Below are 72,089 nucleotides of genomic sequence, written 5' to 3' on the forward strand. Positions count from 1 at the left end.
GGTGCAAAAAGAACTTACACAGAGTCCATCCATTCAAGGACTCCTGGTCTGATGAAAGAAACGCACCTATAAGTATGTCAGTGCATTACAGTGTCATGTTTTATAGGAGAAACCATGAGTGACCAAAGAGCAGTATGGTTGGGAGGACCAAATGCTATCAGAAAGGCTTTATAAAGGAGGGAATATCTGATGTATTTCTTTGTTGGGGCAGGAGACGGTATAGGTGCTTCTCAGAGAAGAGAAGAAAGGAAGAAATGGGCATTCTAGACAGATAACAGATGATGATATCTCTTATTGGGACAGCCAGAGAGCTCAGAACATGGGAAGAAGGGTCAGGGGAGAGGTGTCTGGAAGGAAAGCTTCAGGTAGAGGCACCGAGTGCTGTTTCTGAGCTGAGAATTCACAACCCATTAAGCCAGCCACGGAAGAGCTTTCATCATGGGACTGAGACAGGCTGGGACCTGGGACCCTTTGCTGCAGTGCTGCAGTGTTTGCATCTGGACAAACCTCTCCTCAAGCAACAAAATACAAAGAAATTACATGGGATTAAAAATAATTGTGTGCATGTGCAGTTGGGGCAAATTCTGGACAAAAAGTTACAAAAAGACTAAAAAACCCAACTGCCACTTCTGAAGAGCCGGGAGCAAAAACCTGGTGTCGGCAGAAAAAAGCAGGGTACTGCGCAAGTCCCCCTGCACTCCACACCACAAAGGGGTGGGCGAACCATCTCAGCCACCTCTCTGGCCGACCCCTAGACACACCCCTACCCTCACTCCATATAAGGAACCCACCTAGGGGAGTGAGCAAGGGAACCTGTTACTTGTTCTCGCTCCCTCCTGTGGCCACTGGGACCCCAATAAAGCCTTGCCTGAATTTCTTCTCTGGCCTCTAGTCAATTTCTATTGACTAGTTAGAGAATTTCTATTCTCTAGTCAATTCTATTCAATTTCTATTGCCGGATACTATCTCCCACCATCCAGGCTAAAAGTGATCTCCCTTTAGTTTTAATTCCTAAGTCACTAAATATGGCTTGTTGGAGGGATTTGAAGTCAGTTAGACCAGAATTTAAATTCCAGTTCTCCACTTTGTGACCATGGAAATGTTTCTTTATTTCTCTGAAGCACAGTTTTCTTATTTATCAAAATGAAATAATAATGCACTTATATTCCAGAATAATCATAGAAATAATAAGATTATGTTTACACATTTCTCAGGGTGATTTCTTGCATACAATAAATGCTCATTAAATTTCAGTTTCTAACTTCACCCTCTTCTACCCTTGTACTCATGCTTAGCAATGAATCATTAAGTTGGTTAGCATTTTATTGTTACTTTGAATATGTTATTTGTTCATTGTTTATTGTTCCTTTTTTAATTAAAAATAAACTTCTGTTTTATTTGGGACAGCAAACCTAAAGCCATTGCAAGTGATAAATCAATGCAAAAGTAAATGGAGAAAAACTTAACTATAGACACACATTCCTCTCTCCTAATGAAGTAATCCATGGTAACAAGTGAGAATGATGATTCCCAACTTTCTCCAAGAATGTAAAAATAAAGTTACACATGTTTGGGATATCTGTTCTTGTGCTTGTTTCAACTTTAGAGCTTGCTTTACTCAATTTTATGGACATTCCTATAGAACAATATGTATCAATCTAGATGTACTTTTTAATAATTTCCAAATTTTACTGTATGTATATACTAAAGTTCAGTTAATCCTTATGCCTTTGATAAACATTTTCTTCCTTAATTTTTGACACTTTTAATTGCCTAAAGAAGAGCCAGTTCCCACCTTCTTCATTGATAACAGCATCCTATTCCTTCCCCCAATCTTCAAAGGATGAGTTATGATTGGTCTACTGAGTATTTACTTTCCTTTCCAGATGAAAACACCATAGTTAAGAAAAAGTTTTGGCCCTATCCCTTCCTTATTACTTAGGACTCCATTAATTGTGACTTGTGATCATGATGAAATGATCAACAAAATCCCAGCAGTGATTTTGAGACATCAGTGAGCTACTAAATCAACCATGAGACCACCAAACTTTAAATTTCTTGTTACTTAAACAATAAACGTCCTCAGGCTGTAAAATTTGTTAACTTCGCATTCCATTAATTGCAAATAAAAGCCTTCAAATAGATACAAATATACTGGGAAGTTATGAGTGTTAATATTTTAATTGCTCAATTGAGTGAAAATCTGAAAATGAAAATCTGGTGATCACTGTCTTTTTCATTTCTAAGTTATCAGTTGACCCTTTATCAGTCAATGGAGCCCAGTTTTTTGGGTAACATATTACTCCATATGGTGGAGCTGTAATTCATAGATTTGCACTATCATACAATCTGTTTTTAGAGCTAAACAGACTTTAAGCCTCAAAATAAACTTGAAAATTGACACATCATCCATGCTTGATGAAGTGGTTTGGGACATTTGTTAGTATGTTAAATTATCACTTAAAAATATTAGCTCATTATGCCTTAAGACATATTTTAATTGGTTCTCCTTTGCTTTTCACTAACCAGGTTTGAGGTCCATCCTTACTTTTAAATCAAATATTAACTTTAATCATCCTTAGTTAGTACTTATTATGGTCAGGATGCTATGTTATATGCTAGCGATACAGACAAGTATAAGAAACAATCCTTTCTTTAATTCAATACTTTATTCAACAAATATTCCTTGAGCATCTTCTTATGACAAGCTTTGTGCCAGATGCTTGGATAACATGTTGAGTTAGAAGTCAGGGAGTCTATAGAGATTACAGCAAAGGGGACTATTCCTGATAGCTTGGTGGGAATTTGTGGAGGAAGTTCAATAAATGAGGATGCATTTTAGGCAAGAAAAATTGTATCAGCAAAGCCAAAGAACTGGGAATGAGCAGGCCCTGTATTGTAAAATATAAATAGAAGAGTTTGAAAGGTACATGTTAAATTTGGTGAGAACACTTGGGGCAGAAGCTGGAAACCAAACCCTGGTTTCCTTCATCTGATTGTGCCATGCAAGTGATGACTGCAGGAGGAATTGAGGTCTGAAAGGTCTTTCCAGATGGGCCTTGGCTTGGTGGGAAGGCATTCTTAAAAACTAAGAAAGAAATCTCAAAAACATAAATCTATTTCCTCATTATTGATTGTAATTTAAGGCATGTGCAAAGCATCAGCACAGAGTACACAAATAGGAATCAAATGGCCCTCCCTGTTTTTTAGGAGGTGACTGTCTACTGAGGTAACATGGCCCCCGGGTCTGAATAGGACCATAAAGACAAAATTAAAAGAAAGAGCCACAAGTGGAGCAGTCTCTATCATCAGTGTGGTGGTTTCTGGCAGGAGGGGGTGTCACTACAAAGATTTGTAATGAGTTGTTTGTGGATGATATACAGAGAACCTCAGCAAACTACAGGTGGTGGCTTGAATCCAGTCCACTGCCTGTTTTTGTAGGGCCCTGGAGCTAAGAATAGATGTTACATTCTTAAATGATTTAAAAATAGCACGAGAAGAATAAATTTTCACAGTAGAAAAATAATGTGACAGTCAAATTTCAGTATCACTTAGATTTCATTGGGACATACATTTGCTCATTTGTTTATGTTTTATCTGTGGCTGATTTTGCAGTAAAATGGTGGAGTTTAGTAATTGTGACAGGCTGTATGGCCTGTGAAACCAAAAACACTTACCATTGGGCCCTATATAGAAAATATTTACCTATTCCTGATAGAGAATTAATCATCAACTAGCTAGTTCAATCCAGAAGTATCAGGGGTGACTGTGTCCAGATGGAGGTGATGGTGGGGGACTGCTTAGACTCAGTGGGACTGAACATTCCATCTGGTCCCACCTCAAGCTCCTTCTCTTCAGTGCTCTGTGCCTCACTCAGACTAAAGCCCAGGCTACTGTGGTCCTCTGGAACTGACTTTCACTATTCAAAAGCAAAGGTAAATTCTTACCTATCTGTTAAAAGAGAGAGGCGTTAGCAGACGATGTGACCAATAAGGGATTAATTTCCAAAACATACAAATAGCTCATACAGCTCAATATAAAAAGAACAAAACAAAACAAAACAACCTAATCAAAAAACGGGCAGAAGACCTAAATAGACATTTTCCCAAAGAAGACATCCAGATGGCCAGCAGGCTCATGAAAAATGCTCAACATTGTTAATTGTTAGAGAAATGCAAGCCAAAACTACAATGAGGTATCACCTCACATCAGAATGGCCATCATCAAAAAGTCTACAAATAATAAATTTTGGAGAGGATGTGGAGAAAAGGGAAACCCTCCTACTCTGTTGGTGGGAATATAAATAGGTGTAGCCACTATAGAAAACAATATGGAGGTTCCTTAGAAAACTAAGAAGAGAAATACCATATGATCCAGCAATCCCACTCCTGGGCATATATTCAGAGAAAACTCTAATTTGAAAAGGTACATGCACACCTATATTCAAGGCAGCACTATTCACAGTAGCCAAGACATGGAAACAACCTAAATGTCCATTGACAGAAGAATGAATAAAGGAGCTGTGGTATATGTATACAATGGAATATTACTCAGCCATAGAAAAGAATAATATAATGCCATTTGCAGCTCCACGGATGGCCCTAGCTAAGCAAAGTAAGTCAGACAGAGAAACATAAATATAACATGATATCACTTATATGTGTAATATAAAAAAAAGATACAAATGAACTTACAAAACAGATACAGACTCACAGACACAGAAAACAAACTTCTGGTTACCCAAGGGGAAAGCAGGGGAGGGATAAATTTGGAATTTGGGATTAACAGATACGCACTACTCTATATAAAATAGATAAACAAGGACCTACTGCACAGCACAGGGATATAGTCAATATCTTGTAATAACCTATAATGGAAAAGAATATGAATCACTGCTGGACATCTGAAACATCATAAATCAATTATACTTCAATAAAAACATAAAGACTAAAAAAAGAGGGAAGCTTTAGAATCAGTGTATTACAAGTTGAAGGTAAGAGGTGTTTTGCTTTAGGTCTCCCCTGTGTGCACAGTTATTTTGTCCCCAATGTGCTTATATAAGCTGAGTGACAATGGGGACCTGATGGGGATGAATACATAAAATCCCACCATTCTCTTCTAGAAACACATCCAAGCTTCATGTCCTGTTTCTGAACTCAGCTGTTTACCATTCTAAACTCTTTCTTTTCTCTGGATAATTTCTCCTTGAATTCTGACCCTCTTTACAAGTGTTCTACTGTCCTTTACTCCATTTCACTCACATGTCGGGAGCTGTTACTATATACATAGCTTGGGCTGCCTTCCCAGGAGATTACTGAGCCTCAAGTCACTGACCAAGTAAACACAAATATAGGGAAGGTGAGTCTTCAAAATTCATCCCAGATGAAATAGGTAAGTTTGTTTTCCAGATGATGAACATTTAAAAAAAAGTCAAAGACTGCATTTCCTTTAAAAAACAAAACAAAACAAAAAATCATTCTATTCAAAATGGAAGAAAATTAAGTGTGGATTTTATAGGAAAGCACAAAAGAACATGTTTCATGAGCATACATTTCCTCCAATAAGGGTCAAGGTGATCAATGGCCAATCTAGCCCTTTCAGTAGGAGTTTATATTTGCAAAGACACTTGATAATAATAACCCTTTTTTAAAAGACACAGTCCCACTAAGCATATTTTAGTAAAGTACAGGCTGAATTAATATTGCTTGGCACAAATAATAAATTGCACAAATTCCTGACGTTCATGATTCTGATTTTGTATTAAATGTCATCCTGTTAGATGAGGTATGGGTGAATGGTGCAAGATGGTGGATAATGTGGATGGTTGTCCACTAAGAGAGTCTGTTAAGGAACATCTCAACTCTTTTTTTATGATTTATATTATAATTACTTTTTAAAAAATAATTTTATCAAAGTATAGCTGATTTGCAATGTTGTGTTAATTTCTGCTATACAGCAAAGTGATTCAATTATGCATATGTGTGTGTGTATATATATATACATTTTTTTAAAAAATTATTTTCATTACGGTTTATCACAGGATATTAAAAACAGTTCCCTGTGCTATACAGTTGGACCTTGTTGTTTATCCATTCTATATATAATAGCTTGCATCTGCTAACCCCAAACTCCCAATCCATCCCTCCCCCACGCCCTCTCTCCCTTGACAACCACAAGCCTGTTCTCTATGTCTGTGAGTCAGTTTCTGTTTCGTAGATAAGTTTATTTGTGCTATATTTTAGATTCCACATATAAGTGATATCATATGGTATTTGTCTTTCTCTTTCTGACTTACTTCACTTAGTATGATAATCTCTAGGTCCATCCATGTTGCTGCAAATGACATTATTTCATTCTTTTTTATGGCTGAGTACTATTCCATTGTATACATTTACCACACCTTCTTTATCCATTCCTCTGTTGATGGACATTTAGGTTGTTTCCATGTCTTGGCTATTGTGAAGAGTGCTGCTATGAACATGTATCTTTTTGAATTACAGTTTTGCCCAGATATATACCCAGGAGTGGGATTGCTGGATCATATGGCAACTCTAGTTTTAGTTTTTTAAGGAAACTCCATACTGTTCTCCATAGTGCTGCACCAATTTGCATTCCCTCCAAGAGTGTAGGAGGGCTCCTTTTCTCCACACCCTCTCCATCATTTGTTATTTGTAGACTTTTTAATTATGGCCATTCTGACCAGTGTGAGGTGATATCTCATTGTAGTTTTGATTTGCATTTCTCTAATAATTAGCGATGTTGTGGAAATTGCTCTGGAAATTATGTCTTCCCATTGCTTAAAAAGTCCATAACGAAGGCAATTTTAATTTCATCATCCTGCTCATTTGTTCTTATTTAGATTCTATATATTCCAGAATGAGGATTTACTTTCATTCCGCTGTGTCTACTCTCTCTCTCTCGTTACTCACTATTACATTTCAAATCAACGTGAGGCTTTACTATTTGAAACATCGGCCCCCTGAGGACTTATCACTGTGAAGGGAAAATGTTCTTATAGTAGTTGGAACTGCACAAGGCCTTTGCTGCACTGTTAGAACTGAAGGAAAGGGTTTTTTTAAGTATTTGTCCCTTTCAACCAATGTCTTCAGAGTAAGAGAAGAAAGGAAGTGGACACCTGCCTCTCACTCCCCCTGGTGAAGCAAGCTTGTAAAAGATTTGGGATCATTCTAGCAAAATGAGGTTTCTTGGGGACCACAGAGAGGCCACCAACAGTGCCAGTTTCGGGACTTTAATAGACATTGTCTCTTTTCACATTTAATCCACTCAATGAAGAAGGCACTGTTAGCTAGGTTTTGTTTATGTCATGTTCAGAGATCTAGGTGACTTGCCTAGAATCATATAGCTTTTCAAAGTCTGAGGCAAGAGTTTGTCTGATCCCAAAGTCAATTTTTCCCACACAGCCCCTAAGTCTTTCCTGTTATTTGAGCAAAGATGAGTAGTGCATGGTTAGGCCCTCTGTAAAAACTTCACTTTCAGCACTGAGTTTATCCTACACCAAACCCAGAATAGAAGTACTGAAGGTCTGTGGACCCCCACACAGCAAGCCAAGGGCAAGTCACATCAGAGCTGTCCTACATCTTGCTGTCTATAGAGTACACATTTCAGTAGAGCTAAAACTCATCATATCTGATGCACTGCCAATTTACCTACTTCTGAGAACTTTCCAATCTCTGATTTTATTTTAGGTTCACACATATCATTCTGTAGGGATGTGGTAGATGTGATTTTTTTTTTCTATTTTCCTGATGAGGAAACTAAAGGTTGTAAAGTTATTTAGTTTACCCTCTTAAATCTATCCCTCCTCATTATCAAAACCAGACTCCTTCCACCACTCAGGGAAGTTCTCTAAATCACTAAATTGTCAGTGATGGGGATGGCAAATCAGCCAGGAGATGCCAGAGAAATGAGTTTATGGAAAGAAGGGCAGGTCCCACAGTCATCTGTGTCCACTTCAGACCTATAAGTATTCAAGGAGCTTCTGCCATGTTTTGCCCTGTAACAGGTTCTTAAAAGGCAGTGGAGATTAAGACCTGATCTCTGTCCTTCAGGAATATAGAATGAGAAGAATAAAACCACGCTACAGAACTGCTGTGGAATTTGAGTAAGATAATGTATGTTAAATTCATGGGTCAGCCTATGGCTTATTGAACCTAGCAAGCTTTAGGTTCCAGTTCCTCTTGGGAATACATGCTAGGGTATCTTCTCTATCTATGATCTGATAAGTGATTCCTTTTTTTTTTTTAACTCTTCATTGAATTCGTTACAATATTGCTTCTGTTTTATGTTTCGGTTTTTTGGCCACGAGGCATGTGGGATCTTAGCTCCCTGACCAGGGATCAAACCCTCACCCCCTGCATTGGAAGGCGAAGTCTTAACCACTGGACCTCCAGGGAAGTCCCAGGTGACTCCTTTTGAATTCATGATCACTGGTATGATCTTTGATCCTTTGTTTATAAGCTGCCCAGTCACTTGCTCACCAGCCTTTCCTGGAGGATGGAACCTCAGTCCCCAGCTTCTGTTCACAGCTTCCTCCTTAAACTTCAACAGTTCATCTCTATCAAAGTCCCAGCTAGCGATAGCCAGATGGTCAAATTAGGCTTATTAAAGAGGTTTTACTTATAAAGGATCAATTTACAAAGATATAGGAAGAATGTGGATAAACCACACACACACACACACACACACACACAAAGTCAAGTAGCCCAAGGTCAGACACAGCAGAGAGGGAATAATTACTGGGACCTTGAAAGAAAGTTGGGTAGATCAACCTTCCTTTATAGAAACCGTGATGATAGACATGGTCAGTCCAAAACAACCAAAAGAGTTAGAAGTCAGAGGAATAAATTCCTTGATCTCATTTTCCTTCCTTCTCTGATCTCCTACTGGGTTCCTGAAAGTTGAGTCCACAGGAACACCTTGATACCATCTACACAAATCTGCCTTCTTGGTCAGAGAACAAGGAGAGGAAGGATGATCTGGAGGGAAAGGAAATTGGGAGATATCTGGCATCATTCTATTTCCTTTCACACTCGCATCTTGGTTGACCACCTCTCCAGTCACAGATGCAGGGACTTCAGCCTCCCTTTCACTCCTTGAAGATTGATTTTGTTATAAGATTCTGCCCCTTAACTGCACTATTTGTATCTGCTTTTATCCTCAGAAAGACAGCCTGTCTTAAGCCAGTCTTACTCATGCTCTGGACCATTTCAGCCTTCTCCTATAGCCTATAGTCCTAATCCACACACACCCATGTCAGCAAAGATGAAGCCCCTCCCTTTCTGAGAAGCTTACATAATTAAGTCTGCCTTTAATATATGCAAGTTTTCCCTGAGCCTGACTGTTAGATGTTAGCTGAGATAACTATCAGCTTTGTGGATGAATATAAATATAAATCTGATCTCAAATAATTTTTACTCTGAAAGGGGGGATAGTACAGTCATGAGCTGTGTTATTATTAACAATGCCAAAAATAGATGACATTTATCGTTTATTTGGTGCATATGAGATATATTACGTTTAAATTATCTAAACAACAGTGCCATGTAGCTGGGAGTATTCCCATTTTCTAGAAGAGGAAACAGGACCCTGATGAATTTGAGCAATTCACTCAACACTACACCAGTGAATGGCAAAAGTAGAATTTGAATGCCTCACTCTCTGACGCCAATGTTCTTCCCCTGCTACCAGACCATTACAATCCAATTCAGAGTATAATAAAATGGCACAAAAAGGCAAATATGTTTTGTGATAAAGAGTAGAAAATGGCATTGAGTTTCAGAAGTGTTATGAACTGAATGTCTGTGTCCTCTTACTAAATTCATATGTTGAAGCTCTGCTCCGGAATGTGATGGCATTTGGAGATGGGGATTTGGTAGGTAATTAGGGTTGGAGGAGGTTATGAGGGCAGGACCCTGATCTATGGGGAATTATTGACCTTACATGAAGAGACACCAGAGAATTTGCTCTCTCTTTCTCTCTGCCATGTGAGGAGACAGTGAGAAGGCAGCTGTCTACACCCCAGGAAGAGAGCTCTCACCAGAACCTGACCTTGCTGACACTTTGGTCTTAGACTTCCCAGTCTCTAGAACTGTGAAAAGGAAAATTTCTGTTGTGTAATCCACCTTGTCTATGGTATTTTGTTATGGCAGTCAGAGCTAACTGAGACACATTTTGGTACAGAGAAGTGGGGGCACTGCTGCAATAAATACTTTTGCATTTGAATATGTATATTTGTATACTGAATATGTAGAAGCAGCTTTGGAAGTGGTAATGGGTGGATGCTGGAAGAGTTTTGGGGTGCATGCTAGAAACATAGACATTAAGAGTGATGAGGACATGATGGAACAATGTTCTAGTGTTTTTTGGAAGGCAGAACTTGTGAACAATGATATTGGATATTTAGCTGAGGAGATTCCCAAGCAAAGTGTGTTGAAGGAGCAGCTTTGACCCTCCTGATTGCTTATAGCAAAATGCCAAAGGAGAGAGATGAAGAAAAAAAAATGTTAGGCAAAAGAGGAACAGAACTTGAAGATTTGGAAAATTCTCAGCCTATCTGAACAGTAAAAAATAAAAAGTCTTGTTGTGAAAAGAACACTAAATGTGTGCCTAAACAATCATTTGATAAAGAGATTATGAACTGAATTATTCATTTCAACGGAAGCAAAGAGTAGAGACGAGATCACAACAGCAAAGCCACTGCCAGCTTGAACTAAAAGGGACAGGGAAACTGGGAAGGAATAAAGACAGCTGGACTTCTTGGGATTTATTGGATAGGACCATAGAGCTATTTGGCAGTGAACTATCTTTCAAGAAAAATACAGAAGGAACCCAAAGGCAGTTCAGGCTTCCTCCACCCTGATTTCAGAGGGTGAGACTGTTGAAGAACAGAGTACCATGTGTGGGACTCAAAGTATGGACTTCATGAATATCTGAAACAAGTTACTGCAGAAAAAGTCACTGGGTAGGAGAGAGAGCCAAACCACTCTTCATGGTCCTAAATTTCTACTCCCTAAGACACCATCTCACTGGTTCCATTGAAGCTCAACTTTAGTTAGCTATTTGTCTTTGGATAAAAGCATTATGTTGGCCTTTCTTTTTTAGTCTAACTCTACTTCTAAAAACTATATGTTAGAACGTTATAAAAAACTTTATCATTCACCTATTTTCATTTCCACATAGTGTGCTGGACTAGGAGAGACTCTCTTGGCCTGAATTCTCTGGTTGGCAAGCAAAGATGGTTTGAGACCATTAAAGCCAACTGATTTTGATTGATTCATTCATCTGATGTGAATTTAGCAAGGGATTACTCTGTGCCACGCCTTGGTCATACAACGGTGAACAAGACTGAGAAGGCCACACCCACAAGGAGTCTGCCTCATAGAGAAAATGAACAAGTACACAGACCAGTAAGCTAGGTAATTTCACAGAGTGAAATGCATATGAAAGGGGTAAAGTAGGATTGTGGAGAAATTACAACAACACATGTTGGAGGAGGAAGGGATTGGTGAGCCCTGCCTTGGGAAGGTCTCTTTGGGAGACCAGCGAGAAGGCAGTTAATCAAAATCCATGGCAAGAGCAAGTACAACGGAAAAAAATAAAAAAATAAAAAAATAAAATAAAATAAAATCACTAAAAAAAAAGAGCAAGTACAACGGTCCTGGAGGAGGAAGGCTCGCTCCAAAGGTGAGCACAGAGGAGATGAGGCTTCAGTGGGAAAGGCACAGTGAAATGGAGCCAGAAAGGAGAACGGGTTCATTTAGAAAAACCAGTAAGAAACTATGAAACTAAAGGGAAAGACCTTTTCCTTATTCTTCAAGACCACTCAGTACAGGAATCCCAGATCCAAGTCAGTCTGTTCCTATTGCCTCTTCTGCACACACTCTGAAAGTGACCCTGAGCTGAAACAGATTACAACAAGAGCTGTCTGCAACTTAAAGCCCTGGGGTTGCTTCTCCATCCTGGTCTACCCTACATGCAACATGGTCTTCCAACCTCATTGTAAAGCAGTCCTTTAATCAACCTGCCATTCAGTTGGGTTTCTCTGTGCCTTTGCTAATTGTGTCCTAGGTATGAAATAATTTCATATATCACACACAACATTCTGCTTATCCCCCAGCTGAAATGCCAGTTCTCTTGTAAAATATACCCCGATATCTACAATTAGATTGAGTTTCTAGGTCTCCACATTATCACTTCATATTCATTTGATTAGTATCACTATACTTATTTTATTCTTCTTGTTATTGCAGTTATGTGTCTTTTTCTTTGTTCCATCTTGGTTGTGGAATACAGGAGTCCTGAGACTTCATGGCTCCTAACATCATTTTCTCATTTGATTCAAAAAGCATCTCTTGAGCCTTTCAGGTGGCAGGAATACCCTTTAGAAAACTTGACAAACTACTGCATTTTGCAGTAGTGTTTTCCAACCCTCTACTCATCTGAGAGAATTGAGCACAGATACTGTGTTTTATTCATATTTACACCCATAAGGCTGAGCTGAATTCCTTACACCATGTAAATGCTCAATAAATAATGAATGAATGGATAAATGAATAGAGGTCAGAAGTTTAACAAAACTTTATTGACTGAATTCAGTTTAAAAATTCAGTTAAAGTCAAGAAACATTTTTGAATACTCAGTTTGCACAAAAGAAATTTACTAGGTACAGAAAGCTAAAAATAATTAATTAGCATTCTCTTACTTTCTGAAATAGGTTATTGTGGAAAACTGTAGATCCTTCTTGAAAAGCTCTTAAAAATAAGAATACTATTAGGTTTTGATTCCACCAATAAAATGAGATTTAGCTTGAATATAGAAAAGTATTGCCTAGATCTCAATTTTTACATCAATATTTTTGATAAAATTAAAGTCAACAGTGCTAAAATATTTATTATTTTATATTTATATCATATATAAATATGATTTATACTACACATTTTCTGTTTTTAAACAGTTGCTCAAAACTTTAATAAAATATATTCCTTTCATTGACATTATTATGAAACTTGTATTATATATTTGTATTATTATAATTTGTATTTTTGTTCAATGAAATTACTTTATAGACAAAGTATGTTATATATTGGTATTTATGATATCAACAAATTACTGGGTGATTTAATTATATAAAAATGCAATTACTTCATGCCCATGAGTAAAAGGCTGCTGGTGACTTTTTACACTTAGAAATCATTTTCAGTTCGAAATGATATATCAGAATTGGAGAATATAGATAAGTGTTGAAGACAAGTGAAGAAGGAAAGTGGCACTTGACAATGCCAGCTGTGATGTATATGCCCAAGTATAGCAATATTAGAGCAGATGAAAGTGGGTGCATATGTATCATTACCATGAAATATGGTAGAGGGATTGGATATATGTCTTTGCTTGCCTCAGCATTATTCTTTGTACAATAATTACTGTTCTCCCCCCTCTGCCTCCTTGTTTTAAATCATGGAAAATGGGTATTTCTGATGCTTTCCTAAAGGACAGAATGTGAGTTTTCTTCACAATCCCATTTGTCGTCAAGGCATTCCACTTTCATCCTTTCAGCTACTTTCCTCTTGCAAAGTCTTTCATGGAAGAAGTAGGAGAGACCAGATTGGACCCTCAGATAAAAGAAATTGGACATTAGATGAGGAAAGTGATGCCTCTTCTTTGGCAGAGGTAATGCCAGCATTAAGTTATCTTCTCTCCTCCTGCATCCTGCATTTTCCCACAGGAGACGATTGACAGACAGACATCTGTGAACGTGTTTCTATTCTTTAAGATATCTAGCTTATAACGTACAATAAAAATATGTTTATGTTTTCCCCCCATAAGATGAAAATGTTTTCTTTGCCTTCTTTTACAGAAAACACATTTCAAACTCAATAGAAAAGACTTCTCCAGATCCTCTCATAGCTCAAAAAAGCAATATAGAAACACTTGTCCATTTATAATACAATGCAGTTTATTTAAAGGGGTATGAATCATATTTTCGTACCAAGTAGAAAGAGATGTGACAGTTTGAGATGGATTCCTCAAAGCTGATACTAAGGAAATTTCTGTAAAAAGAAATATGTTTCCGTAATCACTTCGTTTATAATACCAGAGATATGTTTCACAGTAAAAGTGTTAGCGTTAACAAAATTGAAATTTAACCAGAGGTGGAGTGGGAGCTTGCACTTGGCATGGGGGGTATTGTGGTAATGATGAATTTCATTGCATTTTTAATTAATTTTTATTGGAGTATAGTTGCTTTACAATGTTGCATTAGTTTCTACTGTACAGCAAAATGAATCAGCCATACATATACATATATTCCCTCCCTTTTGTCATTGTATATTTTTTAATTTTGCAAACCTCTCTTCTCTACTATCATCTTTCTCAATAAAATTTGCAAATGAAAAATTTCATTCCCTTCTCCATCACTCCCTTGTAAGACTCCCAGTACTATACCCACAACTCCCAGAACTTTACCTACCTGGAGAGTAATCATTAAAAACAAATTTAAAATAAATAATAAAAACCCTAATGAAAGCACATTTTACCTTTCAGTTTCCAACTAGTTCTATATAACATGTCAGAACTTTGATTTAGCAAATAATTAAGGTGATATTTTTTAAACAGGAACACAATCACAGATTTGGCCACCAAGAAGCCATGATATTAGGTCTTAGTCAGAACTGGGGAGCGGGGGGAGCAGCGTAGCTGGATTTTAGCACCTTAACCTGCCCTTGAGTTTCTGAGTGACCTTGAGTAAGTCACTGAAATTCTGTGCCAGTTTCTTTAAACCTGAAATGAAAGGCGTGTGATAGATATATAACATTTTTTCCAGATATACAATTATAGATTCAAAGTGAATGTTGAAGCTGGAAAAATTATCTAAGAATTTTGCTAACCTGATTAAAGGTATCAACAAAAAACCTGATGATATCAGACTGCCAGCAATGTCAACTTTGAAAATATCCCAGTAGAATGGTAGGGTATTCATGGGTGTTGAGAGTATAACATTATTTGGATGAAGAATCTTTCATGGACACAGCTGAGGTAAAGGGTCACTTTTGCAGAACACATTATCATTTAAATTATTTTCCATTCCTACATCAAAATTACACATTAAAAAAAATTTCCAACAAGTCAAAAAAATTGAGCAGAAAGGAGGTCATGGTGAGAATTCCTGATATTTCTTTTGACTTGCACACGTGTATTACTGTGCTAAGCTTATGACTGAAAATTTGCAAATTGCCTTTTTTTTTGTTAAATGGCTTGAATATCTTTGTAAAACAACAACAATCCCACCTCTGCCTGAATTTTTTTAGGTGCTTCCACTTCTTAAAATACAACACAAATGAATATATCTATAAAACAGAAACAGACTCACAGTCACAGAGAACAGACTTGCGGTTGCCAAGGCGGAGGATCCTACTGTATAGCACAGGGAACTATATTCAATATCCTGTGATAAACCATAGGATATGGATGAAAAAGAATGTATAAATATACATATATATATATATATATATGTATGTATAACTGAATCACCTTGCTGTGTGGCAGAAATTAACGAATATTGTAAATCAACTATACCTCAATGTTTTTTTTTTTCTTAAAAGAAAAGTTTAGAAAACCAAAAAAAAAAAAAAAAAAAAAAAACAACCCACATATAGTTTCAAACTCCAGACTTTACAGACAAGCAAAAGCTGAGAGAGTTCAGCACCACCAAACCAGCTTTACAACAAATGCTAAAGGAACTTCTCTAGGCAAGAAACACAAGAGAAGGAAAACACCTACAATAACAAACCCAAAACATTTAAGAAAATGGGAATAGGAACATACATATCGATAATTACCTTGAATGTAAATGGATTAAATGCTCCCACCAAAAGACACAGACTGGCTGAATGGATACAAAAACAAGACCCATATATATGCTGTCTACAAGAGACCCACTTCAGACCTAGAGACACATACAGACTGAAAGTGAGGGGATGGAAAAAGATATTCCATGCAAATGGAAATCAAAAGAAAGCTGGAGTAGCAATTCTCATATCAGACAAAATAGACTTTAAAATAAAGAATATTATAAGAGACAAAGAAGGACACTATATAATGATCAAGGGATCGATCCAAGAGGAAGGTATAACAATTGTAAATATTTATGCACCCAACATAGGAGCACCTCAATACATAAGGCAAATACTAACAGCCATAAAAGGGGAAATTGACAGCAACACAATCATAGTAGGGGACTTTAACACCCCACTTTCACCAATGGACAGATCATCCAAAATGAAAATAAATAAGGAAACACAAGCTTTAAATGATACACTAAACAAGATGGACTTAATTGATATTTATAGGACATTCCACCCAAAAACAACAGAATACACATTTTTCTCAAGTGCGCATGGAACATTCTCCAGGATAGATCATATCTTGGGTCACAAATCAAGCCTTGGTAAATTTAAGAAAATTGAAATCGTATCAAGTATCTTTTCCGACCACAACGCTATGAGACTAGATATCAATTACAGGAAAAGATCTGTAAAAAATACAAACACATGGAGGCTACACAATACACTACTTAATAACGAAGTGATCACTGAAGAAATCAAAGGGGAAATCAAAAAATACCTAGAAACAAATGACAATGGAGATACGACGACCCAAAACCTATGGGACGCAGCAAAAGCAGTGCTAAGAGGGAAGTTTATAGCAATACAAGCCTACCTCAAGAAACAGGAAACATCTCGAATAAACAACCTAACCTTGCACCTAAAGCAATTAGAGAAAGAAGAACAAAAAAACCCCAAAGCCAGCAGAAGGAAAGAAATCATAAAGATCAGGTCAGAAATAAATGAAAAAGAAATGAAGGAAACAATAGCAAAAATCAATAAAACTAAAAGCTGGTTCTTTGAGAAGATAAACAAAATTGATAAACCATTAGCCAGACTCATCAAGAGAAACAGGGAGAAGACTCAAATCAATAGAATTAGAAATGAAAAAGGAGACGTAACCACTGACACTGCAGAAATACAAAAGATCATGAGAGATTACTACAAGCAACTCTACGCCAATAAAATGGACAACCTGGAAGAAATGGACAGATTCTTAGAAATGCACAAACTGCCGAGACTGAACCAGGAAGAAATAGAAAATATGAACAGACCAATCACAAGCACTGAAATTGAAACTGTGATTAAAAACCTTCCAACAAACAAAAGCCCAGGACCAGATGGCTTCACAGGTGAATTCTATCAAACATTTAGAGAAGAGCTAACACCTATCCTTCTCAAACTCTTCCAAAATATTGCAGAGGGAGGAACACTCCCAAACTCATTCTACGAGGCCACCATCACCCTGATACCAAAACCAGACAAAGATGTCACAAAGAAAGAAAACTACAGGCCAATATCACTGATGAACATAGATGCAAAAATCCTCAACAAAATACTCGCAAACAGAATCCAACAGCACATTAAAAGGATCATACACCATGATCAAGTGGGGTTTATCCCAGGAATGCAAGGATTCTTCAATATACGTAAATCAATCAATGTGATACACCATATTAACAAATTGAAGGAGAAAACCATATGATCATCTCAATAGATGCAGAGAAAGCTTTTGACAAAATTCAACACCCATTTATGATAAAAGCCCTGCAGAAAGTAGGCATAGAGGGAACTTTCCTCAACATAATAAAGGCCATATATGACAAACCCACAGCCAACATTGTCCTCAATGGTGAAAAACTGAAACCATTTCCACTAAGATCAGGAACAAGACAAGGTTGCCCACTCTCACCGCTGTTATTCAACATAGTTTTGGAAGTGTTAGCCACAGCAATCAGAGAAGAAAAAGAAATAAAAGGAATCCAAATCGGAAAAGAAGAAGTAAAGCTGTCACTGTTTGCAGATGACATGATACTATACATAGAGAATCCTAAAGATGCTACCAGAAAACTCCTAGAGCTAATCAATGAATTTGGTAAAGTAGCAGGATACAAAATTAATGCACAGAAATCTCTTGCATTTCTATACACTAATGATGAAAAATCTGAAAGTGAAATTAAGAAAACACTCCCGTTTACCATTGCAACAAAAAGAATAAAATATCTAGGAATAAACCTACCTAAGGAGACAAAAGACCTGTATGCAGAAAATTATAAGACACTGATGAAAGAAATTAAAGATGATACAAATAGATGGAAATATATACCATGTTCCTGGATTGGAAGAATCAACATTGTGAAAATGACTCTACTACCCAAAGCAATCTACAGATTCAATGCAATCCCTATGAAACTACCACTGGCATTTTTCACAGAACTAGAACAAAAAATTTCACAATTTGTATGGAAACACAAAAGACCTCGAATAGCCAAAGCAATCTTGAGAACGAAAAATGGAGCTGGGGGAATCAGGCTCCCTGACTTCAGACTATATTACAAAGCTACAATAATCAAGACAGTTTGGTACTGGCACAAAAACAGAAATATAGATCAATGGAACAGGATAGAAAGCCCAGAGATAAACCCACGCACATATGGTCACCTTATCTTTGATAAAGGAGGCAAGCATATACAGTGGAGAAAAGACAGCCTCTTCAATAAGTGGTGCTGGGAAAATTGGACAGATACATGTAAAAGTATGAAATTAGAACACTCCCTGACACCATGCACAAAAATAAACTCAAAATGGATTAAAGACCTAAGTGTAAGACCAGACACTATCAAACTCTTAGAGGAAAACATAGGCAGAACACTCTATGACATACATCACAGCAAGATTCTTTTTGACCCAGCTCCCAGAGAAACGGAAATAAGAACACAAATAAACAAATGGGACCTAATGAAACTTAAAAGCTTTTGCACAGCAAAGGAAACCATAAACAAGACCAAAAGACAACCCTCAGAATGGGAGAAAATATTTGCAAATGAAGCAACTGACAAAGGATTAATCTCCAAGATTTACAAGCAGCTCATGCAGCTCAATAACAAAAAAACGAACAACCCAATCCAAAAATGGGCAGAAGACCTAAATAGACATTTCTCCAAAGAAGATATACAGATGGCCTACAGACACATGAAAGAATGCTCAACATCATTAATCATTAGAGAAATGCAAATCAAAACTACAATGAGATATCATCTCACACCGGTCAGAATGGCCATCATCAAAAAATCTAGAAACAATAAATGCTGGAGAGGGTGTGGAGGAAAGGGAACTCTCTTGCACTGTTGGTGGGAATGTAAATTGATACAGCCACTATGGAGAACAGTATGGAGGTTCCTTAAAAAACTACAAATAGAACTACCATACGATCCAGCAATCCCACTACTGGGCATATACCCTGAGAAAACCATAGTTCAAAAAGAGTCATGTACCAAAATGTTCATTGCAGCTCTATTTACAATAGCCAGGACATGGAAGCAACCTAAATGTCCATCGACAGATGAATGGATAAAGAAGATGTGGCACATATATACAATGGAATATTACTCAGCCATAAAAAGAAATGAAATGGAGGTATTTGTAATGAGGTGGATGGAGTTAGAGTCTGTCATACAGAGTGAAGTAAGTCAGAAAGAGAAAAACAAATACAGTATGCTAACACATATATACGGAATCTAAGGGAAAAAAAAGCCATGAAGAACCTAGTGGCAAGACGGGAATAAAGACACAGACCTACTAGAGAATGGACTTGAGGATATGGGGAGGGGGTGGGGTGAGATGTGACAGGGTGAGAGAGTGTCATGGACATATATACACTACCAAATGTAAAATAGATAGCTAGTGGGAAGCAGCCGCATAGCACAGGGAGATCAGCTCGGTGCTTTGTGACCACCTAGAGGGGTGGGATGGGGAGGGTGGGAGGGAGGGAGATGCAAGAGGGAAGAGATATGGGAACATATTGTATATGTATAACTGATTAACTTTCTTATAAAGCAGAAGCTAACACACCATTGTAAGGCAATTATACTTCAATAAAGATGTTTAAAAAAAAAAAAAAAAAAAAAAAAAAAAGAATAGAGGCTCAAGACACATGAAGCAAAATATGACAGAATAAAAGAAATAGAAAAATTAAAAAAAAAAAAAAAAAAAAAAAAACAACCCACATATAGTTTCAAACTCCAGACTTCAGTTTTGTGACCAGGTAACTGCTCAGGCCAAATATTATAAAACATATCTATATAGTTAGTAATTGTTTAAATGCTAATATTTATCAGTTGAATTCCAAAAAATGTTTTGAAGCAATCAGACCCCTATTTCCTTTTTCTTCTACAAAGTCAACAAAAATGTGTCACGGTTAATGGATCATTTGGATCAAGAGTCTGGCCGAGTTTAAACAAAGGAATAAAAGTAAGAGTAACTTGCCTGCTGTCTTTTCATTTTGCTATATTAAAGTGATCACTGGAACTATCACCATTCTAAGGCAACAGCTGATTTTAAAACTTAATATTATGTCTACTTTTCAGCCCCACAATGCCGAAAGTTATCCTGAGCTCCAGTAATCATCCCTTTAATTCCTGATGATTGATTTTCTAATCCCAGATTAGTGGAAATTGCGGATTAGAATGATGACAGTAAAAATCAGACATGGTGCCTCATGAATTTGAAGAGGCAATGGAAAATTATAATTTATTTGAACTTCTGTATTTATGTCTTTATGAAATTTGAGGAGTAGTGGCTAAAAGCAGATCAGATGAGAAAAAAAAACCCAACTCTATTTCTTAAGAAAAAAAAAAAATGCTTGTAGATTGTCCAGTTGTTATGAGAGAAGAAACACAGAGACACAGATAAAAATATTCATTAATCAGTCTGACTGTGAGATCCTCTTGATGACATAGGTTACACAAGAGCAGGAGAGTCATCTTGAGAGAAAAGCCATGGTCTAGAAGGATTGAAGAAGCCAATACAATGTTAAAATGAGACTGCAGCTGAGCACAGCCTTCTTGGAGGGAGTAAGCCTGCCCAAGACAGAGAGTAAACAGAAGTTTTTTAGAGTCATCCAATATACCATTCAATTTTAACAAATATTCCCACCAAGCTTTGTTGAATTAACTTTCTTTTAATTATTCTCACCTATTTGTGTTATTCAGTTTTGCTCAATCAAAAAGTGTGAAATAAGAAAACATAAAATAAGACCTAAAAATAAACATAAGCAATGTTGCATCTATCCATTCCAATGATTATATGAAGCTGAATATGCAATTAATCTGTGTCCCATTTTATTGCCAAGAAATATAAAGACAAGTCTTTTCATTTAAGAACTAAATATCTTGGAGACTCAGAACCACCCTCTGCAAGATGTTTTTCTTCCCTCTTGGAAGTCTTTGCTGTGATATAGAATCACCCTTGGGATGCCTATCAAAAGACTCAGCCCTGGTCAGTGTACCTGGATAATGGGAAGGAGAAGTCTACTTTGATGCCGCAGCCAAGCTTTCTCAATTGCAGTTGCTCTCTCTGTCACAAGGTGTCAGTAGTGAAAAACAGGCAATCCAGCTGTGGTGGATCCTGGTCACCATGTACGTGGTCAAGAAGCTCTTTACACTGCAGGTGTAACCAGGGCAGCCTGAGTACCCCCTGTTATGAGCACTGGGGACATGTCAACATGTTGGTACCCTGATTCAAGAAAAGTGCTCTGCAGAGGAGATTGGTCCAAGATGGCAGAGTAGGAGGGCATGCTCTATCTCCCTCTTGTGAGAACACTGGAATCACAACTAACTGCTGAACAATTGACAGGAAGACACTGGAACTCAACAAAAAATATACCCCACATCCAAAGACAAAGGAAAAGCCACAATGACATGGTAGGAGGGGTGCAATCACAATAAAATCAACTACCATAACAGTTGGGTGGGTGACTCACAAACTGGAGAACACATATCACAGAAGTCCACCCACTGGAATGAAGGTTCTGAGCCCCACATTAGGCCTCCCAACCTGGGGGTCCAGCAACAGGAGGAGGAATTCCTAGAGAATCAGACTTTGAAGGCTAGCAGGATTTGATTGAAGAACTTTGACAGGACTGGGGGAAAAGGAGATTCCACTCTTGGAGGGCACACACAAAGTAGTGTGCACGTTGGAACACAGGGGAAGGAGCAGTGACCCCATAGGAGACTGAACCAGACCTACCTGCTAGTGTTGGAGGGTCTGCTGCAGAGCTGGGTGGTGGCTGTGGCTCACCATGGGGATAAGGACACTGGAAGCAGAAGTTCTGGGAAGTACTCCTTGGTGTGAGCCCTCCCAGAGTCCACCATTAGCCCCACAAAGAGCCAGGTAGGCACCAGTGCTGTGTTGCCTCAGGCTAAGCAACCAGCAGGGAGGAAACTCAGCCCCAACCATCAGCAGACAAGTGGATTAAAGTTATACTGAGCTCTGCCCACCATAGCAACACCCAGCTCTACCCACCACCAGTCCCTCCTATCAGGAAGCTTGCACAAGCCTCTTAGATAGCCTCATCCACCAGAGGGCAGACAGCAGAAGCAAGAAGAACTACAGTCCTGCAGCCTGTGGAACAAAAAGCACATTCATAGAAAGACAGACAAAATGAAAAGGCAGAGGAGTATGTATCAGATGAAGGAACAAGATAAAACTCTAGAAAAACAACTAAATGAAGTGGAGATAGACAACCTTCCAGAAAAAGAATTCAGAAAAATGATAGTGAAGATGACCCAGGACCTCGGAAAAAGAATAGAGGCAAAGATCGAGAAGATGTAAGAAATGTTTAACAAAGACCTAGAAGAATTACAGAACAAACAAACAGAGGTGAACAATACAATAACTGAAATGAAAAATACACTAGAAGGAATTGATACCAGAATAACTGAGGCAGAAGAATGGATAAGTGACCTGGAAGACAGAATGGTGGAATTCACAGCCACAGAACAGAACAAAGAAAAAAGATTGAAAAGAAATGAAGACAGCCTAAAAGACCTCTGGGACAATTTTAAACACATCAACATTCACATTATAGGGGTCCCAGAAGGAGAAGAGAGAGAGAAAGGACCCGAGAAAATATTTGAAGGGACTACAGACAAAAACTTCCCTAAAATGGGAAAGGAAATAGCCACCCAAGTCCAGGAACTGCAGAGAGTGCCAGGCAGAATAAAGCCAAAGAGAAACACATCAAGGCACATATTGATCAAATTGACAAAAATTAAAGATGAAGAAAAATTATTTAAAGCAGCAAGGGAAAAATGACAAACAATATACAAGGGAACTCCCATAAGGTTAACAGCTGATTTCTCAGCAGAGACTCTACAAGCCAGAAGGGAGTGGCACAATATACTTAAAGTGATGAAAGGGAAGAACCTACAACCAAGAGTGCTCTATCCGGTAAGGATCTCATTCAGATTTGACAGGGAAATCAAAAGCTTTACAGACAAGCAAAAGCTAAGAGATTCAGCACCACCAAACCTGCTCTACAACAAGTGCTAAAGGAACTTCTCTAAGTGGGAAACACAAGGGAAGAAAAGGACCTACAAAAACAAACCCATAACAATTTAGAAAATGGTAATAGGAACATGCATATCGATAATTACCTTAAATGTGAATGGATTAAATGCTCCAACCAAAAGACACAGGCTCGCTGAATGGATACAAAAACAAGACCCATCTATATGCTGTCTACAAGAGACCCACTTCAGACCTAGGGACACATACAGACTGAAAGTGAGGGGATGGAAAAAGATATTCCATGCAAATGAAAATCAAAAGAAAGCTAGAGTAGCAATACTCATATCAGATAAGATAGACTTTAAAATAAAGAATGTTACAAGACACAAGGAAAGACACTACATAATGATCAAGGGATCAATCCAAGAAGAAAATATAATAATTATAAATATATATGCATCCAACATAGGAGCACCTCAATACATAAGACAAATGTTAACAACTATAAAAGAGGAAATCTACAGTAACACAGTAAAAATGGGGGGCTTTAAAACCTCACTTACACAAATGGACAGATCATCCAGACAGAAAATTAATAAGGAAACGTGAGCTTTAAATGACAAAAAACACCAGATAGATTTAATTGATATTTATAGGACACTCCTTCAGAAAACAGCAGATTACACTTTCTTCTCAAGTGCACACAGAGTATTCTCCAGGATAGATCACATCTTGGGTCACAAATCAAGCCTTGGTAAATTTAAGAAAATTGAAATCACATCAAGTATCTTTTATGACCACAACACTATGATATTAGAAATGAATTTTAGGGGAAAAAAACGTAAAAACACAAACACATGGACACTAAACAATACGTCACTAAGTAACCAAGAGCTCACTGAAGAAATCAAAGAGGAAATAAAAAAATACCTAGAGACAAATAACAACGAAAACACGATGATCTAATACCTATGGGATTCAGCAAAAGCTGTTCTAAGAGGGAAGTTTATACCAATACAATCCTACCTCAAGAAACAAGAAAAATCTCAAATAAACAATCTAACCTTACAACTAAAGGAACTAGAGAAAGAAGAACAAACAAAACCCAAAGTTAGTAGAAGGACAGAAATCATAAAGATCAGAGCAGAAATAAATGAAATAGAAACAAAGAAAACAATAGTAAAGATCAATAAAACTAAAAGCTGGTTCTTTGAGAAGGAAAACAAAATAGATAAACCTTTAGCCAGAGTCATCAAGAAAAAGACGAGAGGACTCAAATCAATAAAATTAGAAATGAAAAAGGAGAAGTAGCAATGGACACTGCAGAATACATAGCATCATAAGAGTCTACTACAAGCAGCTCTATGCCAATAAAATGGACAACCTGTAAGAAATGGACAAATTCTTAGAAAGGTATAACCTTCCAAGACTGAACCAGGAAGAAATAGAAACTCTGAACAGACCTATCACAAGTAACGAAATTGAAACTGTGATTAAAAATCTTCCACCAAACAAAAGTTCAGGACCAGATGGCTTCACAAGTGAATTCTATCAAACATTTAGAGAAGAGCTAACACCCATCCTTCTCAAACTTTTCCAAATAATTGCAGAGGAAGGAACACTTTCCAACTCATTCTACAAGGCCACCATCACCCTGATACCAAACCCTGACAGAGATACTACAAAAAAAGAAAATTGCAGACCAATATCACTGATGAATATAGATACAAAAGTCCTCAACAAAATACTAACAAACAGAATCCAACAACACATTAAAAGGACCATACACCATGATCAAGTTGGATTTATCCCAGGGATGCAAGGATTCTTCAGTATATGCAAATCAATCAATGTGATACAGCATATTAACAAACTGAAGAATAAAAAACATATGATCATCTCGATAGATGCAGAAAAAGCTTTTGACAAAATTCAATACCATTTATGATAAAAACTCTCCAGAATTTGGGCATAGAGGGAACCTACCTGAACATAATAAATGCCATATACGACAAACCCACAGCCAACATCATTCTCAATGGTGAAAAACTGAAAGCATTTCCTCTAAGATCAGGAACAAGACAAGGATGTCCACTCTCGCCACTATTATTAAACATAGTTTTGGAAGTCTTGGCCACGGGAATCAGAGAAGAAAAAGAAATATAAGGAATACAAACTAGAAAAGAAGAAGTAAAACTGTCTTTGTTTGCAAATGACATGATAATATACATAGAGAATCCTAAAGATGCTACCAGGAAACTACTAGAGCTAATCGATGAATTTAGTAAAGTTGCAGGATACAAAATTAATGCACAGAACTCTCTGCATTCCTATACCCTAACAATGAAAGATTAGAAAGAGAAGTTAAGGAAACAATCCTATTCACCACTGCAACAAAAAGAATAAAATACCTAGGAATAAACCTACCTAAGGAGGTAAAAGACCTGTACTCTGAAAACTATAAGACACCGATGAAAGAAATCAAAGATGACACAAACAGATGGAGAGATATACCATGTTCTTGGATTGGAAAAATCAATATTGTGAAAATGACTATACTACCCAAAACAATCTACAGATTCAATGCAATCCCTGTCAAATTACTGGTAGCATTTTTTATAGACTAGAACAAAAATTATTAAAATTTGTATGGGAATACTAAAGACCCCGAATAGCCAAAGCAGTCTTGAAGGAAAAAATGGAGCTGCAGGACTCAGGTTCCCTGGCTTCAGACTATAGTTCAAAGCTACAGTAATCAAGATAGTATGATACTGGCACAAAAACAGCAAAATAGATCAATAGAACAGGATAGAAAACCCAGAGATAAACCCATGCACTTATGGTCAACTAATCTATGACAAAGGAGGCAATGATATAGAATGGAGAAGACAGTTTCTTTAATAAGTGGTACTGGGAAAACTGGACAGCTATATGTGAAAGAATGAGATTAGAACATTCCCTAACACCATACACAAAAATAAACTCAAAAGGGATTAAAGACCTAAATGTAAGTATAGACACTATAAAACTCTTATAGGAAAACATAGGAAGAACACGCTTTGACATAAATCACAGCAAGATCTGTTTTGACCCACCTCCTAGAGTAATGGAAATGAAAACAAAAATAAACAAATGGGACCTAATGAAACTTAAGAGCTTTTGCACAGCAGAGGAAACTACAAACAAGATGAAAAGACAACCATCAGAAGGGGAGAAAATATTTGCAAATGAATCATGGACAAAGGATTAAATTCCAAAATATATAAACAGCTCATGCAGCTCAATATTAGAGAAACAAACAACCAAATCAAAAAATGGGCAGAAGACCTAAATAAACTTTTCTTCAAAGAAGACATACAGATTACCAAAAAGCACACAAAAAGCTGCTCAACATCTCTAATCATTTGAGAAATGTAAATCAAAACTACAATGAGGTATCACCTCGTACTGGGCAGAATGGTCATCATCAGAAAATCTATAAACAACAAATGCTGGAGAGGGTGTGGAGAAAAGGGAACCCTCTTGCACTGTTGGTGGGAATATAAATTGATATAGCCAGTATGGCGAACAGTATGGAGGTTCCTTAAAAAACTAAAAATAGAATTACCATATGACCCAGCAATCTCACTCCTGGGCATATACCCAGAGAAAACCATAATTCAAAAAGACACATGTACCTCAATGTTCACTGCAGCACTATTTACAATAGCAAGGTCATGGAAGCAACCTAAATGCCCATCAAGAGATGAACAGATAAAGAAAATGTGGTACATATATACAATGGAATATTACTCAGCCATAAAAAAGAATGAAATTGGGTCATTTGTAGAGACGTGGATGGATCTAGAGACTGTCATGCAGAGTGAAGTAAGTCAGAAAGAGAAAAACAAATACTGTATATTAACGCATATATGTGAAATCTAGAAAAATGGTTCAGATGAACTGGTTTGCAAGGCAGAAATAGAGACACAGATGTAGAGAACAAACATATGGACACCAGGGGGGAAAGTGGCGGGGGGGGTTGGTCGGATGAACTGAGAGATTGAGATTGACATACATACACTAATATATATAGAATGGATAACTAATAAGAACCTGCTGTATAAAAAATAAAATTAAATAAATAAAAAAAGTGCTCTGCAGATGTAGGACAGCTACCACATTGAAAAAAGAGATATTCTATCTTTGCAGAGTGCTTTTGCTAAACCATATTCCACAAGTGCCTGATATAGTAGTTTCAAATAGATGAGTTAATTAGTTAATTAATAACAATCAATATTATTGTTAATTATTATATAAAGTTTACTCTGTACTAGAGTATTTAGTACAATTTACCTATATTAGTTTCATCCTTTCCATGCTAGGAAATTAATCCCATGGTCCTCATTGTAGAGATAAGGAAACTAAGGCACAGAGAGGTTTGTGATTTGTCCACAGTCATACTGTTTGCAAGCACGAGAAAGCTGGGATTCCAGCCCAGACCATGTGACACTGCAGACAATACACTTCCCCATACAAGGCAGTTCTCTCAGCTGCTGTGCAAACATTTCCCCCAAAGCTGGCTGGTTGTGGAAGGCTTTCTGGCCCCTAGTGCAGAGAAAGTCCCTCCCACTCTCAGGTCCCAAAGCACACCTCTATTTCTAACCTAAAGGAAAAGGTGGGAATGGTTGTGATGGGCCACCTTTGAGAGTGACTTCTAGTCACTCACATTCAGTGTTTTCTCTTTCCAGGCACATGGGAGGATCACACGTTCCCATCCCTTTGCAGTTTAGGGAGGCTCCCAGGACTGGTTCTGACTGGGGTGGAAGGAACCTTTGTTCAAGGTGAAACATTTGCAAATGATGCAATTTTAGCATCTGTTCCCCACAATGGCCCTTGAGGATGTCATAACTTCCAAGTGGTACAGCCATACACAGTGGGACCTCATCAGCCCAGGAGACTGAGTGATTCTCTGGAGCCCAGCTTCTCATCCCCTCCCCAACCTGCCTCCACACCGAATCACGATGGACAAGGGACCTAAAAAAATAAAGAAATCTTTATTGTGCTAAGGGATCTTGTTGAATTTGTTTCTAGCTTAGCCTATCGTACTCATACAGGAGTTCCAAGGGCATAGCCCAGACAGCTTTTAGCAATTCCCCACTCTCTCCACGACCATCCACAGGAAACCCTGAAGGCCAGTTCTCTGGCCAACTTGGAAGGACGGTAAAAGGGACCTCACCATCATAAATAAGTCAAGAAATAAGGAAGGTGGGGTCTAAAAGGACTATGGCTGAAGAAACTAAGAAGGCGGAAAGACTGTCCTTCGACAAAGAGGGCAAGATAGCTAAGATGGTGCTCAGACATGAACCTGAAGTCTGACTTGAATGAAGTCAGGTCTCTTGGCCACAGACAATCATCTTATTTAGATTTTATCTGAGACCACTTGAGAAGGGCACTGCCATGATGCCTACTTGTGAATGAATGGTCAACCCAGATGGCCAATGGACTCCAGTCACAGTCAAAGGGCAAGACTCCCTCTGCCTGTGAACATCAACATCAGGTCAGCACCCTTGTCAAGCGCTCTCAGATCCAGGGCTTACTTTTCACTTAAAAATCACTTATTAGATTCATTAACATGGGGGAAATTATACAAAAAAAAAAAAAAATCATACTATAGACACTGCTCCCTGCTTTGTTTTTTATCTTAATTATTTATGTAAGACATCTTGTATATTGGCTAATTTGGAATAGCTTAACAGTATTTCATCATATTTATGTACCATAGTTTTTGATGCTTATTGATTCAAGTTTCCAGGTTTTTGCTGTGACTCAAGTTGACACAATGAACATCTCTTATATATTAAATTGGTAAAAGTGTGTAAGGTGAATTGGAAAAATGTATTCCTGGCTGCTGGCTCAAATTATATATGCATTTTTGTTTTTAAAGGCATTGTCAAATTGCCCTCTGGAAATTTTGCACCAGTTTATAATCCCATCAACTTTTATGAGAGGCCGGGTCTGCCCACACACAAATATATCATTAAACATTTTCATTTTTATTTTTCCAATAGAAAAAATCCTTATTTTATTGTTGTTCTCATTTGCATTCTTTAGTTGTTGCTGATGCCAAAAATCTTTTTATATGCTTATTGACCATTGTTCTGTATATGGTAAACTGTCTGTTTACATCTTTTGCTCAATTTTTAATCTTGGATATTTTTTCTTATTGATTTATATAAATTATTCTAAATTAATGAAATTAGTATTTTAATCTACTGTTATATTGTGATTAAAATCTCCCACTTTGTCTTCAGTCTTTTGAATTTGCTTACATTATTTTGTGTCATAAGTATATTTAAAAGGTAATATAGTATTACCTGTTGGACTATCTAGATTTGAATTACAGTTTTGCTGTTTTACTAGCATTATGATCTTAGGCAAGTTATTTAACTTATTTGTGCCTCAGTTTTCTCATCTTTAAAATGGGTATATAAGTTAACCTGCTCGTAGGACTTGATGAGGATAAATAAGTTTATACATGTAAAGCTGTAGCATAATGTATTGGGTCGGCCAAAAATTCATTCGGGTTTTTCCGTGAGATGTAATATAACTTATAGTAGTCATGTTAGCTCTCATATTCCCTATGGTCAAATATATTATCCTTTATAGATTTTGGGTAATGAGTTTTGCTTGGAAATCAGAAAATCTTTAAGACATAAATTCCAAATTTTTTTGAAAAGCAAGCAATAGGAACAAATAAAAATATCTAGATGTATTTGGTCCATGAGTTTATCCAACAGTGATTGATTAAATCTGAGTACATGTCTGGGGCTATCTGATGTCTCAGAAACCTGGAATGTTTCAAAATTTGCAAAACTAGTAAAGAAAAATGCAAAAATTATTTACAACTATACATTCACAGTGATTTTTTTTTTTCTTGTGCTGAGACTCTCATGTCTAAACTGGATTTGAAATTTGTAAAGAACCATCTTGCCCATGAGGTTCTTCTCATAATTGGTCCCAAATAGTAGGTGTAAAGGGACTAGCCTTTCTTGGAGAGGATTTTTGCTATCTTTCCTTCTAAAGGAGGAAGCACTGCTCAGACATGCCCTTTACTATCTCACACATTCACCTCTGGAATGTGGAAGCTGTCTTATGCAGTTGGGTGTTTTATATAAGACACACATGAAGGGTATAATTTGCACCCTATGCTGAGAATTCCTAGAAAGACAGTACCTGAGTTATATACCTGAGACAGAGTGTAGATATCTGTTTGACAGAGAACTGAAGTCGAAGCTTTTGTGTCCAGAGAGTATCAACATGTCAAGATCAAGGGGAATTGCCTGGTCCCCATGTGGACAAATTCCAACTGGTGGTATATTTGAGGTGTTTAAAGCTCTTTCTATGCAGATAATGATTGGTTAACGAAAAGGGAAAGACTGAATATATTGTCAATGGGGCTGGACAGGCTTTTAAATTCTGTAAAATTCCAAAAGGGGAGCACGAGCCCCTCTCCTCGCCTTCCTCAAAGCCCCATGTGTTTCTCTGAGTAGTATGGACCTGAAAGTTGAGATAAAACCAGGCTCAATGTCTGGTTCCACCATTTAATCCCAAGTTTCCTTACCTTTAAATGTAGATACTAATATGAAACAATCAGGATTACTAATGGAATTAACCTACAGAGGTGACATATGTGAGTGACATAGCCCTTTGTTTACCTACTTAATTTTAAGTTGTCATTACTCACTCTCTTCAACATCAAAATTGATGGCATCATAGATGTAGAAGGGTGAGATCTTTATCCTCATGACACGTTTACATGCTTTAAAGGAGTCATAACCAGGTCACAATTATATTACAGGGAAACCACATGCCTTTGTTATCTTCAGGGAAATATTAGAATTCTCTAGCATGGCCAGAGAACAGCAGGCTTGAGAAGTCCTTATTTTGAGCCCTCATCCTGACCTAACTCTTTGCTAACAACCCACCCTCATCTAAAACAGGAAGTCAAATCTCGGGAAAGCCCTGTGCCCTGAAACTGTTTTGCCCCGTCTTTTAAATAGTACATTTAGAAAGTACTCCTTGGTAGGTGTACTTATATCACCTACAGAGATATGGTGTAAGAATATGGAAATGGAGAGAGACAGTCTTTAGATAAAATCTCAGCACTTGCAATAATTGATTTAATAGCTATTTATTGAGCATGTACTATGGCCATGGCTCTGTCACTGACTGACTTTGTGATGGTGAGTAAATGAAAGACCTTACCTATATGTAGAAGTATAAGTTATATTTATAATAGTATATAGTAGGTGTTCATTAAATGTCAAGCAAATGTCATTGACACCATCTGCAAAAACATATATAAAAATATAATTTAAAGTACTTAACACTTGTATTGGCCTGTAGTATGTATTGTAGATGTGTAGATTCAGTTTTGAATCTACTAAATATTAATTTGCCATCGACCTTCTACATGGTACAACTTTTAAAGATGGCAATAAGCTTTTATGTACAAAGCAATCTCCCTTTTAGCACAACAAGTTACTTACAAGTTCTAACAAATTGTTATTCTTAACTCCCTACCACCATTCTACTTAGAAATCACAGCCTTGAGAGGACAAGAAGAGAAGGGTTTGATAAGAATATTGGAAAATGAAATTCTATAAGATAAGGGCAAATGAAAAAGAGCTAATATTTTCAAAAGTAACTCTCCCAGGCACTTATTAGATATTTGCAAACTTGACTTTCATAAAACCTTATAAAATGGATAGTATCTCCATTTTTCATAAGAGAAAAATGAAGCTTAGATAAGTTATATACATTGCCCAAGATTACCCAGATAATAAAAGGCACTGCTGGAATTTGAAATCAGGTTTGCTCATTTAAACACTAACAAGTTTGTATGCAATTGAAAGTGGAAAAATACTTAACTTTTTTCAAAAAAAATTAAAATATGAGAATAACAGAGAAAAAAAAAGAGCAGGGAAAACAGTATCGTCTATGGACAGAGAACTTGTTCTGGATGTTGGGAATGTTATGTGTAGGGTGTTTTCTGCTTTAGAATGTGGTGATATAAAATGGTTTATTTATTGTAGAATCAGGGCTTCCTAGAAGTGTGTCATAAACAAAAATCATTAATGAGAAAAAAGTCAATGGTACGATAAGAAATAAGGCAGAGAAGATATTGGAAAAAGAAAAGAATAGTACAAGGAAGATAATTATGTTAGGGACTAAGAGCATAGGTTCAGGCAGTTGACTACAATTTGGTGACCAAAAATCACTGAATATAAGAAGTTTAGTTGAAAGTCATTCTTCTCAACACAAACCGATGTTTAGTGAAGATGTTTTGGTGTTAGATTTGGCTTGAGATTCACTATGGTATATAACACATTGAGCAGGACTCCCAGAGATTTCCTGGAGGCATAGAGATGGCTCAGCAGGGCATCTGTGGTGCTGCTACATGAATGGGGGTGACAGAACAAGCAATGGCTGCAAATCTGTCTGTAAAGAGGTTGAGGAGACGATGGTTGCATCTCACCCTGAAGACTTTGCAGGAAACTAGGGGAAGAGGAGGTCAGGATGAGGATCAAGGCTGATTGGACTAGCAAACATTCAGTCATTTGAAAAGTTATGCCCCCACAGAAAGCTGGACCTGAATGCTTACAGCAGCTTTATTCATAATCACCAAAGACTGGAAGCCATTGAGATATCCTTCAATTGGTGAATGAATAGATACATTGTGCTACAACCATAAAGTGGGATCTTTTCAGAGGTAAAAAGAAATGAGCTATCAAGCCCCCAAAAGACATGGATGAATCTTAAATGCATATGCTAAGTGAAAGAAGCAAGTATGAAAAGGCTACATACCATGACTGCCTGATTCCAAATATATGACATTCTGGAAAAGGCAAAACTATAGCAATGGATGCAAAGGCAAAACTATAGCAGTTGCCAGGAATTTGAGGAGAGAGGAGGAGGGTTGATTAGGTAAAACAGAGGGGAATTTTTAGAGTGATGTAATTATTCTGTATGATACTGTAGATATATGACATATGCATTTGTCAAAATTGATAGAACTTTACAGCAAAAAGAATGATCCTTAATGCATGCCCAAAATGTAGGAGGTAAGGAGATCCCAGGATTGAATGCAGAAGATAACAAAATAATCTCACTGTATTAAAAAGTATGAACAAAACTCTCTGAATGGAGTAGGAGGGAAAGGGGCTTACCTAAGTAAATTTGAATATGAGTGGAGTCTGTAAGTCTAAATGTACAAGAAACTAGACATAAGCATTGTACTCTAGTTGGCCAAAATGTTTCCCATAGGATTACTGGCTAACAATTTTAATACTGCTTTACATGTATATTAGAACTGCACAATTAAGTAAATTGAACAATTGAGGTGGATGGTGGGAGCAGGGTTCTCTACTGTTGGGATGGGAGGTTACAGAGAAGCAAGAGAAGGAGATCAGAATGATCTATGTGGTGGTAGATTTGAGTTGGAGGCATCAATATGATATAGATAGGTATAGATAAATGTATACATTCAGGTTAGTGTGCACATGTCTATCTCCTTGCTCTGTCATCTGAGAGGGTCTAGAGGTGGCAACATCCCAGGAGCAACGAGCACCCTTGACACCCAGATGTCAGCTTCTAGGATCATTCTCCACTAAAAGGAACCAGTGATTCTTGGAGAAATGCGTGATTTTATGACTGGGGCAGGAAGAGTGCAGGATGCGTCTGGAATACCTTATAGTGCCAGAAAATAAGGTAGTGCTCAAAAAAGTTTTTTAAATCACAATAATAAGATTGTGCCAAAGAGATACAAGATTCAACTGAAGGAGCTTCCAATGGTTGAGGCTGGAACAATTTGTGTGAAGGAACAAATGAAGTAGTGTTGGATTATAACCCAAAGTACAGAATAAATATTTGTGAGTCCAAACTGATTTTTAAAAGTATTGAGTAAATAAGCAAATGGGGGAGAAGAGACAAATCTCTCATGAAGAAGAATTCTAAATGATTTATGTAGATGTTTTACCCTTGATATAGTGGGGCATAGCTCTGTACTCCTCGAGTGTGGACTGCATATAGTGACTGTCTTCAAAAGAACACATATAAACAGTAGGGGAAAGAATAAATTTACATTGGAGAAACCTGATGATTATTCCCATAGCCAAGTGATCAAGGTGATCATGTTCATAGTATGTAGCCTTTATAAGTTTTCAAGTAAAAAAAAGAAAAAAAAAAAAACTTTAGATAAGTCTTGTCCATGTATTGCAATATTTGGAAGTTAACCTCTCACTCATTTCTTTGAGATCTTAATAAAGCCCAGGGAATAATAATTTGCTGATTCAAAGATCTGTCTTATGAAAAGCATAATAAGTGAGAAGAGAAGAGAGATGAGCGTTTCAGCTTCATGGAGTTCTGCCATATTCGTTTAGGGAAGAGTAATCCATTAGCACAAATTATTGTCCTTTAAAATACAAGCTTACATACATACACACATCTGGATCAACACAAGAGGGAATATTTATATGCCATTTATTCCCAATTTCTATATTAAGCATTTTAGGATTTGCATAATTTTCCCAGCTTGCACCCTTTCTCCTTGAAGAGGTTCAATGCAGAATGCAGCCCATGTACCATAAGTTTAGCAAAGAGTGACGCTCCCTCCTTTCTAGGAAAGGTGAATGACATTTGCAAAAGCACAGATATATGAATTAGAATTATGTTTTAGAGAAACTCCTGAAACATGGTATGATGCAATAGAGTAAATTTAATAACAAAGAAAACTCAATTCTACATGAGGCTAACTATTTTCAGCCTGGGTTTCCAGCCACCTCCTTCCTCACTTTTGGCAGATAAGCTCAACTTCTTCACAGAGAAAAGAGATTATTTAACAATAAATTTTTAATTCATTTTTTATTACATGATGTTTTACAGATTAAATAAGTTAATATATGTAAGGCAATTAGAATAGTACTGACAAACTATTATTATGGCTATTATTATAGATTATAGTTATTACACATGAAGGAGATATTATATATGTATATGTACATGTATATATGTAGGCATATATAACTTCCTACAAGTACCTCAAATTCAATGTCTAAAAATAAAACTATCTTGTTTCCCTCCAACCCTACTTCCCCAATTAAGTTCCTTAACTCAGTGAATGATGCATAATTCAAAAATTCAGAAGCCAATGAAGCATTAGTTCTTTTCATTTCAAAAGAATTGTCTCCCAATTTGATGACTTCTGATTCCCCACTGTTACTACTTTGGTTCCTCACCTATGGACTGATTTGCAGTCTTGCTTCTAATTCTCTCATATTCTTCTCTTCTACGAACTGTAGACAAGGTGACCTCTCTAAAACACACATTCTTACCATGTTGTTTCTTACTTTTCTTCATGACCAGGCACCTGAATTCTTACCCATTCTTATCTTTTTTTACACTTCATTCTACAACCTGTTCTTAAGTCAATCTGAGTTATTTTAATTTTCTAAGTGGTCCATGTTTTTACTCTGCACATTTCCTCTCTTCTAGAATGTTTTGTCACCTCCACTTCTTCATGACTAGTTTCCAAAATCATCTCTGGAATCATCCCCTCTCAGAAGCTTTCCTAACACTTCCAAATTGGGATGATGTGGTCCCTCTATTCTCCCACAGGCTCACGTGTGTATAAACTATCTATACTTCCTATAAAAGAATCATAGTGTTTATCACATTTAAAATCAGTGGTTCTCAAGCTTTAGTGGCCATTGGAATCATCTGAAAGGTTTATTAAAATACAAATTGTTTGACTCACTTCCAGAGTTTTGGAATCAGTACTTCTGGAGTGGGACTTGAGAATGCATTTCTAACCAGTTCCCAGTTGATGTAGTGCTGCAGGTGAGGGCTAATTTCTTGAACACCAGATGCTGCTGGCTGAAGCAGTCTGCATCCCAGGGATTAACCTTGAATGGGGCATGAGGTTTACTTAGCTTGGCCCTGTGTAGGAAGAGCAAGAGATTTGTAGGTAGAACATTCTGAGAAAGCAGAGTCCATGGAGTCAGATAATTACATTTCTGCTGCACATTAAATATGAGATTCATTTTTCCTTAGAAACAAAGAAAGGTGTGGTCACTTCAATAAATAAAGTCTCCTTATCATAACCAGTATAAATTATTGTAATTGTACACTTACTTACAAACTGCAATGTGTTCCCTAGGTGATCTACACCAAAGGCTTCATTTTATATTTAAGGATATCTCCGTAGGACTCTAGTCTTTTATTTAAGGAGAGTCATACTAAAATTATTGATCAATTAATGGTGAGCTGGCTCAAATCCCAGGACTAAGCATCAGGAATTAGATACATTATTTCCAAGAGATGCTCTGTGGACAATACCGGCAGTAATAATCAGACATGTGAACCCATGAGGCTCCAGGAGAGCATGAAACAAAGATCAGGTTTTAGTGTTCCATGTGTTTTAGGCTGGGAAAGATTGCAAGCATAAGGGAGAATCCAAACCCAGTTACAGACAGCTGTTGTGGAGACCATCAGGCAGATGTGGTTTCAAATCCACATATGCTACTTATCAGTTATGGGTCTTCTCTGAACCTCTGTTTTCTCTGATGCAAAATGGGGATTAATATATAGAGATCAAGATTGTTAGGAATAGACCAGACAAGGAATAACATTTGGACACATTAGAGTAACGGTAAATTATAGTGGTTACCACTACTACAAGACAGTTTATGTAGGGATCCAGGCACAGTAGAGTTTAAGTGGAGCCCAGGTCGTAGGCTACAAGTGAGAGGTCATTACCAGTTCTGGGGTAGAGGATCTGAGATGGTGAAAGCTTCCCTAGGAAAAACACAGGTTTTTAAAAATCTCCTTCTTTCTGCTATCCCCCCTCACCTTTGTTCATCATGCTTCTTCACCTACTACTCAATCTTAAGTGGAATTAACAGTGCCACCGTTTCCCCCGAGAGAGGCTTCTATGATTTACTCAGGCTGGGGAAGTGTCCTCCTGGGCTCCAGGATTCCATGTCATGATGTCAGCTCTTAATATGTTAGTCTCTCCTCCTGTAGGGCAGCGACTAGTTGATGGATAGGTAGAGAAAAAGACAGACAATGAAATTGGTAGACAAGGGCATTGAAACAGCTATTATAACCATGTTCCATAAGATCAAGAATGTAAAGCAAAGCATGAATATAATGTGGAGAAAATATAAGCTAGAAAACAGATCTAAATGTAACTTCTAGGCCATCTCAACATTACCAGAATTTAAAAATTCACTGGGAGATATTAATAGAAAATTAGATGCTATAGACAAAAGCAGTAAAATTAAATACATTACGATTAAACTATCCAAATGAAACACAGACAGAAAAAAAACAAAAAAAACAAAAAACGAAACCTGACAAAATGTAACAGAGTTTCTGTTATCTGTAAATATTATCAATTAACCATAATTCATTTGGTTGTAATTTATGTCCTAATAGAAGAGGAAAAAAAGATGGATGAAAAAATATTTGATGCAATAATGGATAAACATCTTCCAAATTTGATAAAACCAATGGACACAAGGAATAAAGAAACTCAGTGAACCTCAAGTAACATTAAAACCAATAAGGAAATGACCATGGCTCTTCATAATCAAATTTCTGAAAACCTGTGAAAAGAGAAAAATCTTAAATCATCAGGAGAAAAACAAGTATTTTGTGCACAGCTGAACAATGATAAAGGCTTAACAGAAAAATAAAAGGAAAGAAAAAAATTATCAAAACCTACTAAGCATAAGAAAACAGACTTCAGAGTAATAAATATTATTGGGATAGAGAGTAATTTTTTATAATGATAATCATTTCATCAAGAAGGCATAACACTGCTAAATGTGCACTCAATAATTGAATTTTAAAATAACTGAAGCAAAAATGGACAAAATTAAATAATAAATAGAACTATAATTATAGTTTAAAAATTTAACATGTTTTTTTCTCAGTAATTGTTAGAACAAGTGGACAAAATCAGTGACACTAATTTGAACAAAACCACAAAGAAACCAGACTTAATTGATTCTTACAAGGTGCTTTAATCCAACAACTGAATCATAGTAGTTTCAAGTTCAAAATAAACCTTAGCCAAGACAGACCATATTTTGTGTAGTAAAGCAAGCCTCAGTAACTTTAAAATAATTTAAATCATTAAGACTGTGTGTCTTAACCTCAACAAAATTTAACTGAAATTTAATAAGAAGGTGTTTTTTTAAAAAATTTAATTTAATTTATTTACTTTTTACACAGCAGGTTATTAGTTATCTATTTTATATATATTAGTGTGTATATGTCAATCACAATTCATCCCACCCCCACCAACCCCACACACACTTTCTCCCCTTGGTGTCCATACATTTGTTCTCTACATCTGTATCTCCATTTCTGCACTGTAAACCAGTTCATCTGCACCATTTTTCTAGATTCCATATATATGTGTTAACATACGATATTTGTTTTTCTCTTTCCGACTTACTTCACTCTGTATGACAGTCTCTAGGTCCATCCACATCTCTACAAATGACCCAATTTCATTCCTTTCTATGGCTGAGTAATATTCCATTGTATATATGTACCACAACTTCTTTATCCATTTGTCTGTCAGTGGGCATTTAGGTTGCTTCCATGACCTAGCTATTGTAAATAGTGCTGCAATGAACATTGGGGTGCATGTGTCTTTTTGAATTATGCTTTTCTCTAAGTACATACCCAGTAGTGGGATTGCTGGGTCATATGGTCATTCTATTTTAGTTTTTTAAGGAACCTCCATACAGTTCTCCATAGTGGCTATATCAATTTACATTCCCACCAACAGTGCAAGAGGGTTCCCTTTTCTCCACACCCTCTCCAGAATTTATTGTTTGTAGATTTTTTGATGATGGCCTTTCTGACCAGTGTGAGGTGGTACCTCATTGTAGTTTTGATTTACATTTCTCTAATAATTAGTGATGTTGAGCAGCTTTTCATGTGTTTGTTGGCCATCTGCATGTCTTCTTTGGAGAAATGTCTATTGATGTCTTCTGCCCATTTTTTGATTGGGTCTTTTAATTTTTTTAATATTGAGCTGCATGAGCTGTTTATATATTTTGGAGTTTAATCCTTTGTTCGTGATTCATTTGCAAATATTTTCTCCCATTCTGAGGGTGGTCTTTTCATCTTAGTTCCTTTGCTGTGCAAAAGCTCTTAAGTTTCACTAGGTCCCATTTGTTTATTTTTGTTTTTATTTCCATTACTCTAGGAGGTGGGTCAAAACAGATTTTGCTGTGATTTATGTCAAAGCGTGTTCTTCCTATGCTTTCCTACAAGAGTTTTATAGTGTCCATTCTTACATTTAGGTCTTTAATCCATTTTGAGTTTATTTTTGTGTATGGTGTTAGGGAGTGTTCTAACTTCATTCTTTAACATGTAGCTGTCCTGTTTTCCCAGTACCACTTATTGAAGAGACTGTCTTTTCTCCACTCTATATCATTGCCTCCTTTGTCATAGATTAGTTGACCATAAGTGCATGGGTTTATCTCTGGGTTTTCTATCCTGTTCCATTGATCGAAATTTCTGGTTGTTTGCCAGTACCATATTGTCTTGATTACTGTAGCTTTGTACTATAGTCTGAAGTCAGGGAGTCAGAGTCCTCCAGCTCCGTGTTTTCCCTTCAAGATTGCTTTGGCTATTTGCGGTCTTTTGTGTCTCCATACAAATCCTAAGATTTTTTGTTCTAGTTCTGTAAAAAATGCCATTGGTAATTTGATAGGGATTGCATTGAATCTGTAGATTGCTTTGGGTAGTATAGTCATTTTCACAATATTGATTTTTCCAATCCAAGAACATAGGATATCTCTCCATCTGTTTGTGTCATCTTTGATTTCTTTCATCAGTGTCTTATAGTTTTCTGAGTACAGGTTTTTACCTCCTTAGGTAGGTTTATTCCTAGGTATTTTATTCTTTTTGTTGCAGTGGTGAATAGGATTGTTTCATTAATTTCTCTTTCTGATCTTTTGTTGTTAGGGTATGGGAATGCAAGAGAGTTCTCTGCATTAATTTTGTATCCTGCAACTTTATCAGATTCATTGATTAGCTCTAGTATTTTCTGGTGGCATCTTTAGGATTCTCTATGTATAATATCATGTCATCTGCAAACAGTGACAGTTTTACTTCTATTCCATTTTTTATTCCTTTTATTTCTCTTTCTTTTCTGATTGCTGTGGCTAAGGCTCCCAAAACTATGTTGAATAATAGTGGTGAGTGGACATCCTTGTCTTGTTCCTGATCTTAGAGGAAATGCTTTCAGTTTTTCACCATTGAGAATGATGTTGGCTGTGGGTTTGTTGTATATGGCCTTTATTAGGTTGAAGTAGGTTCCCTCTATGCCCATTTTCTGGAAAGTTTTTATCAGAAATTGGTGTTTAATTTTGTCAAAAGCTTTTTCTGCATCTATTGAGATGATCATGTGGTTTTTATTCTTCAGTTTGTTTATATGGTGTATCACATTGATTGATTTGCATATATTGAAGAATCCTTGCATCCCTGGGTTAAATCCCACTTGATCATGGTGTATGATCCATTTAATATGTGGTTGGATTCTGCTTGCTAGTATTTTGTTGAGGATTTTTGCATCTATATTCATCAGTGATACTGGTCTGTAATTTTCTTTTTTCTGTAGTATCTCTGGTTTTTGTATCAGGGTTATGGTGGCCTCGTAGAATGCGTTTGAGAGTGTTCCTTCCTCTATCATTTTTCAGAAGAGTTTGAGAAGGGTGGGTGTTAGCTTTTCTCTAAATGTTTGATAGAATTCACTTGTGAAGCCATCTGGTCCTGAACTTTTGTTTGGTGGAAGATTTTTAATCACAGTTTCAATTTTGTTGCTTGTGATAGGTCTGTTCAGAGTTTCTATTTCTTCCTGGTTCAGTCTTGGAAGGTTATACCTTTCTAAGAATTTGTCCATTTCTTCCAGGTTGTCCATTTTATTGGCATAGAGTTGCTTGTAGTAGTCTCTTATGATGCTTTGTGTTTTTGTGATGTCCATTGCTACTTCTCCTTTTTCATTTCTGATTTTATTGATTTGAGTCCTCTCCCTTTTTTTCTTGATGAGTCTGGCTAAAGGTTAATCAAGTTTGTTTTCCTTCTCAAAGAACCAGCTTTTAGTTTTATTGATCTTTGCTCTTGTTTTCTTTGTTTCTATTTCATTTATTTCTGCTCTGATCTTTATGATTTCTTTCCTTCTACTAACTATGGGTTTTGTTTGTTCTTCTTTCTCTAGTTCCTTTAGTTGTAAGGTTAAATTGTTTATTTGAGATTTTTCTTGTTTCTTGAGGTAAGATTGTATTGATGTAAACTTCCCTCTTAGAACTGCTTTTGTTGAATCCCATAGGTTTTGAATCATCATGTTTTCATTGTCATTTGTCTCTAGGTATTTTTTGATTTCCTCTTTGATTTCTTCAGTGAGCGCTTGGATATTTAGTGACGTATTGTTTAGTGTCCATGTGTTTGTGTTTTTACGTTTTTTTCCCTATAATTCATTTCTAATCTCATACTGTTGTGGTCAGAAAAGATGCTTGATGTGATTTCAATTTTCTTAAATTTACGAAGGCTTGATTTGTGACCCAACATGTGATCTATCCTGGAGAATGTTCCATGTGCATTTGAGAAGAAAGCGTTATCTGCTGGTTTTGGATGGAATGTCCTATAAATATCAGTTAAATCTATCTGGTCTATTGTGTCATCTAAAGCTTGTATTTCTTTATTAATTTTCTCTCTAGATAATCTGTCCATTGGTGTAAGTGAGGTGTTAAAGTTCCCCACTATTATTGTGTTACTGTAGATTTCCTCTTTTATAGCTGTTAGAATTTGCCTTATGTATTGAGGTGTTCCTATGTTAGGTCCATATATATATGTATATAATTGTTATATCTTCTTCATCGATCAATTCTTTGATCACTCTGTAGTGTCCTTCCTGTCTCTTGTTACATTCTTTATTTTAAAGTCTCTTTTATCTGATATTAGTATTGCTACTCCAGCTTTCTTTTGATTTCCATTTGCATGGAATATCTTTTTTCCATCCCCTCACTTTCAGTCTGTATGTGTCCCTAGGTTTGAAGTGGGTCTCTTTTAAACAGCATATATATGGGTCTTGTTTATGTATCCATTCAGCAAGCCTGTGTTTTTTGGTTGGAACATTTAATCCATTCACGTTTAAGGTAATTATTGATATGTACGTTCCTATTACCACTTTCTTAATTGTTATGGGTTTGTTTTTGTAGGTCCCTTTCTTCTCTTGTGTTTCCCACTTAGAGAAGTTCCTTTAGCATTTGTTGTAGAGCTGCTTTGGTGGTGCTGAATTCTCTTAGCTTTTGCTTGTCTGTAAAGCTTTTGATTTCTCTGTTGACTCTGAATGAGATCCTCACAGGGTAGAGTAATCTTGGTTTTAGGTTGTTCCCTTTCATCATTTTAAATATATTGTGCCACTGCCTTCTGGCCTGTAGAATTTCTGCTGAGAATTCAGCTGTTAACCTTATGGGAGTTCCCTTGTATGTTATTTGTCATTTTTCCCTTGTTGCTTTTAATAATTTTTCTTTGTCTTTAATTTTTGTCAATTTGATTACTATGTGTCGCATTGTGTATTCCTTGGGTTTATCCTGCCTGGGATTCTCTGCACTCCTGGATTTGGGTGGCTATATCCTTTCCCATGTTAGGGAAGTTTTCAACTATAAACTCTTCAGATATTTTCTTGGGTCCTTTCTCTCTCTCTTCTCCTTCTGGGACCCCTATAATGTGAATGTTGGTGGATTTAGTGTTGTCCCAGAGGTCTCTTAGGCTGTCTTCATTTCTTTTAATTCTTTTCCTTTATTCTGTTCTGCAGCAGTGAATTCCAGCATTCTGTCTTCCAGGTCACTTATCCATTTTCTGCCTCAGTTATTCTGCTACCGATTCCTTCTAGTGTATATTTTTTCATTTCAGTTATTGTATTGTTCATCTCTGTTTGTTTGTTCTTTAATTCTTCTAGGTGTTTGTTTGTTCTTCATTTCTTTTAGGTCTTTGGTAAACATTTCTTGCATCTTCTCGATCTTTGCCTCCATTCTTTTTCCGAGGTCTTGGATCATCTTCACTATCATTACTCTGAATTCTTTTTCTGGAAGGTTGCCTATCTCCACTTCATTTAATTGTTTTTCTGGGGTTTTATCTTGTTTCTTCATCTGGTACGTAGACCTCTGCCTTTGCCTTTTGTCTATCTTTCTCTGAATGTGGTTTTCATTCCACAGGCTGCAGTACTGTAGTTCTTCTTGCTTCTGCTGTCTACCTTCTGGTGGATGAGGCTATTGAAGAGGCTTGTGCAAGCTTCCTGATGGGAGGGACTTGTGGTGGTGGATAGAGCTGGGTGTTGTTCTGGTGGATAAAGCTGGGTGTTGCTCTGGTGGGCAGAGCTCAGTAAAACTTTAATCCACTTGTTTGCTGGTGCGTGGGCCTGAGTTCCCTCCCTATTGGCTGTTTCACCTGAGGTGACCCAGCACTCGTAACTACTGGCTCTTTGGTGGTACCAATGGTGGTCTCCTGGAGGGCTCACACTGAGGATCACTTCCCAGAACTTCTGCTGCCAGTGTCCTTGGCCCCAGGGTGAGCCACTGCCACCCCCTGCCTCTGCAGGAGACCCTACAGCACTAGCAGGTTGGTCTGGTTCAGCGTCCTTTGGGGTCACTGTTTCTTCCCCCTGGGTTCTGATGCATGCACTACTTTGTGTGTGCCCTCCAAGAGTGGAGTCTTTGTTTCCCCCAGTCCTGTCAAAGTCCTGCAATCAAATCCTGCTAGCCTTCAAAGTCTGATTTGCTGGGAATTCTTCCTCCTGTTGCCAGAATCCCAGGTTGGGAAGCCTGATGTGGGGCTCGGAACCTTCACTCCAGTAGGTGGATTTCTGTGGTATAACAGTGTTCTGGTTTGTGTGTCACCCACCCAGTGGTTATAGGATTTCATTTTATTGTGATTGCACCTCTCCTACCATCTCATTGTAGCTTCTCCTTTGACTTTGGATGTGGGGTATCTTTTTCAGTGAGTTCCAGTGTCTTCCTGTCGATGATTGTTCAACAGTTAGTTGTGATTCCGGTGTTCTCTCAGGAGGGAGTGAGTGCACGTCCTTCTACTCCGCCACTGTGAACCAATCTCCCAATAAGGAAGTGTCTTTAACATCTTCATATATTTGGAAATTAAGCAGCTCACTTCTTAATAACTCATGAGTCAATAAAGAAATTTAAAAAGTTATTGGAAAATAATTTTGAACTGAAAGAAAATGGAAAACAGTATCTATCAAAATTTGCAGGACACAACTAAAGGGAAAAGTATATCATTAAATGCCTGTATTAGAAAAGACCTCTAAAATCAGTGACCTATATTTTCATGTTGAGAAGCTAGTAAAATAGGAACTAATTGAATCTAAAAAAATAAATAACAAAGGTAAGAACAAAAATCAATACAAGTCATAAAAGCAATAGAGTAAAATCAACAAAACAAAACTTGATTCTTTAAAATATCCACCAAGACTGATCAGGAACACAAGAGAGTAAAATAAGTCAGAGAGAGAGATAAATACATGACTTCACTTATATGTGGAATCTAAAAAAAAAAAAAAAGGGAACAAATGAACAACTGTAACATAAGAGAAATAGACTCATACATACAGAGAATAAACAGTTGATTGCCAGAGAGGAAGGGGGTGGGGGATCAGTGAAATACAAAAGAGAAATTAAGCAGGACAAACTTCCAGTTACAAAATGAATGAGTCACAAAGATAAAATGTAAAAACAAAAACAAATAAAATACTAAGATGGAAAAAAAAGAGAATAAAAGAGTAAGGAAAAAAAGAGACACTATTGTAGCTTCTACAGATATTAAGAGATAATAAGATAATATCAATAATATAAACAACTGTCTGAAAAAATATTTGACAGCTTAGATAAAAAGGACTAACTAACTTCCTAAAAGGCAAAAACTATTAAAAGTTAATCAAGAAGAAAAAGAAAATCTGCATTATCCTTTATCTCTTAAATAAACAGAATTTATCATTAAAAATAGTTCCACAAAGTAAACTCTAGGCCCCATGTCCCTTGGTGATTTTATGGAATTGTTTGGAAGACATAATGCCAATTAGTATCAAAGATAAAGTCCTCAACAAAACTATTAACAAATTCAATCTCATCATGTATATAAAAGCATAATCTATGATCACTGAAATAGGTTTATTCCAGGAAGAAAAGAATGTTTTAACATTTGAAAATCAGTAAAAATAATAAATTTAATTTTTAAAAATGTAATACATATCAATAGATGCTGAGAAAAAGCATTAGGCAAAGTTCAATATACATTTTCTACAAAAATGCTTAGCAGGCTAGATATCTTTTACCTACTAAAGGGCATCAACAAAAACCTCCACAGAAAATCATACTGAATGCTGAAAGAATGATGTTTTCTCTGCAAAATCAACAAGGGAGCATCCTCTCACTACTTCTATTCAGCATTATGCTGGAGGCCCTAACAAATATATTAAGGCAAGAAAAAGAAAGAAAAGTCACACATTTTGTAAGGAAATAAATAACTGTCTTTTTTTTTTTTTTTTTTTTGGAGACAATATAATTGTGTAGACAGAAAATAGTAAAGAATCTACAAAATAGCTACTAGAATAATAAGTGAATTTACCAAGGTCATGTGATACAGTCATATACAAAAATTAAATAAACTTCTATAAATTAATAATGAACAATTAACAATTTAAATTTAAAAATAAAAATATTAGGAATAATATAAAATAATCTGACCTATTAAGGGATATAACCAACAAAACTTAGGTAAGATTTTACACTGGAAATTATAAAACATCAATGAGAGAAATATAACAATGACATAAGAAGTGGAGAATTATGCAACGTTCATGAAGGAGACAATATTGTTTTGTCAATTCTCTCCAAATTGCCCTATAAATTCAACAAAACATCAAACATATACACACTACTATATATAAAATAGATAACCAACAAGGACCTACTGTATAGCACATGGAACTGTACTCATAATTTTGTAATAACCTATAAGGGAAAAGAACCTGAAAAAGAATATATACATATATAAATATAACATCAAACAAAATTCCACTAGTCATTTTTTCCCAGAAATTAACAACCTAATACTAAAATTTCTGTGGGAAAACAAATGGTCTTTAATAGCCAAAATAATTGTGAAAAAGGAAAACAAAGTTGGAGGAATTGCACTACCTGATTCTATGACTTACTATAAAGCTATAAGATTTAGGGACATATTGGTCAATAGAACAAAACAGAGTCCAGAAAGACTCCTACGTACATGTTTAACTAGTTTTAGAGTGTTAGTACTTTTATGTATTATATGTAAATCTAATCTTGTGTTAAAACTCATGAAATTATATATAGAAAATAAAGTTAATTTTACTTTCTCTAAATTTAAAAATAAAATTAAATAAATAAAAGGCCATCTGGTACACCACTATGGAGAACAGTATGGAGGCTCCTTAAAAAACTAAAAATAGAGCTACCATATGATCCTGCAAACCCACTCCTGGACTATATATGGAGAAAAACATGGTCTGAAAGGATACATGCACCCCAATGTTCATTGCAGCACTGTTTACAGTAGCCAAGACATGGAAACAACCTAAATGTCCATCAACAGAGGAATGGATGAAGAAGATGTGGTACATATATACAATGAAATATTACTCCATCATTAAAAAGAATGAAACAATGCCATTTGCAGCAACACGTATGAACCTAGAGATTGTCATACTGAGTGAAGTAAGTCAGACACAGAAAAAGAAATGTCATATGATATCACTTATATGGGGAATCTAAAAAGAAATGATACAAATGAACTTATTTACAAAACTGAAACAGATTCACAGACTTAGAGAATGAACTTATGGTTATCAGGGAGCAAGAGCAGAGGGAAGGGATAGTTAGGGAGTTTGGGATTGACATGTACACACTCCTAAATTTCAAATGGATAACCAACAATGACCTACTGTATAGCACAGGGAACTCTGCTCAATATTATTTAACAACCTAAATGGGAAAAGAATTTGAAAAAGAATAGATACATGTATATGTAGAACAGAATCACTTTGCTGTACACCTGTATCACAACATTGTTAATCAACTGTACTCCAATATAAAATGAAAAGTTTTTAAAAAATGGCCACAATTTTGAACACTTTAGAGAAATTACATTCAAATAGCCAATAGTCATATGAAAAGAAATGCTTAACAGAATTGATAATAGGGAGACTCATATTAATATCACAATGTAATACAATTAAATACCCATTTAACTGCTAAAATTACAACAACAAACAATATGAAGCGCTGGCAAAAATGAATAACTCCATTGTGGGGGGATGGTGTGAAACATAACTGATAAAATATCTTTGGAAAATAGTTCAGCAGTTTCTAGTAAAATGCAACGTTCATTTATCACAACCTAGCAATTACACTATTGGCATATGCTGAAGGGAACTGAAAACATACTTCTACACAAAGACATACACACAAATGTCCATAGAAGATTTTATCAAAACAGGTAAAAATTGAATAAAAATTCACCAGCAACTGAATGGAGAAACAAATTATTGTATACTCATACAATAGAATACTCCTCAGCAATAAAAATACAGGAAGTACTGATACACACAACAGCATTAGTGAATCTCAGAAACATTATGATAAACAGAAGAAGAGTGACACAGAAATGTCCATAATGTATGATTTTATATATTTGAAACTATAGAAAGATAATTTGAATCTATAATTAGAAAGCATATCAGTGATTGTCTGGGGCATAGTGGCTTGTCTGGGATGAGGTACAAAGTATGTTTTTGCCTAATAGAAATATTTTATATCTTGATTTTGGTGTTTGTTACATGATGTATAAATCTGTCCCAATTCATTAAAAGATACATTACAATAGTGTTATTTTAATGTATGTAAAACTATACTTCACAAATTTGATTTTTTAAAATGAAGGTGAAATAATTGCATTTTGCCTCAGACAAAAGTGGGGAGATTTTATCTTCTGCTGACTGCACTACAAGAATTGCTGAAAATTATTTCCAGTGTGAAGAGAAATGACTCCAGATGAAAGCCCACATCTGAAGGAAAGAATAAAGAATACCAGACAATATTTTTTAAAAATCTATCTATCTATCTGTCTATCTATCTATCATCTGTCATTTCTGTGTCTCTGTTTCTGTCTTTCTTTCTTTCTCCATCCATTCACCATCTATTCATCCACCCATCTAACTATCTATCATTTTTTTCTGTGTATTCACCATATTCTGTTTCACCCAAGAGTTACTTCTCGTGGCTTTGTACATCTTTACTGGAACACTTACCTCACTGTAGTGTAATTGGCTATTTATATGTCTGATTAATTTGGCTTTGTACCTTCCAAGGGTGTAGACTACATTGGTCTTTCTTACTAATATTTTTGCAACAATTAGAATGGTTCCAAAAGAACAGAAAAATGATTTAATGAAAGAGAAAACTGAATTGTTGATTCTGAGAAAAAGTTTCCTATTTTTCATAAGGAAAAGTCATTAATGAGCTAGAATTTAAATTCTAGGGACCAATTGTAATATTTATTTATCACTAAAAAAAAAAAAACAAAGTAATCATTCCTTTTTAAACAGGCTACTCTAGGGGCCACAACTAATGCAATGCAGCTTCCACACTGAAAAAGCTAGTCATCCAGTTGAGATTATTCAAAGGCCTGCACACATCACAACATACCTGATGTTACGCAATGAGCTGTGAGTATCCAGAGCTCTTTTGTTGAACACATAGTAGATGACGTCACGAGAGGGAATCATTCGAGCAGGTCATCAACGAAAGCAGAGAAGAGAGAGCATGTGTGGATTAGCTGGTAGATAAGTTTGAAGAACAATATTTTGGTTGAAAAATGGAGGGCGTTTCTAAGGGAAAAAGGAGACCAACAGAGGAGAAAGGTTTTGTACATGAAATATCATAAGACAAGCAAGATATGTGGGGATCAGATTAAGAACAATCTTGAAGGAAGTGACAATTACTTTATTTCCTATTATAGAGATGCTATTGGAGGCTTTTTATTTCTTTAGAGTAAACCACTGCATTCATAGTATGAACAATATCTTAGTAACTCTTATGTACTGCTCCCTGTGCTAGGCATTTTATACACACTATATTAGAAAACTATCACGACAATCCTAAACTGAGAGAAAGATCATCTACTGACATTGCCCAAGGTCAAATAAGTAATAAGCAGCAGAAGAAAGAATCCTAATTGAATTCTATGACTCCAGAAAACATCCTGTTTTCCTATCCACCTGATTACAAACAAGACATAGCATTTCCAACAGCCTGTAGGCATCAGAAAATCCTCCATGCCCAAGTGATTTTCACAAGATGTGCAGGACTGAGCTTTACATTCTCTATCCATTTCCAGTTACATTTAAATTCATAATCATGAGCTTATAAAAAAGATGTTTACTTCACTAGGTGCTGCCCTTGTCTCCTAGTTGTATCCATGTCTAGCAGAAGATGGAACTTAATGGTCTATGACAACCTTGAGAAAAAAAAAAAAAAAAAACTGCATATTTGGAAACCAACGATTCCAAGAGTTCTGTTTCTTAAACTGCTTGAAAGTTCCCAAGAAATAGGTTTCTGATAGATCTGGCTTCTCTCACAGCTCCCGCCTTGTCATCACACTCTATAGAAAGAACTATTTCAGCTGCATTTGAAGGAGAATTTTAAGGTTATAAGGTCTGCAGATCATTTTTTACACATCATTTCATGGAATTTTTAAAGCCCGTAACAACCACATTACAAAATGAATATGTATGCTCCTCACCCCATGTGGTTTCTCTCTATTTAGCAGGATTATTTCCTGGTTTCACAGACAGAAATCAGTTTTTAATAATCTTTCCCATTCAGACATTTGATCTCCTAAAGAGCTGTTGGGTGTATTCAGTGATATGTAATGAACAAGAACCGCACAAAATGTAAAGCAAGGGAGGGAATGGTCCATTGACTCTGGCTCAGACACTATTCAAGTATCTTAAGACCTAATATTCTACTTTAACACGGATCCTTTGAAGTTGTCTTTGTGTGATTTCTAGGACAAGTAGGCTCCGTGCTCACTGATTGGAAAGGTTCTGCCAGCTTTGTAGGCACAAAAATCCTCAGAGAACAGACTCCATTAATGGGTTAAAGCGATCAGACAAAGCCAGTTAAATTTCCCTTGAAGAGTTTTTCTTAGGATAGTACATCAAGAGACAAATACCGTCGCCAAATCTTGTCTGCAGCCTGACAGAAGACAGGGGTAGAGAAAAATAATTCTCCTGGTGAGTGGTCCTCAGGTGTCCCTGAGATAAGACATTCTTACTCTAAGAAGGAGTTTTTTTTGTTTGTTTTTTTTCTTAATCATTCTCCTCTGCTGTTCCCTCTCCCATTCACTTTTCCCAAACAATGTATCACCATTTCAAAAACATGTATTCAATGTTTATTCATGTTCTTTATCACTGGCTATTGTAAATATGAACAGATATGAAACATGTTTCAGGTTCACGTGACAGAAATAGTAAGGTTTTCCAACAAAACGCTAATGACATCTTTGTGGTACACCTAATAGACTGAGCCCCATGAGGACAAGACATTTGCTCCTCAAATCCAGAAGGCATACTAACATATCCCTAGTGTTTGGGAAGATGCCCCCCTAAAATACTACAATTTTAGGGCTTGATGGCCCCAAATTTTTTGAAAATATTTCAGAGATTTTTGGTATGTGTTCTTGTAGGTGTTTGTAGAAAATCCTATTTTCTCATCTTAATGTTAAATTTCTTGAATACAAAAATCTGGCTATATGAATCTTACTTATCATTGTATCCAAATGATATTTTAGGTTTTATTCTTTCTAAATTTACTTTCAGACATACCATGTCTTAGTCTGTCTGTACTACATTCTAGACAAAATTACTTTGATTCATCTTCCATCTCACTAAGTCTTCATCTGTGTCCACTTTACTCAACATCAAGTCTGTTAAGTTTTTTAAATCTTAATTTTGGAAAGATATACTCAAATTCTAATGACTTTATTCGATAATTTGTAAACCAGTTGCGACATTCTTGGTATCTCTCTGAAGATGTGACTTCCTCAGCTACAAGATATCCTTTTCTGATGGTTTTGGCTCCTTTCGTATTGTTGGTTGAATTTCAAATCTCAGTGAGTTTTAATTATTCCGTTTTGTCAAATTCCTGCTTAACTGCCTGTGTTATGTGCTAAAGCCTGCCAGATGAGGTGGTGGTAGGCAGGGTATATGCTGCAGGTGATAGCAGGTTTTCCTGTGGGTGCTGGGAATATCCTTTCTCCTCCTGCCTTGAGACATTACCTCAGGGGTCAGCTTCCCACTGTTTTGACCTCTGAGCAAAAGCCCTTGCAGACAGCTCCTTCATATGAGCAGTGTGGGCAGATGAGCATGAAGGTTTACCTTCTCTGAGTACAACACCTTTATCTCCTTGACTTCTGTCTGATGGTAAGAAATTTCTCAGGACTTCTCTTTATTGTGTTTCAGGCTGTTACCTGGATTCATCTGTCTATGTATTTGGCTGTTACCTGGATTTATCTGTTACCTGGATTTATTTGTCTATGTATTTGGCTCTTTTTGCTTTCTAAATTTGGAAATTCTTCAACATGTATGGTGTGCTACTAGCACTTTTTTACTTTTTGCAACAGAGTGTTTATCAATAATGATTCATTGTGCAGATACTCTGTAATGACTGCTGTTCTAGGACTTGGGATTCAGCATGAACCAAAGGGACAAAGGCCGTGTTCTTATGGATCATTCTAGAGAATAAGACAATTAAAAAAAGATAGTTCAATGACCAAGGTTAAGTGCCGCCAAATTTGAAAAAGAAAGAAAGAAAAAGAAGAAAGAAAGAAAGAAGGAAAGAAAGAAAGAAAGAAAGAAAGAAAGAAAGAAAGAAAGAAAGAAAGAAAGAAAGGAAGGAAGGAAGGAAGAAAGGAAGGGAAAAGAGAAAAAGAGGAGGAAAGGAAGGACGGAAGGAAGGAGGGAGAGAGGAAGGGAGGGAGGAGGGGAGGAGGAAAGGGGAGAGATCAGGGGAAGTGATAAAGAGTACCTGGGGATACCATTCCATACTGCATGGAGAGTGAAGTATCTGTGAAGATGTGCCATTTGAACAGCCACATGAATGAAATAAAGGAAGCATGAATACATGTGGAAGAAGATAAACAAAGATACTGAGACTTCCCTAGTGGTCCAGCAGTTAAGACTCCATGCTCCCAATGCAGGGGGCCCAGGTTCAATCCCTGGTCAGGGAACTATATCCCTCATGCTGCAACTAAGAGCCCACATGCTGTAACTAAAAGATCCCACACGTGGCAGTTAAGACCCGGCACAGCCAAATAAATAAATAAATATTTTTTAAAAAAAGATAAACAAAGCAAGTACAAAGCTCTGAGGGAGGCACATGGATAAAGGTTGGGGGGATTTGGAAGGCCAGGGCAGGTGGAATTTTGTGAGCAACAGGGAAAAGAAGAGTAAGTTAGCTTGAACAGGTAGTTTTAGACCCAGGCACATGATGGAGATTTTTTTTGTCATTTCAATTATATCATCATCATGTCAGAGTATCAAAGCTCTACATTTCTTCAATAAAGGGGCTTAATTCTTTTTAACAGCATTTCCCATTAATATTTTCCTCATGACAACTATTAATATTACAAGAAATGAGTGCTTTATAGAACCATATTTCTTGAGAATTTTTCAATAGGAACAGTTTCTACTACATAATAGTGATATTATGATTTTGACTCAGAGGTCAGACCTACATTGCCCGACTTCTAATCAAAATGCCTTTTTATAATTTCAAATCTTGACCCAATTGCATATATTAGATTTTTCCCCATTTCCCCACAGGTTGCAAATAATAACATATATCCTCAGTTTATAATTTAGGAAACAGAAAATTATAAAGCTTTTTGAGAATCAATCTATAGTAACTGTCAGCCATATAACTTAAAGGCCAAAGTAACTGTTAAAATTAGATGATGTATAACTATCAGGACCTTATGTGGATTTTGATCCCAATTATGTTGATATTGTGTATTCTGTATAGATTTTAGTCAGAGATAAAAAATTATCATTGTAATTGTGACTTTTCCCCTTCATTCTGTATTTTTAAAATTTAGAATATTTTAAATACTTTTTTTTTCCATAATAATAAATTTATCTAAAGCCAATTCAATTTAGGAGAAAAAATAAGAAATATATATTTTTTCAAAATATCCCTATAATGTACTAGACACTTGCTGTTCGTGGTTGTACATGAGTTTCATGTCTTGCTGATTTTATACCTGTGAAGTAGGTATTAATTCCATATTTTTTTAAAGATTTTTTTTGATGTGGACAATTTTTAAAGTCTTTATTGAATTTGTTACAATATTGCTTCTGTTTTATGTTTTGGGTTTTTGGCTGCAACATATGTAGTATCTTAGCTCCCCGACCAGGTATCGAACCTGCACGCCCTGTGTTGGAAGGCGAGGTCTTAACCACTGGACGGTCAGGGAAGTCCCCACTTCCATATTTTAAAAATAACAAATTTAAAAATGAGTGCTGCCTTGCTTAGAGAAATGTAGTGGGGAGATAACAGAACAAACTTCAAACACACTTTCTAATGCCAAGATCAATAATAAGTTACATTCATTAACCAACATTTATATTCAAAAAATACAGAAGTCAATGATAGTGTCCTTAGCCTCAATAAGTGTATTGTTTAAAATAAGCTTAGGGCTTCCCTGGTGGCGCAGTGGTTGAGAATCTGCCTGCCAATGCAGGGGACACGGGTTTGAGCCCTGGTCTGGGAAGATCCCACATGCCGCGGAGCAACTAGGCCCGTGAGCCACAGCTACTGAGCCTGCGCGTCTGGAGCTTGTGCTCCGCAACAAGAGAGGCCGCAACAGTGAGAGGCCCGCGCACCGCAATGAAGAGTGGTCCCCGCTCGCCACAACTAGAGAAAACCCTCGCACAGAAACGAAGACCCAACACAGCCAAAAAATAATAATAATAAATAAATAAATAAATTAAATAAGCTTAATGTCTAGGATTGCATCTGTAATAATACTGACAATTTAAGATTTTTTCTATACATCATAAAACTTTGTCTTTTATTTTCCATACTCCTAAATGTACAGATAAGGAAACAAAGGTTCTGATGGATTAAATGGTTTGCCAACGTCACGGAGTTACAAAGTGGCAGAGTGGAAACGCCAATGTAGCGGCTCTGTCCCAGACCATTTTCCATGGAGCTCCTGCTACCTCTCTGTGCTTCACCTCTACTTGTGTCCTTTAAATGATAAGCTCAGTGAAGCTTTCTCTCTGGGGTGAATTACTATTGCTAGGTATAAACCCAAGATCTTAAAGAAATGAACACAGTCATGATTTTTTAAGGTATATGTTGGGCTCACTTATCCTGCCTGATCAATGTCTGAATACAGTGGATATAGTGGGGAGGGGAAATATGTGGGAGGAAAAGAAAATAGTATTATGCAAAGTGAATACAGAAGGCGGTGACATGTTCTGCATGATTTAAGGGCAGAGAGAAAAAGATTGGTCTTATTTTCTTCACGATGAACCCTTGGTCTCTCCTCGTTTCACAGGGGAACAGCATATCCCAGAAAATGAATGTATCTTCAGATTTTAATGTCATCACCATGGAAGTTGCTGGAAGGTGTTGTTATGATCTTCCCCCACAATGGAGGATTTCATGATGTACGTTCTGTTGATGAAAATTCAGAAGACCAGGGGAGCTGATGAAATATAGCTAAGTGATTCAGAGAGTAAATATTAGGTTCAGTGCCTGATTGCCTCATATTTTAAATATTTCAATGCTCCCTGCATGACTGGATGGGAGTATAGTACTCACTATTTAGCAAATTCAGCCACAAAAAACACCTTAATAGCATCACTCAAAATGTGTACTGTCCTCTTTAGAGTAATGGGCTTTTGATGATAGTAATCAAAGAAAGCTGCCTTTGTAGATTACAGTCATAGCCATGTTGAGAAACGATGACTGTTAAGGACATTTCTTTTCAGTAATTGTGTGCTTTGCTAGGTCCCTTTCTCTGGTTTAAGATCGCTGACAGTAGGGTTGGAGTGAGCAGGGTTATTTCCCCCATAACAGAATGGAAAGTAACATAAGGAAGGCAGATATCAGTGCCAGAGATGTAAAAATGTGATCTGTAAAAATAAGAGAAAAAAGCCAATAGGAAAGATTAGAGATTAGAAAGAGGGTAGATTACATAGTAATGCAAGCCAAGATTCAGAGACCTGTGTTGTTAACTTAGAAAACGGGATTTAGATGGGAGATGTGTATTTGTGGGGTGGCGGGAATGACAGGCTGAGAAATAATGCATAATGCTTGGGGCAGGGGGCATGATTTTTCTATTCATCTTGCCTTTAACGAAGAAAGGAGATCAGATGTAGGAGACAGAGATAGAAACATTTAAACACAGAAAAGTTTCAGTCTTCTAGGTTAAGTCCCCTGCCAGTTAAGCAGATCCACAGAAATGGAAGCATGAGGATGGCAAAGTAAACTCTTGAGCTTTCTGGTTCTAGGATGCATTAGACTTTTCCCCATGGGAAGAGTTCCCTAGGAGCCACATAAAATATAAACAAGTTTGGTAACTAGGGAAAGGTTTTGAACTGGGAGTCTGGAAGTGTGTGCTTTTGTCTTAGCTGTTCTACTTACAATGACCGTAGCCTTTGTCATTCTTTGAGATGCTGTTTCCTGTCTAGTAGGTATTGCATACTTAGAGATACATATATATAACACCCATTGATGACTTACTATGTATCCATTTTATTATTTAATCCTGGTAAAAATTTGTAAGGTATTATTCTGCTATTATACTCACTTTAGAGATAACAAAACTAATGCCTAAAGGGTTTCAGTAACTTTTCACAAAGTCACATTCCAAACTCTTGTGGAGGTAAGATTAGAAAAGAGACCACCCTCTTTAGAAGGTGATTACCAAAGCATAGGAGTGGTGGAGGGCTTCATTGTTTTCTCCTGTCTACATTTGTAAGCAAACTTGGTTAGGAATCTATTTGTGTAAAAGCCAGCAAAATAACTAAAATTATTTCATGTCACCTTCCTTCTTGAGAAATGAAAGAAGGAGCATTTTTTTTTGTTTAATGTATCCTAGAAACATGGACCAAAATAGACTGGACAATCTCTACACATCTCTCTACCACCACCAATTACATTGTTTGCACAACTCCTTTATTTTCTTTCCTAACCATTAAATGTGAAAGGTCTCACATTATTTGCAAGTAATTTTCTCTTAGACTATCAGATTTCATCACATCTTTGCAATCCTTTACACAGTTACCTCTCTCTTTCCCATCCTTCAAATAGAGATGCTTGTGAAATTCACTACTGGCAGTTTGTTACTTCATACATTGATTCTGCAGGCAGTTAATGTTTTTGGAAATGATCAAACATTGCAATTTGGGGTCAGAACATTACTCCTAAACTGTAAGAACCATTGCTGTCAAAATATGGAGCACTAACCATGTTGGACTAGGAAGTTTGCTTTCCGATGACTGAGTCCAAATAACTCAACACAGACTGGGTATGTGTATATGTATAACTGGTTCAACTTTGTAATAAGAAACTGCTATCCAACAACAAAAAAGATATCTTGGCCAAGTTCACACAACAGGTTAATTTCAGGTCAGGGACTGGAACCTGTGTCCTGGCTCTTGATTTCCTGGGCTTCTCGTTACATTTAACACTCCTTTAAGGAGCATATAAGACATTCCTGAGACTGGGAGTCTTTCACCAGTAACTGCTAAACCCAGTGTGGAGTCTGGTTGGATAAAAACACAGAACAGCTCTTGACCGACTTTTACGTCAAAGAAATTGAACTGGGGGACAGCCCTGCATGCATTACAGATATCCGCAGTTGGTCATGATGCTTCCATGTGTCCCAATGTGATCTCATCGTTGTTTTCCATGCAGACTTTCAAGCAGCCCTCACTAGTTCATCTGGACTGGCCCATTTGTTGCCAAGTTGCAGAGCAGAGATACAAAATGCACTTCCATGTCAGCCTCAGCCAAAGAAAGTTTGGATAATGCCTCTACTGCTTACTGGCTCTGTGACCTCCTGAAAGTTACTACCAACGAGCTTCAGTTTTCTCAATGTGCAAAATAAAGATGAAATAGTTTCTACTTCCAAGAGCAGTGCTTCTCAAATTTTGGCATGCAGCTGATAATCTGGAGAGCTAATTACATCACAATGGCCCAGGCTTATTTAGGTACAAGTTCCCCAGCTGACTTTGATGCAAGCCTGTTTGCAAACCATTGTCCTAGAGTATAAAAGGATGCAGGGAGAGCATTTATCATTATCTGGCCCAAAATAGGATCCAATTTATTACAATTACCTTCTCTTATGTTAGATGATTTTAAGCTCCATTTTAATGTTAAATGTCTATAATTCTATGATTCTATGAGAAAGATGCTTTAGCAATATATAGAAGAATTAACTAACTGAAAGGAATTCTCATTTTTACTCAAATGAAATTAATAAGACTACAAAAAATTGTTAAAAATAGGTAGGGTAAATATGCACTTTAATGGGTTTTAACTACCCATGGATAATACATGTTTAATAGCAATATAGAATAATGGAAGTGTTATTCTGGGAAGAATAGAACTCTATATTCCCATGTTGGTAACTTGGCTCAGTAATAAAAGTAAAGTAAATAATTCTGCCTACTTTAAGTGTCTTATGAAATGTGCCTAAAATCACATATTCAAGACAGATGTTAATTCCTTCTAAATGACAGTTTGCAAGGATCTGATTTCTGTAAGGCCTTCCATCACTGCAGCTGAGTGACATGTAGGCAGTTGCTTAATAAACCAAACCTATGCTTAGCGCAAATTTCTGTGGAATGTAAAATTCAGGAAACTCTAAAGAGATTAAGACACAATCTGCTCCTTTTGCATCTCTCCATCCCCAACAACCTACATCTTTAGATATCTGGTGTCATGTTTGGCATCTTCTTTTGAAACAAATTACAATGACATTGGCTTAGGATTTCCTGCGATTTCAGTAGAAGAGAAACATTTGAGCACCGGGCAGGTATAGAGAGTAATTAATCTTAAGATCATGAAACCCTGCAGTAGTATAGGAACAGGATGGGAAATGTGGCTTTGTAAAAAAAACTCATAGCCTAAGCGATATATTTTCACAGTAGCAAATACACAAGTGGAAAACAAGAATCAAAAGACATAATTAAATACCTATAATGTGTTAGGCATTATCTTAGGCATTTTACTTATTGAAACGTCCTCTTAATCTAAAACCTTCATAAGAATGTATCTTTCTAACTCATTTACAAAATAGAAAGAGTCACAGATGTAGAAAACAAACTTATGGTTACCAGGCGGAAAGGTGGGGAGGGATAAATTGGGAGATTGGAATTGACATCTACACACTACTATATATAAAATAGGTAACTAATAAGAACCTACTGTATAGCACAGGAAAATCTACTCAATACTCTGTAATGACCTATATGGAAAAATAATCTGAAAAAGACTGGTATGTGTGTATGTATAACCGGTTCACTTTGCTGTACAGCAGAAACTACCACAACATTGTAAATCAACTCTACTCCAATAAACATTTTTTTTTAAAAAGAATGTATGTTTCTATTTAGAATTCCAGTGTAGAATGATTTTGAGGAACTGAATGATTGAATGAGAAGGCATCTTATAAACTCTGTGCTACCTTTTCCAGTCCATCGCCACCATCTACAATGAATTCCCTGGTTCTAAAAGCATGTTTGGATACACTGCTTCAGCCTGACTCTCAGTCCTTATCCTCTTGTTAGTTTGAGATTTAATGTCTTTCCCATTTCATGTGGCCAACTTTTGATACAACAAACTGAACCTTCTGCCCTAATTCTGTTCCACTCTGGCTGGCTAGAACAATCTTGCCTGGCTCCTCCCATGGACAGATCAAATCATTCAATTATTTGCAAACTGTATCGAAAAAAAAATTGTTTTGAATGAAAAACTCTGTGATTATTCAGATAGTTGGTATCTTACAGCTGGGCCATTTTTAGAATCTCCAAAACATTTTAGGAAGCACGAGATCTACTGGAATGAACCTTTCCTACATGGGACAATTAAAGTTATGTTTAAGTTCCCTATGTGGTTCAAATGGAAACATTCTGAATTACTATGCTGTGGAGTCATGATTTATACTCTGCAGTAAATCCAATCATAATACAGGCATAAAAATGGCATGCTGATTCTACTGATGCTATTACCCCATTTGCTTAGACAATATCGTTAATATGTGCAGTGTTCTCATTTAACGAAATTATACAACTAACAGAATTCAGGGGTTTAACTTTTTTTTCCTTTCCTGAGTTGTTATGGGCTGACTTTCTGAATATGTCATATGTGTAACTGCTTTATCCTTGCTTCCATTGTTGAAATGCAAGCCTTTACCTCCTGCCCGGCATATAGTGAGAGTTCTCTCACTGGACTTCCACTGTCTCATTCCACTCTAGTTTCCCCTCCAGACTCCACAAAAAAAATCTTAGTGATTTGCAAAGGTGATCATGCCATCTGCCTAAAAGCCATTCAATGGTCTGAAGTTAATAGGATATGAGATGAGGAGAGGTCAGAAAACCAGGAGGATTAAAAGAAATAAATAGTGAGTGGCTTCAATGAACTCTAAGTAGGTGGGCAACTCTTGTAGATGTGCCTTGTGTTCCCCCAAGTATATCTGGGTAGGCTAGAACAATATATTTATAGAGTTCACGCTTGGGAAAGGAGGCTCTGGATTTTGTTAATATCTCATCTTTTTCCTTTTGTCACTTAGTTGGAGTGATATTGAAAACTTAGAGGAAAATAATCTTGAAAACAAAAATTCTATGCACATGTATTACATCAGAGGTTATTAAATCTATGTTTGCTGGACCTTTGTCTTCTCATTTAATATTCTTCATTTTTTATCAAATTAGCATCTGTGTTTATGCTAATTACATCATTGTTAATAATCTCATGAGTAAACTATGCACTTCTTCAAAGAGTTTGCTCCTCAGGCAATGTCTATATAAGTAGAGAGTCTAAACCCATTTTTATTCAACTGCATAAGTAAAGACCTTTATTATTGTGCACTGCTACCCCTTGCCAAAGTACAGGCCTTCTTTGTTTTTTTGTTTGTCTTTCTCATCTGGGAGTTTTTGACACATTTGTTTTTCTGCATCACAGTGTCCCTTCCTACAGCTGTGCCTCTTCTAGCTCCCATTTGCCTTTTAGGTTCAGCCCTGGGCTACCTAGGCATCTGGTACCTTTAGGTTGTATTCTGAATACCCAAAACCCAGTGAAACCAATGCCAACACATCCCTTACTAGAAATTATTAATACTCCCACGTGCCAAGCTTGAAGCAACAAAATTATCAGGATCTAATTGTCCCTAATGCCAATCTGCATTGCTCTCTGTTTCACTTTCTGACTCGAAAACAAAGATACTAAAGACGATTTCAAAAATGCAAATTCATTAATTTCTTTGATAACATTTTTAAAAGTAAGACTCTATTGAGTGATTATAGTCAAAGCTGTATTTATCTGTAGTCCATACTAGCTTTCTTGAAGAAATGTTTGTAATTTAATTCTCCAAAATGTGAAGCCTGGATGAAAAAAGCAAAATAAAATAATTTAACTTCTCAGCCATGAAATGAAATTATATCAGACAAAAGGTTGGTGCTCAGCATACTAAGAACCACAAAACAATAAAAAAAGGCAACTAAACATCTATAAAAATGGGCAATGAATAGAAATAGGCAAGTTGCAAAGACATAAAAAAAAACTGCACTACTATATTGAATGAGATTTTCTAAGCTACTAGCAATCAGAGAAATCAGATTAAACAATACCATTTCTTACATATCAGAATGTAGACATTAAAATGCTTGATATTAAGTCTTGGTGAGTTTGTTGGGAAATTGAAACTGATATACACTGTTGTGAGAAAATAAATTGGCATGGGGAAATTGAATGGCAGTTTGAAATTGCTATCAAAATATGAAGTGCAAGTACCACATGATCCAGTAATTCTTTGAGGTTTAGAAAATACTTAGAAAAGTATTCACATATAAATACAACAAGATCTGAAAGAGGATTTTTACTGAAGTAAAGAAAAAAAACAAAAAAAATAAGAAGGTAATTTCTAAACTGACATATTCTTATGTTAGAATACTGTGTAGTGTTTTATAAGGTTGAAACAAACAGAAATCTATTGTTGAATAAAAGAAGCATGTGAAAAATGATTTATACTGGATAATAGATTTTACATAATTAAATATTATGTGTTTTATACGTGTGTGTGTACACTACAAATGTCAATGCATTATAAAGGGTCAAGAAGATCAACACTAAGCTAATAACACTGATGTCTTAGAGAAGTAGAAGGGAGAAGAAGGGGGCATTGGTGTGTTTCAGGAATGTAGTAAAAGGAAAATTTTCCTATTTGTAATATTTTAGTTTTTAGTAAAAGGAAAACATTCATGAACTCTCTATGTAATTAAAAATTAATACTAATTTTTATTAAAAATAAAGGAAATAGACAAGTACTATAAAGTATAGCATGCATACAATTAGCAGCATGCTTGCAGGCTGCGTAGATAGTATTCCTGTTGTTATTTTGTAATGCTGGGGCTTTATTGATCTCAAGCACCATTGAGCATACTGTCAAAATGCAGGAGGCTGATGGCTCATGGCCTTTGATGTCATGCTGTCTGAATTCTGGCATCACCACTTGAAATTGTTCAACTTTGTCAAATTGCTTAATCTGCCTATACTACAATTTCCCCATAGGTTCAACAGGAGTATTCGAAAAAGCAATAAAAAAAAGCAAAACAAACAAAAAATACCACCTATTGTAATGGTGAGAATAAATGGAATCCTCAAGAAACCTTTAGACCAAGGTGAAGGAGGTAGTGAACCCTCAGAACTTATGAGTCACTTTAGTTCCTTGCTGTGCAGAGAGCCTCTTGTTCTGTGTCTTCACACACACACACACACACACACACACACACACTTTGTTCTATAAGTGAAATCCCCAAGAAGCAATATTCAAACTACGATACTAAAAATGTGAATTGAATATTTAAAAGAAGAATAAAGATGTAGCAATTTTATATCTCCTTTTAAATTAATTCTCATATTTATATAAGATGAAAGTTAAAATATCATTCATTCTTTTCCACCAACTTGAAAAATCTCAGCTCTTATCTGGAAATTTGAATCAACCTGATGGTTTATTTATCATATGTTTATCAATCATATGTTGAGTGAGATAAAACACAAAGACATTGAATTGAGCCAATTTAAAATTGGCTCTGATGATTTACAACTTCAAATTCTTCATCTATTTTGGTTTAAGTTTGGATTTGTCACATGCTGACATTTTTATATGTTACCAAAATGTCATCATACTAGGGCAAAAGAAGCTACTATATCAAGTACCCTTGAAATGCTTCCAACTCCAAATTCTGTGTTAGTTGTGGTTGAAGCACATGACTTATATAGGGAAGTGACATTTTTTTTCACAGATTTCAGAAGAAAATGTTAAGTTTGAGAAGCCAAAGTCTTATGAGTTAAAGGTCTTATCTTAATCTGATCCCCCCTCTCCATTAATCACCAATGAATCTTAAGAATCTCTCTCTCTCTCTCACACACACACACACACACACACACACACACACACATGCACACACAAGAACATTTCCATTTAGAAGGTGACTTCCACAGCAATCATGACTATTAAGATTGTTGCTGGTATAAAAAAGACATATTTTGGTCTTCAAAATCTTCAATGACAGCCTAATTCTTATGAAATCCAAATTCTTCTCCTATATTTTAGATTTTGAACAATCTGTTTTATTTCATGTTACCCATGCACTGTTACTTTACATGAATCATCTACTGATACTTTTATTCTGAGTCTTTAATGACTTTACTATCTTGAAAAACATGATGATAATCTTTTCCTTTACTTCTTTGCTTAGCTGAGACTGCCTTTTCTCTCTTTCCAACCATTGAAATCTTCAATCATTCTTTGGGAGCCAGGACACAGTCACCTCCCTGATAATTCCAAGCCTTACTTGTCACCCTCCTCTGAACTTGCCCAGCACATCCTCTACACCAACCAACACAGAATTTTTTATATATCATTTAGTTTGCTGAAGATCTATGTGTTTCATTCACGTCTTTATCATTGAATGTTAAAATCTTTGAGAACCAAGATTTAGAAACCGTTCTGCATGTAAATGACTTTGTTCCATAGTGATGACAAAAGAGGGCAGTTGGATTATATTTGGCTACCAAAAATAATATTTCAAATTTATTCTTTAAAACACCTCTAGTACAAATAAGTATTCAACCAATGCTTATTCTGAGTTTACTAAACTCTAGATCTTTTGTTAGGCCCTGGGAATATGTCATTGTACAAGTCAGACTTTTAACCAATGCCCTCAAAATGTTTACAATTAATAATGCCAGGTATTGGTAAGTAATCAGGGTATATTTTACAAAAGCAAAGTTACTACAAGTTGTAGCTGTGGTTTCCTGGTGCCACTTTTGTCTGGAGGCCCAGGTCTGACATCAGCGTTGAAGCCTGAAGGAAAAGAGGGAATCCAAAGGACACTGAAAGAAAAATAAAGGTACGTATCCCTTTATAAGGCCTTAGTTGTCTATATTCTAACATACAACTAATCTCTCCACAATGATTGAGTTCCTGGAATACATAATCTAATCCTCTATCATAAATTGTATTCAAATAAAGACCATTTAATTAATAGGGAACAACAATATAATTTATTATCTTTGGTGCCAGAGTTGATGCATAAAAAAAAGAAAACAGTCTGCTTCATACACTGCAGAAGCTCATACCAGGTACCCTCAGAAGTCTACTTTGCCACGCTGTAGAGCTTAACTCTTCTTTAGCCATGCCCATGCCCTTCATAATGAAAGTAGTCTTGCTTAAAGAGAGATTTTAACAAACTGAACAATACTCCTAGTTTCAATTTTCCTTATAACATTCTATAATTATAAATTTTTTTGAACAAAGCCCAGGATTTTTTTATTAAATGATGGATTTGATAGTTGAGGTTATTACCTTATGTATGCACAAAATTATCTAAGTATCTATTCTAAGCTAATTTGTTATAGATGTATATTTAGTAAATTATCAACTTCCAGTTTTAAAAAATAAACTTCTCTAGGGGCTTAGAAGTATTAATGCAGCTTCAAAAGGTGAACTGTATACTCTTACTTTTTTAATTTAAAAGAATAACAATTATTAACTGTGTGTATCTTGATATTGCTTTAAGAGACAATAAAAATTACCATAAAAGTGATGTGCTTTAAATTATGAAATAAAATTTTTTGTAATATTTTCTGAAATAATCATGCTAATTTGGCTAGTATTTTTGCTAAATTTATTCACATTAAAAGCCATAGATTTATACATTTTAATACCATTTTTAAAAACAAAAGTATATTTTTCAAGTTATATTTTGGGACTTCTATTTTAACAGCTTGGTTTATAACATTTAAACCTTTGGAAGTATGGAAAATGCACCTTCATTTGTCCTTTTAACCCAGGCCATGTGAAAGTTAGGGATGATTTTTTTTTTTTTTTTTTTTTGGCTGTGTTGGGTCTTCGTTTCTGTGTGAGCGCTTTCTCCAGTTGCGGCGAGCGGGGGCCACTCTTCAGCGCGGTGCGCGGGCCTCTCACTGTCGCAGCCTCTCCCGTTGCGGAGCACGGGCTCCAGACGCGCAGGCTCAGTAGTTGTGGCTCATGGGCCTAGTTGCTCTGCGACATGTGGGATCCTCCCAGACCAGGGCTCGAACCTGTGTCCCCTGCATTGGCAGGCAGACTCTCAATCACTGTGCCACCAGGGAAGCCCCAGGGATGATGTTTTGTGATGTTGATCTCCATCCTTAGATACAGGAGAACTGGAGATTTTCAGAGAGGGTGAACTGGTGAGATGGGGCTCAGTAAGTGGAAAAAGAGAGGAAAAAACAAAGTGTCTTGTAGACTTTTAATTTCTAGGCTCTAAGTGGCCATGACCAGCTGGATACGGGGCTCCTAGCAGACCAGATCTTCCAAGCAGAGAGTGGGGTGATGCCTCCAAAAATCAGAAGCCTTTAATTTGAGTTTGATACAGCAGGACACTCAAAGTCTTCCATCCAGGAAGGGATGCCGCCTCTCTGACTGACGAATCAGCACAAGGAAGCTGAATAGTTTTGAGGGAGATGAATCATATGAACATAAATATGCATGGTTTCCCAGCAAATAGGGTAACTGAACTAAATGATTTAGGTATAACTAGAAAACTAGGTATGGAAAGCCATGCCTTTAATGAGCTCTTCAATACCAGCAAACTGATAACTGGTTGTGGGATAAATTTACTGTTGGGTATTTATAAGTTCATTGCATAATTCCAGACAAAGGGAGTACCTTACCACGTGGAGGAATTTTTCAGTTAGATCCGTCATACGTAAAATAAGATTCCAGGACATGAAACATTGATTGGTTAGCTCAGTATTTTGACAGAAACTGAAAATGAGACGGACCTCAGTTTTTACATTTTAATTCACGTTAGCTTTAAAGTCCTTTGCAAACAAATAATTTCCAGTTTCTATACAACATATGCATAGTAATTAGAATGCTAACATAAATGTTTTTGGAAGCTATCATTGATGTAGACATCTCAGCTTAGCCCTGGGTATATTCCCAGGTTCTTTTCTCAATACAAAGAGTTGATATCCTTACTTCTGTGAAAGTAAAGTGCGTTGTAACCTAGTGGGGCACACAAAATGTGCACAATTCAGCTGCCTTTTCCCAACAGACTGGGATGCAGTGTCCCAGGGTTAAGCATCAATTCTCATTCTATGGCCAAGACTGGCCATCTGCCGAATATCTCCTTTTCTTCTTAGCTCTTTGGTTATATGTTTTCTCCACTGCTATTAACAAATCCACTTGGTCCTTTCACATTCATCCAAAGGAGAGAACGCTCCTCAGTGAAGCAGTCAATGCAATAGAACTTGCAGACTATAAAGTTGGATACTCTTGAGTATCTGTCTTGGCCTTCATCACTTAATGTATTGAAGTTGCAGTTTTTCATGTGTGGCTGGGGATAATAACCTCATGCAAGACATGCAGCTCTGTATAGCACCAACTTTATAAGGTTTCATCAAAATTATAAATGAGTGAACATCTGTAAAGTGCTTAGCATAATGCTTGGCACACAGTTGGTGTTATAAGGTCTATTATTATTATTATTATCAAATAATATAAGTAAATGCTTGATATGTAGCAACTGTTGCATCAGTGGCAGCTCCTAATATTACTCTCATTTGACATTCTTTTTAGCCCTGCTTGTTTTGTAGCTCATCTTAGTGGATGCGATAGGGACAGGAAAGCAGTAGAATAGTCAAATTTACAGAACTTTTTTCCCTTTCTCTTCCTAATGTTAAGAAATGCATATGTAAACTTAATCATTCATTCATCCATTCATTCATTTCTTCCTGACATCATTCATTCAACTAATATTTATTGAATACTTGCTCTATTTTGGGCTCTGTGTTGGATTCTTATAGATATATGCTAACTTTTATATAATTCTCAAAATAAGTGGTCCTTAAGCATTATGGTACTCAACATATTGCGGAAAACTGAATGAGAAGTCAAGAAACCTGTAGAGGTTCATTTGGAGCTCCGTATATCTGATCCCAAATCTGGATTCCTGTCCCTCCCTCAAACTGCCTTTGGCACAGAGTTTGCTCTGCTGTCCAAACCAAGCGAGAACGTAATCAATTACATTTTACAAATAAGAATGTAAAACCTGAGAAATGTGATTAGTCTCTGTAACTCCTATGTATGTGAAAGCTTTACAATTTCCCCAAATCACAATTCCATGCTTCTAAGAATCCAGTCTCTGAAAGTTATGTTGTCATAGACTGACTTGGCAGTCACAGCTAGCCTCTGAAGCAACTATTTCTCATGTGAAATGGTACTTCTGCTGTATTCATGACCATTCTCTGCACAATTGTTCAGTTCCGCTGGGTGGTTGATTTCATTTGATCATCAGCACAACCTTAGAAACCAGATGCATCATTTTTTTTCTCAACCAAATGTTGTTGCTGTTGAACAAGCCCAGCTGTAAGATTATATAGGGTGCTACCAACCACTGGATTAGCTCTATGGAGACATGGATTGTTGAAGGCTAACTCTTTCATTGATTTACTTGCCAGTGTCTGGGAGACTTGGAGGGAGATGGGGTTCTGCATATTCTGTTTGTGTCTTCGCAGGATTTTTAGTTCTCTTGCACTTTGTATCAAAACTTGAAAAGTGCCAAGAATTCTATTTCTTTAAAATCATGGACCAGGTTTCTTTTCTTGATGTGTGAGAGCGGGAAATATGTGCCTGAATGGAGCATTGCTAGTATAAGGGCTTCAGGAAACTTTATTATCTCTTTTTCTTTTCCATAAAAGCAGCTGGTGTTTAGGTGGGTTTAAACATTTTGCCTTTTGGTTCTATAATGATTTTAAATTGGCTTGTCAGATTCTTATGGAAGGGAAATTTTCTCATTTTCACACAATTTACCACATTTTCTAAATAATATTCATGTATGCATTATTATCAAATTTCCAATTCATTTAGACATGGTCAGATTAATGATTGCTCTGGCTTTGGCTTTTGATATAAGCTATACAGACATCTCCCCTGAATCTTCATATTCATTATATTCATATTCTTCAAAATAATTAAAGCATGGGATAAAAAACAGTAAATGAGGAAGAACAATACATGAGCCATTGACCAATAGAGAATTTCTTCTTCCTCTTTCAGAACAAATATCATTATTATCATTATCATTATTATTTAGAATCCATAATAACAGTAACATGCAAAACACAATATACACCTTTCTTCCTCATCACCCTCTTCAAGGAGGTAGGGACCATTTCTACAATATAACTTAGCTTCATTATTCTCTAGGATTTCTCATGCCCCTTAATGCCTAACATTCACAACCACTCTATGTGTCCTGTGTCTCAATTAACTCAGGCGCAGACTTTCTGATTTCCTTTGCATGCGTGATCTACATTTTCTCTCGAGGTCACTTCCCTAGATTTGTAAGCTAGCGTTAGCTTTATAAATAAAACAGTGTTGCATACCCACCAGGCATGGTTGGGGTTGTTTTTCACTAGTTTACCACATAAAGATGTTTCCTGAGTATTTATTGATTGTTATTCATTTTTTTCTTTTAACAAATATTGCCCTTAGGGTCACACTGTACACTGTGAACTTTTTATAATTGTCATTCTTCCACCACAGGAGAATCAGCCCAGTCACCAGTGGGCTGTAGTCACTCCATTATCCCTTTGTTCAAAGTTATGTTCTAATAAGATATATTCTTGCAAGAGATCAGCCCACTCACTGTCAGGCTTTCTTTTCTCCAGGGTTGCTGCTCATAATTTAAGAAGTATTGACTGGATGTCTGTAGATGTCTGGAGTGCTATAATCCACACTCACTCCATTACCTCATCCTTTCTCTCTTGTAATTTACTCCTTTTTCTATCTGCTTAGAAAAAAGTTTTTGTTTCCCCAAATTCAGATAAGTACAGCATCCAATTTGGGTATGTAGTTTTAATCTTGTGTATATAAATCCCATGCTACCCACTTGCCTTAGTCTATCATCTTTGTTTTATTTTATTATAAAATCTGTGTTTTCTCCTAGGAAATTTTAACCATTTAAAATCATTTTCAAAATAAGAGTACCATTGCCTTTCTGGAAAGCAGTATGGCAAAATGTATTAAAAGCTTTATAATGTTTATAACTTTTCATCGAGTAAGTTTTAAATTAATGATAGTACATAAATATGATGCAATATTTTTCAGTCATTTATTTGTTTCTCCTAAAGACTTTTAAATATTTTGGAATATGTTTAGGAAAAAGTTACTCAACAAACATTCATTGAGCTCCATTGTATGCCAGGCACTATTTCAGTGGAAGGCAAAAAATTGATGAGAAATTATATGACAATAATGTCACGATTACTTGCAATTAAATATAAAGGAGATATATCAAAATAGAGCAGTAGAGATATATGGATATGCTTTGGTTTCTTTATACTTTTAGAAATATTTTCCATGTTTTATAATAAGCATATGCTACTTTCATAATAATTAAAAAAATCTAAAACTACTACTTTTATAAAGTACAATGCTTAGCAAGTAACACACTTTCTGTCATGTGCTTGATTACAAGGCAGAATAAGAGATATAATAATAGGAAGAATGATATTACTAATAGAGTGGGCCTCAGGCATAGGTAAAATCAAGCTAATACATGCCTGGAGGGAAGCTTGTAATAGTTCCTAAATACCTAGTGATAGAGTAACGGCACCAGAGTCAAGAGGATGATTATATTAAATATATATTCTAAGTTTCGTTTCAAATTTGTTGAATCAGAAACTCTGGGAAGCAGTTTGTGTTAGTTACTGCTCATTCTAATTAGTTGGCTGTATAACAAATTACACCAAAAGTTAGCTGTTTATGAAACAGGAGGGATGGGGGCAAAGCACAACTTTGAAAGAATGACATAGCCCGAGGACATGACATAAATGGATTAAAACGAAATGGGTCCAAGATGGCAGACAAGTTGACTTCCACTAGACCTTGGGCCTCAGTATACGCTCACTGTAACACATCAGCAAGCTAAATGACACACCCACCAGTGCCATGACAGTTCCAAGGCCAATCATATGGATCAAAAAGTGGATGGTAGACCAATTCCTGGAGATCCCTGCCCCTTCTGGAAATAGCTGGAATACTCCTTCCACTCATTAGCCTATGAAATTACCTACCCCTATAAAAACTGACAAGCCCATACCCTGGTGCCTCTCTCACCTTCTGAGATGGCCCACACTATGTCTGTGGAGTGTATTTCTCTCTAAATAAATCCACTTCTTACCTATCACTTTGTCTCTCATTGAATTCTTTCTGCAATGAGACGTCAAGAACTTGAGCTTCATTAAGTCCTGAAACCAGGTGTGTGATCTCAGTTGGAAGACTGTGGGTTTTGGCCAGGTTTGCATCCCAGCCTAGTGGGTTCGAGTCCCAATCTGAGTTTTGGCTGGGTTCGAGTCCCAGTTGTGTGGATTCAAGTCCCAATCAAGATTTAGGCTGGGTTTGAGTCCCAATCTGAGGTTCACTTTCTCACTTATACCAACAATTTTTATTATCTCATGCAGTTTCTGAGGGTAGCCATTAGCTGGGTGGTCCTGGCCCAGCATCTCTCACAAGGCAGAATCGGGGTATTACCCTGGCCATGGTCATCTGAAGGTGTGGTTCAGGCTGGAGGGTCCCAATCCACATGCCTCACTCACACGGCTGTTGACTAAAAGCATCTGCTTTAAAAGGAGGCCAACCTCCTCATCACATGGGTCACTCCATAGGATGGATTGAGTGTACTCATAACTTGACAGCTGGCTACCCTCAGAGAAAACGATCCCAGAGAGAGGACAAGTAGGAAACCAGGATGCCTTGTAGACAAGTCACACACCATCACCTTCACTGTATTCTATTCTTTAGAAGCAGGTTACTAAGTCTAGTCCACACTCAAGGAAAGGGGAATTAAGGTCCAACTCTCAAAGGTAAGAATCTTAACAGAATTTTGGATTACCTTAAAACCACCCCATAGCCTTAATATCTGTGACTGCAATATAAACTCCTCCTCTCCTAATTCTAAAGCACAAGCAGATTGGAAACCAATATGTCATCTCTCTCCCAGTGCAGGATCCCTGCTAGACAGAGGGCACCTTAGCAGTGATTACCCAACTCTGACTGAAGACCTCACCTTGTTAAAGGAAGGACTGTATTTTGAAACTGAGCAGGACCCTGTGGGGCTCCTCGGTACAAATCCTTTCTGTGTCCCCTGTTTCTTGTTTGTAGGAAATAAGGTTTCATTCAGGCTCCATGATCTTCCCTGAGTTCCAAAGGGTACAGTTCAAACAGCTGCTAATCAGGGAAAGGAGGGAATACAGAGACAAGGGAGGAGCAGTCAAGAAACAATAGTGCAGCCTTGGTTGGGGGGGGCAGGGTCCTGGCTCCTCCTCAAGGGATACACATAATATATCTTTGAGTTCTTCTGTAGGAACTAAGGCCTCCACCCAGGTGGAGGATGGAAGGATGACATTGACCCTCCTGACTTCAGTCAACTAAAGGTTGGACTCTGTCAGCCTTGGCCCCAATTCTATGCTGAATTCTCCCTGCTCAAACCCCTTCATGAATATGCACGTTCCCTTAGCTTAAAACTTCCCCAATTGTGCTGTTTGGAGAGACATTGTTTTGGGAAAGATCTCCAGTGCTTTCCATACTTGCTGCAAGTAATAAATACTTCCTTCTGATCTTTGGCTTGGTTGTGTCTTTCGACTTGACACCCACCAAGAGGTGAACCCAGTTTTTGGGTAACAATATCACATGGTGGCCCATTCTCTCTTTGAA

The sequence above is a fragment of the Balaenoptera musculus genome, chromosome 7 (genome assembly GCF_009873245.2).
Source record: "Balaenoptera musculus isolate JJ_BM4_2016_0621 chromosome 7, mBalMus1.pri.v3, whole genome shotgun sequence".
In the NCBI taxonomy this organism is placed as follows: Eukaryota; Metazoa; Chordata; class Mammalia; order Artiodactyla; family Balaenopteridae; genus Balaenoptera; species Balaenoptera musculus.